General features: G+C 39.1%; 2 long non-coding RNA genes and 2 other non-coding genes across 4 annotated transcripts; 2 read left to right on the forward strand and 2 right to left on the reverse strand.

Moving 5' to 3' along the window:
• Positions 1-25,788: 25,788 nt before the first annotated feature.
• Positions 25,789-27,885, reverse strand: LOC141634002 (uncharacterized). The gene is made up of 3 exons (XR_012538747.1): positions 27,732-27,885; positions 27,566-27,638; positions 25,789-25,854 (listed from the first exon to the last, which is right to left on the reverse strand). It is a non-coding gene; the product is annotated as an uncharacterized LOC141634002 (long non-coding RNA).
• Positions 27,886-33,311: 5,426 nt separating this feature from the next.
• On the reverse strand, positions 33,312-35,409 carry LOC141633969 (uncharacterized). Its single transcript, XR_012538730.1, has 3 exons — positions 35,256-35,409; positions 35,090-35,162; positions 33,312-33,377 (listed from the first exon to the last, which is right to left on the reverse strand). It is a non-coding gene; the product is annotated as an uncharacterized LOC141633969 (long non-coding RNA).
• A 17,920-nt stretch (positions 35,410-53,329) lies between these two features.
• On the forward strand, positions 53,330-53,436 carry LOC141634918 (small nucleolar RNA R71). Its single transcript, XR_012539632.1, has one exon. It is a non-coding gene; the product is annotated as a small nucleolar RNA R71 (small nucleolar RNA).
• A 2,449-nt stretch (positions 53,437-55,885) lies between these two features.
• On the forward strand, positions 55,886-55,992 carry LOC141636328 (small nucleolar RNA R71). The gene has a single exon (XR_012540947.1). It is a non-coding gene; the product is annotated as a small nucleolar RNA R71 (small nucleolar RNA).
• The last annotated feature ends 16,097 nt before the right edge of the window (positions 55,993-72,089 follow it).

A 72,089-nucleotide genomic window follows, 5' to 3' on the forward strand; every position in this document is an offset into this window, starting at 1 on the left:
AACGACCGTATCGGCGTGCAGATGACGACTATGAGGTTGACTCGACTGTTTGAGCTATCGCGTGTCGACAAACATACGAAATGTCATAAATCGCTTCGCGTGATTAAACATGCGGCCCAATCATCACTTGGTTGTTGGCGGGAGGTGTAGAAACGAGGTGTCTAAAGAGCCTCCACTTTGATTAAGGCTTGGACAAGGCAAAACTTAAAGTATAGCCCTAAGGTCAATCGAAGATTACAACCTGAAGACTATGGCGACGCGAGGCGGCTCAAGGGGTCTTAGCCAAGGACCTATCGTCGGGAACATTTTAGAGTCTGTCGACTATCAGCGAGGGTCGTTTAAATTCCGTTACACTATGTAAGGAAGCTCGCCGGCCATAAGAAGAAACATACCTGCAACACCCCTGGGTGAAACGGGAATGAAGGCGCTTCGGCAAAAAAACTATTTGTCTGAAGATAACTTAGGGTCTGAAGGCCTTAGGGGTTACGGGGCTTCTGAAAAAACTTCTTAATACTTCTGAAGGCTAACTCTGAAGGCTACCTTTGAAGGGAAGGCTGAAGGATAACTCTCTGATGGACTGAACATTAGGACGTTTCTGAAAGCTAACTTTTGAAAATTACTGAAAGGATTTATCTGAAGGTTACTGAAAGGATTATAGAACTCTTCGGGAGTTATTTCTCTCGAACTGCATGGGGAACCATATGAGGGTCAGCAGAACGTTTGAAGAAACCGTTGAAAACCGTTGGGAAAAAGGCAAGACTTTCTGAGAATCGCCGAATAAATAATCAACTTGATAGAAGGCGGACTGTCTGAGAATCGTTTGAAGAAACTTGACATTGTAGAACGGCGAGACTTTCTGAGAACCATTGACGAAACTTGACTTTATAGAAAGCGAGACTGTCTGAAAACCGCTGATAGGAAGGCTAGACTTTTTGAGAACCGTCGAAAAATAATCTGCTTGCATTATCTCAAGCGTGTTTGTACTTTGATCAAGAAATATATGCGTTATGTAGCAGCAACAAACTATGGCTGGGGAATAAAATATTATAACCGCTGGGGAAAATGTAGACTGACTGGGTGAAAAAAATACACCCGTAGGAAATATACGGAGTAAAAATACCCCTACACTAGAGGAAATATCCAACAACGGGAAAATATAGAGCGTGGGCCCACCAATAACGAATTTGTAACGAATTGAAGGCGAGAACTGCTGCGAAATGGGGTAGAGAAGAGGCGCAGCAGGGATATGACATGGGGAAGAGCCGCAAAAAATGCCACGTTTTCTCCCGAGCTTATCCATACCCGAGTAAAAAAAAACTCAAGCGCAAGTTTTATACTCATTTAAACAAAACCTTTTCTTCTTCTTCTTCTTCCTTGACACAAACCCAAATACTCAACCAAATTTCATAAAAATTTGATCGGAACTCACCATAAATCCTAATAATTTAGGTATTCATCTCGTCTTTGATTTAAACTTCCATTTGTAGCTTGAATTAGCATAGAAAATTAGGGTTTTTCGCCCAAATTGTCGAAAAAATTAGGGGTTCCATCCCAAAAGAATGTGTCCCTTGAAATTGACATTAGAAATGCGTAATTAAACATGTTAGGAGCATAACCATATATTCATTTCAAATTTTTGTTGAGTATTGATGAAATGAGACCAAAATATGACGATCTCTCGCTATACTGCTTCAAATGGCTCAAAATGGCTTTAAACTAGTCGGTTTTTTTTATAAAACCTAATGTTTCGGAACCCTTGAATGATGGTTAAAGTTGCTATCATGTCAGAATTTTAGTTTGTGACGGGTCTTCCGGGACACTTTTGCATGGGTTTAACTTTATAGTAACGAAATGCTACCGAACTTTTGGCTCGGGACCATGACTAAGCTTGATTTAGACATGTAGGAACGTGATTTTACTACATTTGTTGACTTGCTCGATGATAGTGAAGGAAATGTCCAAAAAGACGGCCTAAAACGGCCTCTAAACGCCCGGGTTTGCTCTTTTTTACAGAGGACGTTCCTTCTACCTCTGGGAGAGACCCTATGGAGGTGGATATTGACCCCCTTTCAGCCATGGTGCTTCACACAGAGGTCGCGGAGGTGATGGAGGAAGAGGAAGAGGTGGCCAGAAGAGTGACCACGAGGAGGAGAGGGCGTCAGCTTGTGCCTGCGCCTCAGTGGGCCGATAAATGGGATGGCCGACATCTCATTTGGGCAGCAGAGAGTCACTTGTCATTCCATACAGCAAGAATCATGGTGAGCTTTCGATCTTGCATTGTATTGTATTGAGTCTTTTCTATATATTTCAACTGCTTTACTTAGATTAGAAACTAATAAATCCTTCAAAAAAATGCAGGAGGTCGGGAATATGAGGTCATTTTCTGGGTATACAACCATGATGGATGGTTTTCAGAAGTTGTCGGAGGACGAGAAGGCGATCATCGATCGTGGAGCCTTTGGAGCTTTGGTGAGGGGCTGGTGTGAGATCAAGGGGAAGAAGATTCGGACCAACATGTGCGTGATTCGAGCCTTCCTGGATCGCTTCTGGGAAACTACCTCGACTTTCCATATGCCCATTGGAGAGGTCAGGGTTACTTTAAAGGACTACGACATGATGTCCGTGTTGCCTTGCGGAGAGGAGCCGGTAGTGTGGCCTGCGACGGCCATGAGAATGGATTCAACCGAGGCTGGGGGTTTGATTGGCTGGAACCTGGCCAAGGCCGCGGCTAGGGTACCTGGCCTATTCCCGATTTCTTATGTCAGGGATTACTTTAACGGTAACTCGCCGGCGAGAGTGCAGATGACTGTAGGTGGCAGTACGGTGCCGCCTCCACCGTGTACAGCTGAGCAGCGAGCCCAACTGTGGCTCTGGTGGTTCTTGTCTTCGAATTACTTCAGAGATAAGGGCGAGAGGCTGTCCACAAGCTTCTTCCTCTTCTTGCTGACTTGAGTAGCCTAGGTCGTTTGGACTGGGTTACTCCTAGCTTTGCATTCCTCACACGGTACATGAGGGCCATGGTTCGTCCCGAGCTGATGGAGAAGGGGACTTCTCCTGCCACTGTCGGTCGAGGTCTCATTCTGGAGGTATGAACCTTCCTTTATTTTTCTTTTTTTTTTTTATGAATTTAGAAACGATAGATTGCAATAAAAATGAAAGATCATTTAGAAATGAAATGAATGATCACCCAAAAATGAAATATATTGAATAGGAAGTGAATAATAATGAAAGATCATTTTCAATATGAGATGTATGGTTGGAGTGTTGAAATATGAAGTGAATGAAAGATCATTTTAAAAATGAATTTTAGGAAAATGTTGAATCAAATAAAGGATTATTTTGAATTAATGATCATAAACGATTATTTTGACGAAACGAATGATCATTTCTTCTTTTCAGAAATGGGTGTACACATACTTCCATGGCTTTGCTCCTACGAGGGCCGCGGATGTGGCGAGAGAGTAGCCCCTAGTCTGAGACTGGATCATGTGCTAGCAGAAGAGCCAGTGGTCTTCTTTCGACACCTGTAGGAGGGGTGTCAACGCCATGTAGCTTGACGAAGTAAGAATTCTATCTTTGCTTTTTCAATTTTACTTTGCTTTTCTTGATTAGTAATGATCATAGGAATGACCCCGGTATCAATTTCAATGGGTGCCGAGACCCTGGGTGGACTACGTTGGCGCTCCAGCTTTCGTAGCCGACGTTCTCCGACCTAGGAGTTCGAGTACGCTGCTTCTTACGATGCACATGGGACCTCTGTGGTAACTGGGTGAACGATTGGCTCGGCAGTGCCTCCGTGACATCTTTGTGGTTCCCATTGATTCTCCACAAACAATGTTTAGGCAGCATTCTGAAGCTGAGAAGACAGCTGACCTGGCGGGAGCGAGTGGCGACGATATTTTCCTTCCCGAGCTTTAGTACTCATAGTTTGTGCGGAGGAGCCCGGTGTACTGGCCGATCGTGGTGAGTATACTTCTTTCTTGGCTGCTTGAAATGATGAAATATCTTTTGACCATAACTTAGAAATGAGAATATTTAGCTTGATAGGAGATCGAGATGGCAGGCGTCGAGCCCCTAGCTTTTCCTCAGACGCCGGAGTACCTGGGCCCAGCTGGTACGACGGTGTCCATGGAGATTTTGTCTTTACCGAGGCGGTGACTGAGGCTAGACTCGACGAGTCGTAGCACGTCGTGGGGAGGATAAGCACCCAGTTTAGATTGTCTTATCTTTTTTGAAATGATCGTATAAGAACACGATGATGAAACTTGTTTTTTGAAATAAAAATGCAGGTGGCGCCGTCGAGGCATGTAGAGCTGTGGACGGTGGCCAACCGGCTTTGAGCGATGGCTGTGGAGGCTCTTTCAGGTGACCCGAGTCGGCAGGTATAAACCACCCTTTCTTATTTTCTTGATATGCATGAACATTTCGAGGTACTTGCCTTTCTATGCTTCGTCATTTATCAACCTTCTTTGTTTAGAGGGAGCGTGAGCTAGAGCGTGAGTTGGAGAAGTCGCGAGAGACGACAGCCCACCTATCGAGGGAGCTGGAGGTTCGAGATACTGACATCGCCATTCTCGAAATGATGGTGGCAGAGTTGAGGGGTCGTCTGGCTGATCGTCGCAGCTAGACTTGTAGTTTTGTACATTTTTTTTGCTTTCGGGCATGAGCTCGAATTTTGCTGTATATATTTACATTTTGCCATGTATATATGATAGCCTGCGAGCCTTTTGCTGCTCCTGGGTGTAAAATCTATCGTACCTGCAGGTTAGCATGGAAACAAGTTTGGCATATTGACGATTTACGGCGTCATGCTACCGAAATTCACGCAGATAATTGCAAACATAAACGCATGTGGGAAACTTACCCAAACAGCACAACATTAACCAAGTCGAAAACAATGTAGAAGAAAAAAAAAGAAAAAAAAAGTGCCCCATAGTCAGCAAAAATGACCAAAAAGACTCGACGCGTGACAGACGACATGAGTGATTCCCCTAAAAAAAGAAAATAAATAAGAAAAAAAAAAGAAATGAAATGAGCAAGTGTGGTTGTGACAAAATGTGAAATGACGATATTGTCTCGAAAAGCGAACCCGTGTTGGAATTGGATTCCCTGGCGAAAAAGGAGTAGAACTTTTGGCAAGGAAAGAATAATTCCGAATTTACCAAATATGTTCCTATAGGAATAGGAAACAATAGATAAAATGAAATAGAAAAGATCCTTGCGGGTTTTAAGCAGAGAAAAGGGTTGGGGAAGAGCTGCCGCAAGATCTGCGGTGCTTCCAAAGGGCGCCGCTTTCGCAGCGTTACTTCCTGAGCTGGCCTCTTCCTCGGCAAAATTAGGAAAGGCCGAATAGTATAAATAGAGGCCTCGAGTTAGCTTCTATTATCACAATTCTCCCTTCTATTACTCGGTAGGTCATCAAATAGAATAATTTCTCTCAAAAAAAATCACTTCCAAAAAAATGGATACTTTTGAACCTCAACTCAAAGAATGGACCAATGAGTTTCTAACATGAAGATGCATGATATGGGCATTTTTTGATCAATCATTAGCTTTAAACAAGTTACAGAGGTCAGACCGTTTCTTTATGCGTGTCTTGAATATTGGAACCCGGATTATCATGTATTTGCCTTTCCCGGAGGCGAAATTTGTCCTTTTCCCGAAGAATTTGCAGTGATTGGAGGGTGGGATATAGAAAATCTTCTAACCTTACCATCTAGCTCCCAAGGATATAAATATAAATTTAGGGACCTTCTAGGATTGACCAAATCTGAGGTGCACCGTCCTGTAACCTCTAAGGGTGGCCAAATGTTTGACATCGTAGACCGTTTCATAGATAGGGAAGACCCTTCTATTTCTTATACTGTGAGGCGTAGAGCCTTTGGATTTTGCCTTCTTCAGTGCTTTGTCTTAAAGGGCCATGTTTATGCGGAAATGAGAGGTGACCCACGATTCTTGGGTATTATCGAGCAAATGGAACCGCATAAGAGCCCAGCTTGCTTGGACAAGTGAAAGGCTAACCGTGAGCTCCCGTATCTAGGAAATCCCATCATTTTACAAGTACGATGCTCTCATCTCTTTTTCTCATATCTTTTTTTTTTGGAGGTGAACACGTGAGACGGAGGGACATTAATACTTGTAGATTTGGCTGATGGAGAGGCCACGATTGATCCAGCCCCCAGTTGACGTTTCTGGATATCGATCACGATCTATCGTGATGAGGACAAGGCTATACGTGGTGGATTTTACTCGATTTTGAAACTACTGGGAGACCAAGCTAAAGAACATAGGAGGTCCCTTGGTTAGATTGATAGTCCCTTGGTAGCATCTCAGAGCATTGACAGGTGTATCATTCCTTGATCCTACTCAATCTGTTCGCATCCCGAGCTTCGAGTTCATGGTTAGCATTTCCCGGAGAGGTTGATGAGGCAAGTGGGCATGAAGCAGAAGATTCCGAAACTTGACACCGTTCCGCATACCGCACTGGCGCACACTTCTGAGTCCTGCCACAAATGGGCATTGCGCTGGGCCTAAAGGAACATGTAGTTTATACCCGTCCCGGTTGGCTTGTTGTGGGTGTCGGATTCTTACTTGAAGTGTGCCAAGGCTAGCACCTCGGAGTAGCTTGAAAAGCTAAGAAAGCATGAGCCGATTGACTACAAGATCCGTGAAGTGGCGAAAGTGAACCAGAAATACTTGACTGAAGAAGAGGAAGAAGCTGGATTCTGAGTCGTCCGCCCGAAGAAGAAGGCAGGGCATGATCCTGTTGAGAATATGGTTGTGGGTCGAAATGGAAAGACTAGGCCTCTAGATATACCATTGTTGATTAGGCCAGACATAACGCAAGAGCGTCCCCCTCGACGTCGAGACAAGAAGTTTGATAAAAATTACAAAGGTAAAGGGAAGATGGAATAATAGGAATAGCCTGTCTTTATTTGTATTTATTATTATTATTATTTTAATAAACGGCGGGATTTTTAAAATCCTAGCCTAGCATTTATTTCAGCATTTTTTATTGGATGTATTATTTGCTGTATTATTAATAGATGAATAAACTGGTCATTGTAGTTAGAAACATTTAGTCAATTCCTTTTATTTATTCTTTTGAATTCCAAATGCTGAAGCAAATGTCCTTCTAATTACATTTTCATTAGAAATTGATTGGGTTGTATCCTGTGAAGTATTTTCTACGTATTCATTGAAAATGAAATCAAACTCAGAACGTAGTTTGAAATAGAAAATGTAAAGGAATAAATGTTCGAAGCAAAAGCTTGTAATGCACATAGGGAATAAGCAAGGTGCTTTACTTACTCTTAAAAAATGCAATTAAGTTATTTCGATGATACTGAGGATGAAAACAAAAATGTCAAAATGCAGGAATGAGGCTACACGCATGTCGAGGCTGGTCGGGGCCGTGTATTACGTGTCGCAAGAGCGACATGTGGATCCCGCGTGGCGCATTTTCTGAGTTCTATTCTAAGGCAAATATCGCTTGAGTTGGTCAAGATCAGTCGGATTTGAAAACTCATTCCCGTCTAAGTCTGTAATTCCAACCGCACCCCCTAAGAGTATAGATTTGACTAGATAAGGCCCGGCCCAATTAGGTTTGAATTTTCCCCTCGGGTCGATTGGTAGATGAGCTCGGACAAATTTAAGCACTAGATCTCCTTCTTTAATGTTTCGGGGTTTGACTCTCTTGTTGAAGGCTATCCTGATCTGCGCTTGATATGTCTATACATTATGCAAGGCAGGTATTCTTCATTCGTCCAGGAGGACGAGTTCTTCATACCTATCTCTATTCCATTCTGCTTTCGGGATTTGGCTTTCGAGTAGAATGCACAGAGACGGGATCTCTAGCTCTACTGGTTGCACGGCTTCGATACCATATGTTAGGTAGAAAGGAGTAACCTCAGTGGGCGTCCTAACTTATGTTCGATATCCCTATAATTCAAAGGGTATCTTGTTAGGCCAGTCTCGATAGTTGTCGATCATTTTCTTTAGGATCGTGATGACATTTTTGTTTGCTGCCTCTACTGCACCATTAGTCTGAGGTCGATAAGCCGAAGAGTTATGAGACTTGATTTTATACTTTGCCAGCAACTGTTCAATTTCAGCTTGGAAATGAGACCCGTTATCGCTGATTATCTCATGCGGGCATCCATATTGACAGATGATATTGGTTTGTATGAGCTTAGCCACATGCTTTGATGTTAGAGCAGTATAGGATGTTGCTTCTACCCACTTCCTGAAGTAATCGATGGCTACCAAAATGAAACAATGACCACCCGTTCCAGCTGGAGTAATCTTCCCGGTGATGTTAATTCCCCAAGTACAAAACGGCCAAGGAGATGTCATCGTGTATAGTTGAGATGGAGGGACGTGCTATACATTCCCAAAGATCTGGAAATTGTGGCAATGCCTTACGTATTTGATGCAATCTGTTTCCATCATTGTACAATAATATCATAGACGCATGATTTTCTTTGCCATCATTGGTCCACTCATATGAGGACCATATTCTCCATCACGGGCTTCTTCCATAACCTTCTATGCTTTTGAATGATCAAGGAAAATAAAAATGACGCCTTGTGGCATTCTCTTGTATAACTCCCCTTGATTAAGGACATATTGAGATGGTAATAGAAGAATCGCTCTTTTTCCTCTCTTATCCATATCGGGTGGGTATGCATCGTTGAGCTTGTAATTCAAAATGGCTTGGTACCAAGGCTCCTCCTGAGTTTCTTTTTCATCGGTAAGAAAATGTACATAATCTGGTTCGGATCGTCGCTCAATGCATAGTGGCATTTCTATCATGATGTCGGGCATGTTGATTAGGGATGCAAGTTTCGCAAGAGCGTCTACAATCTTCTCGTGGTAGATGCAAGTTAACAACATGGTCGAAGAACTGAGCCACTTGATCTATCCTGGCTTGATATGGCGCAAGGCTTTCACTCCGGATTTTCCATGATCCAGTAATTTGATTGATGATTAAATATGAGTCACCATGGACACGGAGTCTCTAGATGCCTAAACTAACTGCTACTTGTAAATCGATGAGGCACACCTCATATCCTATCGCGTTATTAGTCACCTCGAAGTCGAGTTTGATATAAATTGGTTTATGCTCGCCTTCGGGAGAAATGAGCAACACTCTTATACCGTACAACTTAGATTGGAAGCCCCATTGAAGTAGATATCCCATGATTTTGTATTGTTTTGTAGAATATCTTCATCTGGAAATAACCATGTATCTATTACTTGGGTATCATGGATTGGGATTTCTGCGAAGAATTCGGCAATGCTCGTCTTTTAATTACCTTCAGAGGTACATAATTGAGATCGAACCCCGAGAGCATCAGGCTTCATCTCGCCAAACGTCCATTTAAAACAGGTTTTTGAAAATGTATTTGATAGGGTCCACCTTCGAGTACACCTTGATGGAGTAGCTAAGTATATAATGGCGTAGTTTCTTTGTTGCCCACTCAAGAGCGAGGCATGTCTTTTCAAGTGGTGTGTACGTGGTCTCATATTCCAATAACTTCTTGCTAAGGGCGTAGAGAGCTCTTTCTTCTTTCCCGATGGTCTATGCGAGCATACCCTCCTATGGCTGTTTCTGTGACTGTGAGGTACAGAGATAAAGGTTGATCTTTCTATGGTGGCATTAAGACATGTGTCTTGGCCAAGATTTCCTTAATTCTATCAAATGCATTTTGTCAATCGTCGTCCCACATGATGTGGTCCGCTTTATTGAGCTTTTTTATGGGTTCAGAAATCATAGTGAGCTTGGAGATGAAGCGACTGATGTACTGTACCTTGCTCAGGAAGCCTCAAACTTCCTTTTCTGTCTGCGGCTGTGGCATCTCGATTAGAGCTTTGATCTTGGATGGATCAATCTCTATCCCTCTCTGACTAACTAAATATCCCAATAGATTGCCGGATGTGCCTCCGAACGCGCACTTATGAGGATTAAGTCTCATCTTGTACTTGCGTAATCTGAGAAATAACTTGCGAAGGTTGGCGATGTGACCTTGCCTATCCTTGGATTTAACAATCATGTCATCTTCATATACCTCTACCTCTTGTGCATAATGTCATGCAACAAGGTAGTCGCGGTGCATTGATATGTTGCTACAGCATTAATTAGCCCGAATGGCATAGCGATATAGCAATAGGTACCCCACTGAGTGACGAATGCCATTTTGTGCATGTCCTCTTCAGCCATTTTGACCTGATTGTATCCTGCATACTCATCCATGAAAGAAAGCAATGCGTGATCTGCTGTATTATCTACTAGTATGTCGATGTGCGGGAGTGGAAAATCGTCTTTTGGGCTTGCCTTGTTCAGATCTTGGAAATTAAAACAGACCCGGATTCGCCCATCCTTTTTGGGTACGGGGACTATGTTAGCCACCCAGTCTAAGTACTCGGAAATTTTGATGAATCCGGCTTTGAATTGCTTGTCTACTTCCTCATTAATCTTGAGAGCCCATTCTGTTCTCATTCGGCAAAGCTTCTGCTTTACGGGTTCGAAACCAAGCTTGATTGGCATTCGATGTTCTGGAATATCCCTGTCTATCCCTAGCATATCTATTTGGTTCCAGGGTCGTCCCTATCCTAAGTTCTTGGGGTTCTAAATATGTCCCTACGTTGATAGGTTCAGTGTTCTCTATAACAGGTGGCCCTTTCCCTTCCTCTACTATTTCTTTAATTATGTAGGGAGGTAGTTCGATTGAGTCTGGGTCAGAATCATCTTCAGTATCACCATAATTAGAATTTCAATCAAGATAACAAGAGTAAGTAAAATCATATTTATTCATATTAACGTTGGAAAATAGATGAAACAAAGAAGCCTTCTGCTCGGTAGTTAGTGGCGGTAAAGGAACAGTTGCTGGGACATTTCCCAAACTACTATTACTAGATGACGCTAAGCTAGGAGAAATGATGGGGTGGGGAGTGACAACAGGAGGAAACTCTCTAACGACTTCTCTAGACTTAGACTCAGTTTCCGACTCCGACTGTGACTCAGACTCAAACTCGCCATCTTTAGGCTCTCCTTTGAGCATATCTTCTTCTCCAGTTGTGAGCTTGAAGATACTTCCCTGATTATTGGTCCATTCGATTGACTTTCTCCACCCTCTCTACTAATTGGTTGGATCTACATCCGTGATGAGCGCTGCAGGGTTGAAATGGTCATCTCGTACTATTATGGTAATAATCTCATCTTGGGCTGTCCTGACAAATCGATCTTTTCCGGACAAAAGGCTAACGGCTTATTCGTCGAGATAAGGTGTCAGACGAGCTTTGTCGGTAGGAACCATTTATTGAGGGATGAAATAGCAATCATGGAACACTTTGATCCCAGCTAGCTTGTTGCCATTGAACATCCAAGGTTCCGGAAACCCGTGAAAAGATTCATGGTCTCCTTCCGTGATGAAGTACTCATTTAATGTAGGGTGATATGGCAACATTTTGATCCCTTGATGCTTGCGATCGTGAACTTGAGCAAGCATTTCGAAAGCTTCTACCTTTGTCGGCTTGTATTCTAATCCAAATGGTACTTTCTGAGAGTGACCTTCTTTGAAACACGGGGAGGTGCTATTCCTGATAGGGTTTAGTGGCATTCATGTGAAGTATCTCTGGGATTTGAGTATATGGTTGACCACTAAGTTAGAATGTGTGTTGAAGTACAAAGGAGCTAATTCACTTTCTAAAGGATTGATGATCTGGAATCCACCTAACTCATGTACTGGATCTAACATGACTTGATTGATGGACATCTTCTCGATTACTGCCTTGATCGGTGATGAAGTGATCGTCACTACCCGACCATCTAAAGGGATCTTGATCTTTTGATGAAGTGTGGATGTCACAGCTTTGGAAGTGTGAATCCATGGCCTCCCTAGAAGTATGTTAAAGGATGCTTTGATGTCTTTCGACTAGCCCAGTGGCTATAGTAAGATAGATAAGGCCTATCACTTTGCGCCTCGTCCCATCTTATGCGCGAACATCTTGCTTAGTCGGGGTCCAATCCAACTCTTTCATGCCTAGCTTGTAAGCTCTTTTCAGCGGTATGACATTGACCGTGGAGCCATCCACTAGTGTCATGGGTACATTCTTTTTAAGATATGTGACAGTGATGTACAAAGGCTAGATTGTGAGTGACACTGAAAGATGGCAAATCTTCATCTGAGAATGTAACTGGTTTACTTAGCTGATTGAGTCCTGGAGGACTAGGTTGACCACGTCATCAGGAGTAGAGTCATGCGCTACGTTGAGTTTAGCCAATGCTTGCAGTAAAGCTTGGTGATGCGGAAATGAACTAGCCACTAGTTGGCATACTAAGACATCAGCCTTTGTCTTCTGTAGTTGTTTCATTAGGTGATCAGTGACAGAATCCTCATTGTTATCTGTTGGAGATGTGACATTCCCACTGGTAACTGAATTATTTGCTTGCAATGGAGTGACATTTTGATATGGGCGACCAGATCGAGTAAGATGATCTACGTCAAGATCTTCCAAGTTTTTGACTAACCGATGTTCTTTGTTGTAAACATCTTCGTCCTCATCTGTCCAAACGCCATTGATAGTGTTGACCTCTTTCAAACGCAGAATTTCGGCCTCTTGACTGATAATCTGCTGAACCAAATTATCAACTACCGTGATGACTTCTTGCATTGTAGATTCTTAGTATAGAGTAACGACCATTTGCGTGGCTTCTTGAGTTGAGATGTTGGGCTTCCGTAGGGAAGACACGACATCTTCCAATTCAGCGACTTTTCTACTCACACTCCTTGCCCATGCAAAAAAATCTGCAATAGTGGGTGTGATGGTAGAGTAGGTTTCTTCGTGATCAACCATATTGATCTCGCCTTCCACTGGAGAGATAAGGTGTGAACAATCCAAGATGGATTCTTCATCCGACATCATCAGAATTCGAAGAGGATTCTTTGTGTTGTTAGGCTTACTCGCGGGAGGGATAGGCAATTGTCCATCTTCGATCATGTCTTGGCGTGTTGTTTTTCTTAGATGACTCGACGAGGTTGACATCGTTGGTCTTTCTAGTAGAACCGTAGGCACGACTTCCAACTGACGTTGAACCTTGATATCCTCGTCCCACAATTTTGGACAAGAGTCCCTTGCGAATATCGTCTTTGATTCTTGTACCTGGCACCGTTAAATATTTGAAAGATTTTTGGTACCTCAAGTGGTTTGCATAAATAGACCTTAGATTGTCCACGAATTTCTCCACAAGAGTGTCCTTGTCTGGACGCTCAACAAGTTAGGTACTAGTCTTTCTCCACTTACTTAGGAAGTCGGTGAAACCTTCATTTTCATTTTGGGTAAGAACCTTTAGAGTGCGCATGTTGACTTGAATATCGGCATTATCTACGTACTGTTTGGTGAACTCGATGGCAACATCATCCCAAGTAGAGATTTTTCTATGTTCTAGAGGATAGAACCAATGTTTGGGAATGGTGTCGAGAGATGAAGGAAAGATCCTTATGAACATTTCTGGCTTGATGCCTTTTATAGACATGTAATATTTGAAAGCACAGATGTGGTTTAGAGGGTTTTCATGCCCCTTGAATTTTGGGATGTCAGTCATGTTGAAGTTAATTGCTAGTTAAGTATTTACTGCTTCATACTTTCGGCTGTTTTCCCTGTAGATGTCATCTCTCTTGAGGTACATTTGTTTCTCTCCCAGGTATTGAAGACGCTTTTCTGCTTCAGTAAGGATAGGTGGAGAATCATTTTCAGGCTTTCCGAAGGGTGGAGAATTGTCGTACAAAGGGATGTCAGGAATAGGACCCTCCGCAAAAGGAAGTCTGGCTTCTATGGCTACTATGCGGCCTTCAATTGTTTTGAGACGAGCGTAGGCGACATCTTGACTGGCTTGGAGTCAGAGTAGTGCAGCCAAAACTTGATTATTGCCATTACCATTGGGTGGACCCTGGACACTTTCTTGACTGTCGTTAGTTCCAACCATCTTGGACTGAAGATAAGAACCGACGACAAATCAAGACATGATCGACTACATCGCACACTTACTCGAACAAGAAAAGACTCGTGGAAGGACTCAAAAAGGGAAGGACACGTAAGGCCCTTGTGTTGTGTGAGTTTTGAAAATGTTGGTTTTGAAATGTTATCCTAGACAATTATTGTGTGTGATTGTAGGAGTGTTGACTTTGAAATGATTTTGAAAATGGTTGATTTTTGAAATAGATTTTCGACTTGACTTTATTGGCTTTGAGCTTTTTACGTTGTTTTAAAATATTTTACCTTTTACATTTTGAAGAAAGGACTTTGAAAATTTCGTCATGGTTTTGTTTACAAAGGTGATAATATACAATTTGCAAACATAGGCATAGGCATTATCACGGCATGCTGACTGCTCTTAAAAGGGTTTTAGTTTAAAGGGTGGGTTGTCATAACAAGCCATCGTACCCTAGACTGTGGAGAGGTTCGCGCCAAACATGAGTCGGGTCAGTTCCTACTCCATTCGCTCGAGTAGTGAAAGCTCTTGATACAAATATGAGTAAGCATCGTTGTATGATTAACGTTAATCGTTATCCATATGTGGGCATAAATATGAATTTGCACCATCCAGACGAGACGATTGGTCGAATTGGTTGGGTTAAGCCTGGGAAGGCTGGTTAAAACGACTTAAGAAGGTCGAGTAATGAAAACTGACAACTGTCTCATATAAACTATTCCCTCTTATTCAAGTTTCACCCTAGGTAACACTAGACTTAGTCAAAGTGTATCATCCCCAGCGGAGTCGCCAAACTGTGGACACAGCCACCCGTGTCGCGCGCACCCTCGTGTTGGTTTTTAGGCGGCGTCACTTCTCCCACGAAAATCCGGCGTGCGCCAAAGCACTCATAGGCCCTTACCGATTTGTAAGACATTGAAACCGATGAAAGGTTTGACACGCCTGCATTTGTTGAATCGTAACCAAATTTTATGGAAAATTGGAATCGTTCGAATACTTCGTGTCATGCCAAGACACAAAGTAGTGACATGAACACTAAGAAATTTGTTACCCTTAGCATTCTATGTCTAGAATGACTCTCGTGATGCCAATGAACACGGATGTTCACAGAGATCTTGAGTAAGGGGTGAGGCTACATATTAGGGAGTGCTTTTATTTGAACACCTAATCCCGCCCGCCTCGAAAGCGACCTCTACTAATGATTAGGGAAGCTATTTATACTTGATATGTAGTCAATTGTATGCATGCAATGCAACAAATATGGATTAATCCTAGCATGTGATATTAGATTATATCGGTAGATAAGCAATTTAGCACTCAATTGGGTCGAAGTTGGAATTAGATTCATTACATGTGAATATGCCAAATAAGTAAATCATACAAGACAAGTATTACAATAAATAAATTACAATCGATTACAACGAATTTAATTGAATTTACGTCATAAACATGCTCATAAACGGATTTGTAAAGAAAGGAAAATTAAAAAGAAATTAAAAATAATTAAAATATGAAAATATGTCGAACAATTGGTGATAATACGAATAATAGTCGATTAGGAGCTTAATTAGAAACCCTACATCAAAACGAAAACGAGTTCAGAGACAGAATCCCGCCCAGAACAGGCGCTGCAACTGGTGCGTCCTTTAGAAGAGGCGTATCACCTATTGCGGTTGTTCTAGAGCTAGGTTCTGACTGTGAAAGTCAAAATCGTGGTTAGTTAGTGTTCGTTGGTTTATTTATATTGATTATCGATATGAAACTCGAATAGAAGTGATTTAGCATGTTATATACACTAATATCGTCATAAAGTGAAAACGAGCGAATTTAAACATAATCTTATGGCGGTTTACAAATTATGATGTTGGGATTGATTTTATATACAAAAATTCGGATTGAAGATGGTTAAAACAGGAACCAAAATAGAACGAAACCTGAAAAATAAAGAGAAATATGTACAAAAGACGAATTCCAGAGACTTGACATGGCTAAATCGAATCTCTTAAATTCGGGTTTGAATTTATAACGAAAACCCGCAAATATTGATCATAAGAGATTTAAGTCTGAAAGTTATTCAAAAGGATTTATAAAAACTAATTTGAAAATTATTAGACGAAATTAGAAGAGAAAAATGAAGAAAGAAAGAGATGAAAGAACAGAAACCCGACGAAGAAGAAGAAGTGCAGCACCTGAAAGCAGCCTCTAGAAGAGGTGCAGCAGATGTTGCAGCCTTTCCAGAAGGCGCATCAGTTGATGCGATTCTTCCCCGCGTCGTTTCTCTGTTGTTTCCGTCAAAAGAGTTTTTAAATATGATTTTAATAGACGGTTTAAGCATACTAATGATATAAATTCTTACATATGTTATATACAGAAAAATAAAGTAAATAAAATTTGGATTCATAACCTCAGACTTACATATTTGACGAAACGAGATTGATTAAGTTGTCGTTTGGCGATTGCTTGACTCGATGTACGAATGAAAGTGCCCTTAAAAAGGATTTAAAATAGATTGATTAGATTGATTAGGTGGAGTTAGTCAAATTGGTTGGTCTATGCAACGTGACTGGTACTCAGAATGATCAGAGCTTACGTGGTCACGTAGAGCAAGCACGTAGGCGTCGAAAAGCAAGAGCGCGGTCATAGAATGCAATGGGAGAAGAGAATGGCGGACACTCACGTGAAAAATATGTGAGGCGAAGGCCTCTATTTATACTAATCACGTGAAGGAATTTATGTAAAAGTAGAATTAGGAAAGAAATCCGGAAAAAAATCTGGAAACTGGGAAAAAAACTAGCCCAAGAAGAGGCGCAGCAGGAACTGCGACCTTTACAAGAGGCGTAGCTCCTGCTGCGTTTTCTCTTGAGTGGTTTCCTCCTCAGCATGAAAAAGTTCCACGGTTTTAAATAGGAATTTGGGAAGATGTATGCTTCCTTATTCCGCAAGGAAGATATTTTCGTGATAAAAAAATATAAAAGAAGAATAAATAATCCATAAAATTCTAGAATATTCCGACTCAGTTTTAAGACGGTTTTAGAAATTGGAAACGATTTTTGACCCGGACTCCAAATGTACTCTAATTAGTGTCAAAACGACCGTATCGGCGCGTAGATGACGACCATGAGGTTGACTCGGCTGTTAGAGCTATCTTGTGTCGACGAACTTACGAATGGCCATAAATCGCTATGCGTGATTAAACTTGCGGTCCAATCATCACTGGGTGGTTCGCGTGAGGTGCAGAAATGAAGTGTCTACAGTATCCTTGACACCTGACCGAGTGAGAGTACTAGTGATTTATAGATGCTAATGGAATGTGACCACTCGACCGAGCAGAGCAAGCACTCGGCCGAGTGGGGCGTACTCAACCGAGTACGTTGTATGTCATTTGTTGGTCAGATATTGGATTCTGAGCACTCGGCCGAGTAGTTAGTATACTCGGCCGAGTGGCTTTTACTCGACCGAGTGGCTTTTACTCGACTGAGTACCTATGTGTACTCGACCGAGTACCTCTTTGGTGGATGTGATTTTATTTTGAGACGTAGGCTTTATGCTTACATTTGTTTTGGTTATTGAAGCTCAATATGCCGCTAAAGAGATTTGTTGTGTACATTAAATTCTCTGAGATGAGCTAAGATAAGATTGGCAGGATGATTGAGCAACAAGAAGCACTCACTGAGGCCCTAAAGAATGTAGGGAAGGGAATATAAATAGTTGTTGATGCATCCAGGATAAACACCACTATTTCCCACTACAACCCTACCACTTATGAGGGCACAGGCGAGCCCAAATGGCTCGACAACCGGCATCGAGAGATGGAAACTATTTTGGAGGTTGTTAATTGTCCGGTTGAAATAAAAGTGGAGCAGGCCGCGTTTTATCTGAGGGACGAAGCTGGGGTATGGTGGCAGTATGAGGTTATGCATCGACTACATAGAGCTAAATCATGTTACCGTGAAGAATAGGTATCATTTGCCGAGGATTGATGATCTGTTTGACCAGTTGAGTGATGCCCGGGTGTTTTCAAAGATTGATCAAATATCGGGTTACCACCAGTTGAGGATTGCAGATGAAGTTATTCCTAAAGCAGCTTTTTGGTCGCGGTATGGTCATTATGAGTATGTGGTGATGCCTTTTGGGTTGACAAATGCGCCATCAATGTTTATGGATCTTATGAACCAGGTCTTCATGTTAGTATTTTAGACCAATTAAGACTTTCTTAAAGATAATAAAATTACATGTTAATTTTATTTAGTGATCTAAAATCTACATGCATGCAAAAATTAATGAGTAGAAATTTCCTTACATTGAGAAAATGGCAAATTTGGGAGCTACAAAGGTCTCCTACCTTTGTAGTTCTTGAGCTATGAAAATGGATGAATGATCCTCCAAAATCCAATCACCAAAGTAGGTAATCTCCTAAGGTGAGCACCCAAGACTCATCCCAAAATACTACTAATGTTACTAACTAGATAATATTAGTAGTAAACCATATATTAATTATATATTATTACTATTAATAATACTTGATGTGTAATATATATATATTTGAATTTCTTTGATTGATTTTTGATCAATTTTTGAAGAAGAAAAATGGACAAAATAAGATTATGTGAATAATTGGGTATAAATAGGCAAATTTAAGAGACAGTCCATACTGAAGAATGACAACAACATGGACACTTGTTGTGCCCACAAAAAACCGCCCCACTAGGGCCTTATAAGGTCCACTTCAATTTTCGACATTTGCCCCATAAATGCTTATAAGTCTTATACTTAATTATCTTATATAATTAAATATTAATTTGATTATTTAACACTTAAATAATACAAATTAACTATTAATGACCACTTAACTATTAAGTAATCATTAGACCGTTTTATCTATATAAAATGTGTCTTTAGAACCCTTATTAGCTAATTTACAAGCCCTTGTAAATTTAAATAGCTAATTACCTCCGCCTCAAAACATATACACATGCCGTAGAAATTTTATCTAATAAACTATTAATTATTATATTTCAATTAATATTTATTAATCAATTATCGAATAATTAAATAATAAATCCCCTTTGCCCGAGTTGTAACTCGTCATCAAATAATATATACACATGACTTAATTAAAAGTCAACTAATACAAGGATTAATTAATTTATATCTCATACAAATAATAGTTTTTCCATTTGGGCATCATCTTATAGGTGTGACCTAAAGGGATCAGCCTAACACCGCCGTCATACGACAGTAATGTCAAACTCTAGTCAGCCAACCATTACTGATTAACGATGACCAGCTGACAAATAAATAAAATAAATCTCTGATATTCCTTTTAGGAGATTTAATATGTAAACACACTTATTGTGGAGGACACTACTCCATCAATCTCCCACTTGTCCGACAAAAGTATGCGTTACCAATTCTCTTGTACAATAATATCTCTCACTCAATGCAAGATGTCTTTCAGATCGTTCTTGCAAGTGATCATACCATGAAGTGGTTTCCTCGATCAGGAGAATGACTGTCTGACCGGATAATCTACTATAGATCTCTTCTGAGTGTGGCCACGCATTTCAAGTCACCTCTCCTCGAGTGGCCTTGAGATAAAAATGTCATGGGTGGACAATCCCGTTGACCTATTTTCTTTGTTCGATGCAGATCACAATGACCCAGTAAATGCTCATTGGCCTCCTTTTACGGCGCGACCTAGAGCAAAAACCTAAGCCACCGAAAAATCGTACCAAACACATATAAATAGGGTCCAGTATAAAAAACCAACTCGAAGGAATAAATAGAAATCCTCGCTACGACCCAGCAACAAAAGGACTCTGTAAACGGTCACTGTCCGACAAATAGTCTCACAATCTGCCTATGTAATCGACCAGCCATCACAATGGCCAAATGACAGTCGCACTTGTCATCAATCGCCTTACAATATAGTCACTCCGAGAGGTCACCTCATTAAGTAACTAGGGACAAAATATAATGTTAATCTAGTTCACTTTTAAAGGGTTCGACATTGTAAATACAACCTATTTAGATAAAACAAAGTATTTAAATTCAGGTATAAAAACTGAACACAACAATCAATGTAATTATCATATATGAAATAATAAATACAATATCTGACTTATTACATATAGCATAATTTACAACAGTTCTGGCATTCGTCTCAATCCCATAGAAACTACATGACTATCATGTTCAGCTTGAGACAATGACTTGGTTAAAGGACTAGCGATGTTGGCAGCTGTCCCAACCTTACAGACTGTGATTTCCTTCCTTTCAATTAATCTCTAATTACATGAAGTTTTCTAAGTATGTGTCTAGACTTATTACTAGACTCTAGCTCTTTTCCTTGAAAAATTGCCCCACTGTTATCACATTATAAAGTGATAGGATCCTCGGCTATTGGAACTACTTTTAGTCCCTATAAGAATTGCCTAATCCAAACAGCTTCCTTCGCAGCTTCAGAGGCTGCTATTTACTCAGCTTTCGTTGTAGAATCAGCAGTCACAGACTCCTTAAAACTTCTCCAGCAAACTTCTCCAGCAAACCGCTCCTCCGTTCATCAAAAATACAAAACCAGCCTAGGATTTCAAATCATCCCTATCGGTTTGGAAACTGGCATCCGTATAACCTTTTATAGATAATTCAGATTCTCCTCCAAACACCAAGAATGAATCCTTAGTCCTTCTCAAGTACTTAAGAATATTCTTGATGGCTATCCAGTGACTCTCACTTAGATTTTTCTGAAAATGACTCGTCATACTCAATGCATACGAGACGTCAAGACGAGAGCACATCATAGAATACATGATCGATCCAACAGCGGAAGCATAGGGAATCGATTTCATGCGTTCAATATCCTCGGGCTCAGTAGGACACTGCGACTTACTCAAAGTAATCCCACTACCTATAGGTAGAAAACCTCTCTTGGAGTTTTTCATATTGAATCGGTCAAGAATCTTGTCGATATAAGCTTCTTGACTCAAAGCTAATATCCGGATACCCAACCACTCCTTGACAGAAGTAAGCATATCAATATCATTCCCAATGAGTAATATGGCGTCCACATATAAAAGTAAGAAAACACTACTACAAATCCAGGCAACTACAACGCCCCTTTAACAACGATTATTCACGAAAATCACAATAGACGTTATAGAATGTATGGCCCGAATTTTACTAAAATTAATTACAACGGGTATGGTTATAAAAACCGTTGTTATTAGTTTTTACAACGGGTAACACATGCGGAACCGTTGCTAATAATTTGGCGCAAAATTGGCGCAAAGTTAGTGAAAAGTAATCACAACGGTTACTTTTGTAACCCGTTGTTAAAACATATTTGACAACGGGTGTTTTTTACAACCGTTGTTAAAACATATTTGACAACGGTTGTTGATTTACAACCGTTGTTAAAACATATTTGACAATGGTTGTTGTTTAATAACCATTGTCAATACCTTCCATACTATAAACCACACAAACACAAGTCTGCTGCAGCCACAAAACACAAACCTTAATACACAAACACAGCAGACAAACACAAACACAAAACACACACTTTCTCATCGTCTCTTTCTCTCTTTCTCATGGTCGCTTTATCTTCTCGCCGTCACTGTTGATTTCATCATCTCTTACGTTCTGTAAGTATCAGGTAAATCTCACCGTCACTGTTAGTTTCATCGTCATTATTTTCTTTTTCTAATTATTTTTTTTGCATGTATGTGTTTTTATCGACCATTATGTTATTTGTTTAAGTATTGTTCGCATAATTAGTTAGTAAAACAAAGAAGACGCAAGAAGAAGAAGCAAGATAAACATAATTAATATATATATATATATATATATATTAATATATATATATATATATATATATATATATAAATATAAATACATAAATTAAAAAAAAATTACATTAATAAAAATGCAATTCTTATATTTTCATAGAGGATCTTATTCTCCTCTATCATATACGTCCTCTCCTCCTTGGCTATTTGGAGGTTATGTTCAGCAGTTGCTATATCGTCATATAGCTGCAACTGCTGCTGCTCCGTCAAGCCATCTTCTTTGGCGTCCTTCAGTACGGGTCGAGCATCCGCAAGGTAGCTCCTGAAACTTTCCTCAATATGGAGCAACCGGCGGATGAAACCGTTGTTGTTCTCGATCATAGTAAGAGTTTTAAGGATGATATCATTCACTTTGTTGGAGTTTGGAGTTTGTTTTGAAAGATTAAGTAGGGTTAATTTATTTGGAGTTTGTTTTAGCAGTTAGGGTTTGGAGATGTATATATTGAGATAATGGAAATGTTAGTTGAGATAATGCAATGTATTTATACTAAGCAATGTGTGGGTTGAGTTTTTTTTTAATTAATATATATGTTAGGAAGTTGTGCCATAATCATCATCATTTCTCTCAATGCTGCTTCAAATCTTATTACTAACCCTTCTCATTCCATATTGTCCGTTCATATGCACATTGATGGCAGTAATAATGGATGCATCGGAATTATAACGGGCCGTAATTATGCATGCATCTAGTAATATTTAATTTAATTTTATTTTATTTTTTAAGAACAAACAACAACGGTTATTTACAAATAACCTGTTGTCTTTAGTTATAACAACGATTTTGTATATTACAACCCGTTGTTATAACTTTCCCCCCAAAAGTGAGTCACACTTTCCACAACGGGTTTTTATACTTAAAACCGTTGTTAATATTTTTAACAACGGTTTCCTTAAGAAAACCAACCGTTGTTAAAACCTTTTACAACGGACGCTTTAACAACGTCCGCTTTTTTATATAACAACGGTTTTTGACCGTTGTTATAGCCTGTATTTGTAGTAGTGAAACAACTTTACTCCCACTAAACTTCATGTATAAACATGGTTCTTCAACACTTCGAGAAAAACCATTCTGTTTAATAACATGATCAAAACGATGATTCCAACTCATTGACTCTTGCTTAAGACCATAAATGGATCTCTTAAGTTTGCATACTTTGTTAGGATTTTTAGGATCCACAAAACCTTCAGGTTGTGTCATATACACTTCCTCTTCCAGAAACTCGTTCAGTAATGCGGTCTTAACATCTATTTGCCATGTCTCATAATCATGAAATGCAGCAGTCGCTAACATTATCCAAACAGATCTAAGCATAGCTACTGGTGAAAAAGTTTCGTCATAGTGTAAACCATGAACTTGTGTGAAACCTTTTGCCACCAATCTAGCTTTGTAGACATATTTATGTCCATCCATGCCGATTTTAATCTTAAAGATCCACTTACACTGAAGAGGTCAAACATCTTTAGGTAAGTCAATCAGGTCCCATACCTGATTATCGTACATGGAATCCATTTCGAATTTCATGGCCTCGAGCCATAACTTAGAGTTAGAACTAGTAATATACGCTTTGTAGGTTTTAGGTTCATCGGTTTCTAAAAGTAATACCTCATAGTCACCATCTTCCTCGATGATACCAAGGTATCTACCAGGCTGGCGAGTAACCCTACCTGACCTCCTAGGTTCGGAATGAATAATAACCAAGTCAGACGTAGATGGAACATCTTCCTGTATTTTCACATCAGTTTGTGGCTTTTGAACTTCATCAGTTCAAATTTTCTCCCACTCTGTCTTCTAGAAATAAACTCTTTTTCTAGAAAGACAGCCTCACGAGCCACAAACACTTTGTTCTCGTTACTATTATAGAAGTAATATCCACAAGTTTCCTTATGTTAACCTATAAATATACATTTGTCAGAACGAGGTGCAAACTTATCGTCAGATTTGTTCTTGACATAAGCATCACAACCCCATACTTTCATGTATCGCAAATTCGGGACCTTCCCTTTCCATATCTCATATGGAGTTTTCTCGGTTGCTTTAGTGGGACTTTGATTAAGTGAGCATATAGCAGATAAAATGGCAAATCCCCAAAATGACTTAGGTAACTTAGTTTGACTCATCATTGATCGGGGCATATCTAATAAAGTTCTATTCCTACTTTCAGCCACACCATTCAGTTATGATGTGCCAGGAGGAGTTAACTGAGATACAATACCACAGTCTTTAAGGTGATCTTTAGAGTCATTGCTTAAATATTCCTTACCACGATCTGGTCGTAATGTTTTAATCTTCTTATTTAATTGGTTTTCTACTTCATTCTAAAACTCTTTGAACTTGTCAAAAACTTCACTTTTATACCTCATTAAGTAGACAAACCCATATCTACTCATGTCATCGGTGAAAGTAATGAAATAGTCATAATTGCCTCTAGTAGTGATAGTTATTGGACAATATACATCGGTATGTTAAACCCAACAACTCACTAACTCGATATCTCTTTCCTAGAAAAGGTGCATGAGTCATCTTGCCAAGAAGACAAGAATTGCATATGCCAAATGATTCTAAATCAAAAGGTTTAATTACACCAGTCGACACTAGTCTTTTAATGCGTTTATCGTTGATATGTCCTAATCGGCAATGTCATAAATAAGATAAATAGGGATCACCTGTTTTGAGTCTCTTATTGTCTAAATGATAAACATCGTTGCAAGTGTCTAGAATATAAATACCATTAATTGAAATAGCTTGGCTATATACAATCCCATTAAGGGATAAAGTACAACATTTATTTTTTATTACAAAATTAAAACCTTCTACGTCTAACATAGATACTGATATTTTATTTCTATACAACGTTGGTACAAAATAACAATTATTTAGAAACAACTGCAAACCCGAAGCTAAATTAAGTACATGGGTTCCTACTGAAACGGGGGCTACTTTAGTTTCGTTACCCATCTGAAGATCAACATCACCCTTGTTTAGCTTCTTTACGCTTTTTTGGCCCTGCAAGTGATTACATAAGTGAGAACCACAACCAGTATCTAATACCTAAGTTGTATTTGAAGCGTAATTTATGTCTATCATAAAAGATTCGGTTGAGAAATTACATGTTGGCTTCACAATGCCAACTTTGATGTCATCCAAGTATTTGGCGCAATTACGCCTCCAATGTCCCATGTTATTACAATAATTACAGTTATATTTAATAGGATTACCCTTCTTAGGTTTAGGCTTGGTAGAGCTACTCGCAATAGCCTTACCTTTGCCCTCAACCTGTATGGGCTTCTTCCCTGCATTCCTCTTCAACTTCTTCTTCCCCTTCACATTGATTTCAAGTACGTCCTTCCTCGTACTCCGACTCAATCCCATGTCCTTCTCTGCTTGAACAAGCAAAGAATGGAGCTCATGAAGACTTTTCTTCATGTTTGTCATATTATAATTTACCTAAAATTGGGTAAATCCTTTGACATGTGAAAGAGAGTGGAGTACTCGGTCCACCACAAGCTCATCAGGGATCTTGCATCCCAACCCATCTAGAGTTTCCACGTACTCAATCATTTTAAGTACGTGTGAACTCACAGGTTGCCCATCTTTGAGGTTAGCCTTAAAGAAATGGACAGCGGTGTCATATTGGATTATCCTCGGGGCTTGAGAAAACATAGTAGATAGCCTCGAGAACACCTCATGAGAATTGTGGAATTTGACGCATTGCCTTTGTGACACCCCGCGATAAAGCGGAAAGTAAACTACTAAATATATACGAAAAATGTGAAGTTTTTTAAAACTTTTATTTAGTAGATAGAGTTTAGCATGCGGGAGTCACTAACATTCAACAGAAGGAAAAACGAAAATAAAAACAAGGGTCCATACAAATAAAACGGTCAAAAGTGGGGAAAATATATCCCTCGAATGACATAAAGAAATAGGTGAGTCTAAGCGGTAAATAGGAAATCTATAAGTCCGGGGTACTCGCTAGCTCACACGTCAAACCCCATATAAGCATCTTCACCAACCTGTCATTCATGTAAACATGAAAGCCACAGTCAGTGGGGAGTAACTCAAGGTTCTCCCAGCCACAAAACATCAAGATGAACATGACAAAACACACAAACAAATGACCATATCAAGTAAGATGAGAATGAGCTGAATTGTAACTATGCATATGAGCATACATGATCAAGGATTCATAAATAAGGAAAAGGAATAAAATAGGCAAGTAAGCAAAGCATAAACAAAGTCAAATAATGGAGGAAAATGCTGGAAGGCAAGATAAAGACCACTTAACCACGAGCACGTAATTCAAGGAGACATGACCAATATACCCATCCAAAATGCAAATCCTTTACTACACTCATCAAATATAATTTCCCCTGGTAGGACGACAATGATAATCACAAAGACTCAGTCCTAGTCTAAATCTGGCCAGACTCTCGGGGCAGAACGGTCCCCGATTCGACATGCGGCAGAACAGTCCGCATCCAAGACTCGATCGACGAACGGAAGTCGAGAACCCACAATCGGCGAAACAGTCCGAAAGAGGCGGAATAAATGAGCTAAAACCATACTTGGCAGAACGGCACAAGCAGGCATAAAGGCATGTCAAGCATACATGATGGTACTATGGCATTTCTACAAGAATACGACTCACAATAAGTAATTATTTATAATCATCTTTTCATACTTGTGACATATAAAATAAATATCTCACTTTATAGTTATACGTGCCGATTAAATAAAATAAGTAAAATATAACAAGTGGTAATGGGTAATTTACGTCATGAGAAAATTTACGGGAAGCACACAAATCCAATGCAAGTGACAAGACGAGCCCAAAAACCCAATAATGATGAGCCCACAACATCCAGAAATTTGGGTCCAAATAAAATAAAAAGGGGAGTCCAAGATTTTCCATTGTTTGAGCCCAAGAAAAGCATGTTGGTGAGCCCAACATTATAAGTCACAAAATCCAGGAAAAAGAAAGAGCTGAACACGGCAATTGTTTATAAACATGGTAATCACAAAATAAAGAAAGAAGGGGCATGGTATCCATGTGCTCGGCAAACCCAGCAAACACCAAATGAAAGTGAAGTGAGCAAATGGAATCAAGATACTTTTATTCATTCCCCGACCCCCGTACACGCACACAAGCAGTCCCAAGCTAATTTGTTTAAAGAAATTGTACGGGAGGCGAGGAATGCACGATTCTGTACTCCGAACTCCATTTGACAAATCCAAAATTGAGTATACATGTGACGGCATTAGCATGAAGACACAAGCAAGAAAGCGCTTTCGAGGGGCCGTTTAGTCCAACCCAAAACAGGGCTCGGGAACAAAGCAGTCACGATTTTGGGCTGCATCAAGCAGCTCTACCATGGCACCGTTTTAAGACGGAAGAAGAATCTGAGTTGAGGACGGTATAATCATACAAAGGCGTAAACAAATCCATCATTTTTAGCATGAGTGAACTCGAAAAATCCAGCAGTACGCAAAACACGGTTCACACAAGAGAACCAAGTCACACCCTATTTTCGAACCTCTAAACTGGTACAGCAGAAAAAAGGGCACGCAACAACACAACCACCATGGAAGTTTACCACATGTACTTCAAAGAACATTTCTATACACGAAAATCATTCAAAGGTTCCAACTTTTACTATAACTACAGAAAAGTCGAGTAGAAAGGGCGTGTTTCCCGACGTTTGTCGAGTAACCTATCCCGGTTACCTTAACTTTCTTCAATCTTCAAGTGAATGGTCGATTATGAATGAGTTTCCTTCGGGGTCCTCAAAGTCTTCACCTAAAAACCGTAATAAGAGCCAAGTTAGTCTAAAAACGTCACATTTATGAGACGGGTCGAGACGGGAACTTCACAAGGCTATGCCTTTCTTACCTTAAAAGATGAAGGAAGAGATAAGGAGAAGAATGGTGCAAGAATTATTGAGTTTGGTCGAAAATTGAGCGAGAAATCTAAGCTTTTAGGACCGCCATTAATGGGTTTTATGTGTGCTCGTTGAGTTTTGTTGCCAAAGCTGTAGAATTGTTGTGTTGCAGGCCCTTTTTGCTTTTACACGGAGGATTTTCGAAAATGAATAAGGGGTTGTTGGTGGGATTTGGTTGGTCAGAGAGTGTGAGGGAGAGTGAAAATATTATTATTATATTAGTTGGGTGTCAAAATTGAGGGGCGTGTTGTCGACCCGGGATAGGTCGAGAGTAGATAAGTTTAGCCTCACATGTGAGCATGTGACGGTTCTTTGCTAGACGGAGGTTCGTCTTAAACCTACTATAATTTAAGACGGAAATTTTATTACCAATATAGTTATTATTATTATTATTATTATTATTATTATTATTATTATTATTATTATTATTATTATTATTATTATTATTATTTCTATCCGACGAAAACGTATATTTTATATATGTAGGCTTTAAAACTTATAGCTTTAATTAAATTATTTTTATTAATATAATGAAATTAACTAGTTAAAGTAATGTAAAAGTATTATTTTTCTTTATGAAAATTATACGAAAAGGGCGGGTGTTACAATCACCCCTCCTTTTAAAAAGTTTCGTCCTCGAAACTTGAAGTAAGAAAATTACCTTAAGAGAATAAATCCGGGTACTTGATACGCATAGAAGCTTCCGGTTCCCAAGTCACTTCTTCCACGTCACCGCACTTCCATAAAACTTTCAGTAAGGGGACAACCTTACTCCTCAACTTTTTGTCTTTCTTATCCAAAATGCGAATCGGTCTCTCTTCGAAAGAAAGACTAGGCTCAAGCTCGGGAATGTCATTTTGCAACACATGACTCGGGTCACTAATGTACTTCCTAAGTTGAGACACATGGAACACATCATGAACTTTACCCAAACTCGGGGGCAAATCCAATTTGTAAGCCACGGCACCAATCCTTTTCACCACATCATAGGGTCCAATGTACTTTGGACTCAACTTTCCTTTAACTCCAAATCTCTTTACTCCTTTCATAGGGGAAACCTTCAAGAACACTTTATCACCAATTTCAAACTCCAAGGGTCGACGGCGAACATCGGCATAAGACTTTTGGCGATCTTGGGCGGCTTTCATTCTTTCTCGGATGATCTTCACTTGGTCAATTGTTTCGGCTAACTTGTCGGGTCCTAGATCACGAACATCACTTGCTTGGTTCCAACAAATCGGGCTACGGCATTTCCTTCCATATAAAGCTTCATAAGGAGCCATCTTGATGGAGGCATGGTAACTATTATTGTAGGAAAATTCCACCAAAGGTAGGCTCTTCTCCCAACTAATATGGAAATCAAGGGCACAAGCACGCAACAAATCTTCAAGAGTTTGAATCGTTCTTTCGGTTTGTCCATCGGTAGCGGCATGGAAAGCGGTACTCATCAACAACCTACTACCCATAGCATCTTGTAAAGCCTTCCAAAATCTCGAACAAAATCTTGGGTCACGATCCGACACGATCTCCTTAGGGACACCATGGTAACGAACAATCTCCTCAACATAGGCACTAGCAAGCCTATCTAAACTCCAAGTCTCTTTTATGGGGATGAACCTAGCACACTTGGTCAATCTATCCACAATCACCCATACGGCATCCTTTCCACCAACGGTCTTAGGCAAGGCCATAACAAAATCCATAGAGATAGATTCCCATTTCCATAAAGGCACATCCAAGGGTTGTAGCAAACCTCCGGGTCTCTTATGTTCAATCTTCACTTGTTGACAAGTGAGACATTTCCCAACATAAGTCACAATGTCATTCTTCATGTTAGGCCACCAAAATTGAAGCTTCAAATCCTTATACATCTTGTCTCCTCCAGGGTGGATTGAATAAGGGGATAGATGGGCTTCATCAAGAACTCTCTTTCTCAAGTCACGGCATCGGGACATACATGCGGCTTTGGTAACGGAGATATCCACTAGCATCAATCTCACAATCTTTAGCTTTCCCTTCAAGAAGCTTGGCTTGGAATCTTTTGAAAGTAGCATCATCCACAAGGTTATCACGGATCTCACGAAGAATAACGGGTTCGGCAATCATAGCACCAAGGTAATCAAAGCCACTCTCCACTATTTGCAAACTTAACTTACGAAACTCGGCACAAAGGTCATCGGGAAGCACACGGATGGCACTCAAGGAGTGAATTGACTTTCTACTAAGAGCATCGGCAACCACATTTGCCTTTCCTTCGTGATATAACAACTCCAAATCATAGTCATTCACTAATTCCAACCAACGGCGTTGTCTCATATTCAACTCCTTTTGGGTGAAAATATACCTCAAACTCTTATGATCGGTGAAGATACGGCAATGAACTCCAATGAGGTAGTGTCTCCACATCTTTAAGGCATGAACAACGACGGCTAACTCAAGATCGTGAGTAGGGTAGTTCACTTCATGAACTCTCAATTGTCGCGAAGCATAAGCAACAACCTTCCTATTTTGCATGAGAACACAACCTAAACCCATCTTAGAAGCATCACAAAACACATCAAAGTCCACTCCATCCTCGGGTAAGGTCAACACGGGAGCGGTAGTCAATCTTCTCTTCAACTCTTGAAACGCTACTTCACAAGCTTCGGTCCACAAGAATTTGGTCTCTTTCTTCAAAAGTTGGGTCATCGGTCTAGCGAGCTTAGAAAAGTCCTTTACAAAGCGACGGTAATAACCCGCCAAACCCAAGAAACTACGGATCTCACCAACATTGGTCGGGCTCTTCCATTCCATCACGGCTTCAATCTTTGAAGGATCCACCATAACACCTTCCTTAGATATCACATGACCAAGAAATGACACCTTAGACAACCAAAATTCACACTTGGAAAACTTGGCAAACCACTTTTGACGACGAAGAATCTCTAAGATAGTACGAAGATGATCGGCATGCTCTTCCTCGGATTTAGAAAAGATGAGAATATCGTCGATGAAGACCACAACACACTTGTCCAAGAACTCACTAAAAGTTCGGTTCATTTGGTCCATGAAGATAGACGGGGCATTGGTTAAACCAAAGGGCATCACCTTAAACTCGAAATGTCCATATCTCGTGCTAAAGGCGGTTTTTGGAATATCGGAATCACGAACGGGAATTTGATGATAACCGGATCTTAGATCAATCTTGGAGAACGTAGAGGCACCTTTGAGTTGGTCGAACAAATCTTCAATCCTTGGTAGAGGGTACTTGTTCTTGATAGTGACACGGTTGAGCTCACGATAATCGATACAAAGTCTCATGGATCCATCTTTCTTCTTCACAAAGAGAACGGGAGCACCCCAAGGTGAGGCACTAGGTCGAATAAATCCTTTCTCAATCATCTCATCAAGTTGCTTCCTTAACTCTTTAAGTTCGGTTGGAGCCATACGGTAAGGAGCTTTAGCAATCGGTCCGGTTCCGGGCACAAGGTCGATAGAAAATTCAACATCACGCTCGGGAGGTATCCCGGGCAACTCCTCGGGAAAAACATCGGCGAACTCACACACCACGGGCACTTCTTCAAGCTTCGGCAAAGAAGGAGAAGTAGAAGTCACCACACATAAAAAGACTTGGTGACCTTTCCTCTCCAAACTCATCAACTTCAACGCGGAAATCAACTTCACACCTTCTTGAGAACGAATCCCTTTATAGGAAACACGGGTTCCTAGCGGACTTTTGAGGCGAATCTTTTGATCTCTACACTCGAATCTTGCATCATACTTGGACAACCAATTCATACCCAAAATCACATCGAATTCCTCAAGGGGAAAACGAAGTAGGTTAGCGGGGAAAAGATTTCCCGAAATTATGATAGGGACATCGGGAAAGAAGTAGGAGCATGAAATGATTTCTCCGGAAGGTAAGGATATAGGGGTATCCTCACTAGGTATGGGCTCAAGAGCTAACTTTTCCGAAAACTTGGAAGAAATAAAAGATAAAGATGCGCCGGTATCAAAAAGAATGAGGCATGGTTGATCGAGAATTGAGAACATACCCGTAATGATGTCGGGATGAGCGGCGGCTTCGGCACGACTCATGACAAAGATGGTTCCTCTTGGCTTGGCTTTAGGAGCTTGGGTGGAAGAAGAAGTAGTAGAATTCTTCCTATCGGGGCAATCATTGTAGCGGTGACCGGGCTTCTTACAATGATAGCAAGTCAAAGGTCGGTTGTAGCATCCAACTCCGGGGTGTAAGGCTTGCTTACAATTGAAGCACTTGCGAGCTTTCTCCAAGTTGAGGTTGTTGTTGCTTGATTGGGAAACTTGTCCACTAGGCTCTTGCCTCCTTGGTTCTTGCACTTTTGGTTCTTGTGTTCTTGGCACAAACCTCTTGTTAGCATAATTCGGTGAAGGAGAAGGCACAAAGGGTCTCTTGCCATGAAAGTTAGGACGGTAAGAAGTAGAGTGGGAACGAGTCTTGGCATCATCATCAATAGCCTTCAAGGAATTTTCGGCCCAAAGAGCATCATCATAGACCGCCACAAAGGTTGTGGAATCTCTTCTCACCATACTTTCCAACTTAGGATTCAACTTGCTTCGGTAGAAGTAGACACGCTCATCTTCATCTTTCACAAACTTAGGGGCATAGTGAGCAAGATCATTGAACTTGTTGGTGAAAGCTTGAACGGATAGGCCTCCTTGCTTGAAATCAATGAACTCCTTCAATTTTTGTTGCTTGAGTTCCTTAGGGTAGAAACGAGTTTCCACAAGAGTCTTGAAACGGTTCCAATCAAAGGTGGGGTCTTGAGTGACGGAAGGCCCGGTAATAGTCCACCACCTATCGGCCTCCTTCACAAGGAAATGAGAGGCAAGCTTCACTTTGTCTCGATCTTGGACATCATAAAGAGAGAAATTCTTTTCCATGTCACGAAACCACTCGGAAAGCTCAATAGGATCCACTTCACCACCATAGGTCTTAGCCTTGTTTCTTGCTAGTTGACTTGCAATCCAAGAAAAACTTCCTTGATGATCTACCACATGTGGAGCGGGATGGGCTTGAACATTGACATTTTGTTGATTTTGAAGAATTTGAGTAAGGGCTTGCAAGATAGTATTCTCCACATTGTTTGGTCGCACCATCTTCTTAAAACACCAAAGAGAGTCAAACGAGTTAGTACTTAACAAATAGCATACACAAGAAGACTACCAACTTAGGTCCTTAGTTCTACCCATCTCTCATTCATTATTTCAAGGTCAAGTTCAAGATTTAGGTTGGGGTACACGTGTGTGCGTCGGGAGCTACAAAGGCTCTGATACCAACTGTGACACCCCGCGATAAAGCGGAAAGTAAACTACTAAATATATACGAAAAATGTGAAGTTTTTTAAAACTTTTATTTAGTAGATAGAGTTTAGCATGCGGGAGTCACTAACATTCAACAGAAGGAAAAACGAAAATAAAAACAAGGGTCCATACAAATAAAACGGTCAAAAGTGGGGAAAATATATCCCTCGAATGACATAAAGAAATAGGTGAGTCTAAGCGGTAAATAGGAAATCTATAAGTCCGGGGTACTCGCTAGCTCACACGTCAAACCCCATATAAGCATCTTCACCAACCTGTCATTCATGTAAACATGAAAGCCACAGTCAGTGGGGAGTAACTCAAGGTTCTCCCAGCCACAAAACATCAAGATGAACATGACAAAACACACAAACAAATGACCATATCAAGTAAGATGAGAATGAGCTGAATTGTAACTATGCATATGAGCATACATGATCAAGGATTCATAAATAAGGAAAAGGAATAAAATAGGCAAGTAAGCAAAGCATAAACAAAGTCAAATAATGGAGGAAAATGCTGGAAGGCAAGATAAAGACCACTTAACCACGAGCACGTAATTCAAGGAGACATGACCAATATACCCATCCAAAATGCAAATCCTTTACTACACTCATCAAATATAATTTCCCCTGGTAGGACGACAATGATAATCACAAAGACTCAGTCCTAGTCTAAATCTGGCCAGACTCTCGGGGCAGAACGGTCCCCGATTCGACATGCGGCAGAACAGTCCGCATCCAAGACTCGATCGACAGAACGGAAGTCGAGAACCCACAATCGGCAGAACAGTCCGAAAGAGGCGGAATAAATGAGCTAAAACCATACTTGGCAGAACGGCACAAGCAGGCATAAAGGCATGTCAAGCATACATGATGGTACTATGGCATTTCTACAAGAATACGACTCACAATAAGTAATTATTTATAATCATCTTTTCATACTTGTGACATATAAAATAAATATCTCACTTTATAGTTATACGTGCCGATTAAATAAAATAAGTAAAATATAACAAGTGGTAATGGGTAATTTACGTCATGAGAAAATTTACGGGAAGCACACAAATCCAATGCAAGTGACAAGACGAGCCCAAAAACCCAATAATGATGAGCCCACAACATCCAGAAATTTGGGTCCAAATAAAATAAAAAGGGGAGTCCAAGATTTTCCATTGTTTGAGCCCAAGAAAAGCATGTTGGTGAGCCCAACATTATAAGTCACAAAATCCAGGAAAAAGAAAGAGCTGAACACGGCAATTGTTTATAAACATGGTAATCACAAAATAAAGAAAGAAGGGGCATGGTATCCATGTGCTCGGCAAACCCAGCAAACACCAAATGAAAGTGAAGTGAGCAAATGGAATCAGTACAGTTTATTCATTCCCCCGACCCCTGTACCTGCACAAGCAGTCCCAAGCTAATTTGTTTAAAGAAATTGTACAGGGAGGCGAGGAATGCACAGTTCCTGTACTCCGAACTCCATTTGACAGTCCAAAATTGAGTATACATGTGACGGCATTAGCATGAAGACACAAGCAAGAAAGCGCTTTCGAGGGGCCGTTTAGTCCAACCCAAAACAGGGCTCGGGAACAGCAGAGTCACAGTTTTGGGCTGCATCAAGCAGCTCTACCATGGCACCGTTTTAAGACGGAAGAAGAATCTGAGTTGAGGACGGTATAATCATACAAAGGCGTAAACAAATCCATCATTTTTAGCATGAGTGAACTCAGAAAATCCAGCAGGTACGCAAACACAGTTCACACAGTGAGAACCAAGTCACACCCTATTTTCGAACCTCTAAACTGGTACAGCAGAAAAAAGGGCACGCAACAACACAACCACCATGGAAGTTTACCACATGTACTTCAAAGAACATTTCTATACACGAAAATCATTCAAAGGTTCCAACTTTTACTATAACTACAGAAAAGTCGAGTAGAAAGGGCGTGTTTCCCGACGTTTGTCGAGTAACCTATCCCGGTTACCTTAACTTTCTTCAATCTTCAAGTGAATGGTCGATTATGAATGAGTTTCCTTCGGGGTCCTCAAAGTCTTCACCTAAAAACCGTAATAAGAGCCAAGTTAGTCTAAAAACGTCACATTTATGAGACGGGTCGAGACGGGAACTTCACAAGGCTATGCCTTTCTTACCTTAAAAGATGAAGGAAGAGATAAGGAGAAGAATGGTGCAAGAATTATTGAGTTTGGTCGAAAATTGAGCGAGAAATCTAAGCTTTTAGGACCGCCATTAATGGGTTTTATGTGTGCTCGTTGAGTTTTGTTGCCAAAGCTGTAGAATTGTTGTGTTGCAGGCCCTTTTTGCTTTTACACGGAGGATTTTCGAAAATGAATAAGGGGTTGTTGGTGGGATTTGGTTGGTCAGAGAGTGTGAGGGAGAGTGAAAATATTATTATTATATTAGTTGGGTGTCAAAATTGAGGGGCGTGTTGTCGACCCGGGATAGGTCGAGAGTAGATAAGTTTAGCCTCACATGTGAGCATGTGACGGTTCTTTGCTAGACGGAGGTTCGTCTTAAACCTACTATAATTTAAGACGGAAATTTTATTACCAATATAGTTATTATTATTATTATTATTATTATTATTATTATTATTATTTCTATCCGACGAAAACGTATATTTTATATATGTAGGCTTTAAAACTTATAGCTTTAATTAAATTATTTTTATTAATATAATGAAATTAACTAGTTAAAGTAATGTAAAAGTATTATTTTTCTTTATGAAAATTATACGAAAAGGGCGGGTGTTACAGCCTTTGTAAGGCAGGATCCATTGCAAAAATTAAAACGTTTTTAACCGCAGCAGATTCTCTTTGATATTCATTGTATGCCTCTCTTACATCAGCATAGGCCCTAAGACCAGGTGAAGGAGGAGAGGGATCGGCTAGGTAGCGTATTTTACCATCACCTGCGGCAGCTAATCGAAGTTGTTCTTCCCAATCTTTAAAATTACTACCGTCAAGTTTTAAAACATATTTGTCCATAAAAGAACGGAGCCATGTATCTTTAGATATTGTAGCGGTTTGACTAGATGTAGCCATCGTGATTACTACATAAATGGAAATGAAAGGAAAATTAACATTTATCGTAAAAATTTCACTCGTAAAACAATTTTAACAAGTTGGCATTTATATAACGATCTCCCACAGAATTATATAAATGATTTCACGACCCATCTTTATATAAATACGAGCACGATGGACTGATTCATCCCTTATTTATATAAATTTGGCAAGTCAACTATTTTGACTGATTCTTCTATTAGAATTCTTGGTCGACGGATTTTCATAAAATCTATCTTTTAGGCTCAGAATTAAATATGGGCACGGTAGACCGATTCAACCCATATTAATCCCGTTGGGTCCAACCAAATTTCACGCGTAATAAGTTTTTATTAACCTACTTACCCAACATAAAAAGAGTGTACCTCGGTGATCCGAACCTACCTCTAATGAAGAAGGGATTTATAGGTGCTAATACTTGGTAAGGCTTAATCTCAATTTTTAAAGGTGAGAGATGTTATCAATTTGATTGTCTATCACTTTTAAGTGAACTAAATTGGAGAATGGTAGACAATTATATCGATAACAACGAAAATAAAAAACATGTAGTGACGTTTTGGCATGAAAACAAGCAAAGTAAAAAATTAAATCCTAATACGGCCATCTAGTTAATCCTATTAACTTAAATAAAAATACACTTCGGGAACCAACTCCTTGGTCCCTTGAGTCTTCATAAAAAAATGGCCTCCGTCTTTAGGATTTCGAAACGCCTTTCCGAAATTCACTGTCGTTATGAAACTCCGTCTTTAGATGCTTCATTTAAATACTAATAATTAAATTACATAGCAATATCCTATTATACAATTTGTAATAAAAATAAAAACTATTAATTAATTACAAATTGGGCGATGCGAAATCGCAATTAATTACAAAACAAGTCGATATTCCCTTACATTACGAGAAATACCAACTTCTACCTATGACCATATTAGGTAAAATTACATAATTGAAATACTTAAAAACCATTCATCCATATGAATAATAAAATGCATTATGTAAAATGTCATGCCAAATCGTCTAACTTACCAACAACGATCAATTGAGCTTGCTTTGACGAAATTTTTAATATTAAAAATCCATAATCAATTCTTAAAATAATTTTATGATTTACTTATCATACTAACCTGGTCTAAAATTAAAATAATTATTCCCACTAATTATCTTGAAATCATATGGGTTTAAAACATATATAATAGCAAAATGACATAATAATTCATAATTATTATGGAAAAAATCCATTTAATTAAAATATTTATGAAAATTAAATTTTAAATTTTTGTACATTCTGGTCTTATACCAAAATGGCATGCATGTGAAAATTTTTTGATTTTAAAATTTATTTAAAACAGTTTTACAATTTTCTCGATAAATGGCAATTTTTACGATTTAATTCCAGATTATATCATAAAAGTCGAAACAACTTCAAAATAAAATTTTGTATATTTTGAAAAAATTTCCAAGAGCTAAAAATCAAAAAATTTGAAGCTTAAAAATTAAATAAATATTTATTTGTAAAATAACCATTATTTACCAACTTTTATCAAATAAAAATCAATAAACTACCTAAATTAATCGCATTAATTTAAAATTTCTATTTCTCATAAATAAAATATTCATGTTTTTATTTCTAAATAAATATGCATAAACTTAACATGCAACATAATTTAATTAACTATTAATTAATTTTAGTGCATATTTACTTAATTTTATGCCATTTTATGTAGTAAAATGTTATAATATGTAACAAAAAATTTATATAAACCAAATTTTTGACCCATCTCATCATATGACCAGATTATATACATGAAAGTTCATATTTTATGATAAAACTAATTTTAACATCAAAATATCAAATTTTATTAACTTATCTTATAAATTCATAAAATCGTCTTATGACAACATGCATGTATGTAACAATAGCTCTGATGGCACTTGTTAGTATTTTAGACTAACTAAGACTTTCTTAAAGATAATAAAATTATATGTTTATTTTATTTAATGATCTAAAATCTACATGCATACAAAAATTAATAGGTAGAAATTTCCTTACATTGAGAAAATGGCAAATTTGGGCACTACAAAGTTCTTCTACATTTGTAGTTCTTGAGTTATAAAAATGGATGAATGATCCTCCAAAACCCAATCACCAAAGTAGGTGATCTCCTAAGGTGAGCACCCAAGACTTAGCCCAAAATACTACTAATGTTACTAACTAGATAATATTAGTAGTAAACCTTATATGATGTATTATTACTATTAATAATACTTGATGTGTAATATATATATTTGAATTTATTTGATTGATTTTTTGATCAATTTTTGATGAAGAAAAATGGACAAAATAGGCTCCTATTTTCTTCACCAAAAACCGGCCAAGTGAAGAGTATAAGGAGTATTTTTTTTTCCTTAAAATTTCATCAAATGAATCGTGTGAATAGTTGGATATATATAGGCAAATTTAAGAGACAATCGATAGTGGAGAATGACAACAACATGGACACTTATTGTGCCCACGAAAAACAGGTCAACTAGGGCCTTATAAGGTCCATTTCGATTTTCGACATTTGCCCCACAAATGCTTATAAGTCTTATATTTAATTATCATATATAATTAAATATTAATTTGATTATTTAACACTTAAATAATACAAGTTAACTATTAATAACCACTTAACTATTAAGTAATAATTAGATCGTTTTATCAATATAAAATGTGTCATTGGAACCCTTATTAGCTAATTTATAACCCCTATAAATTTAAATAGCTAATTACCTCCGCCTCAAAACATATACACATGCCGTAGAAATTTAATTAATAAACTATTAATTATTAAATTTTAATTAATATTTATTTATCAATTATTGAATAATTAAATAATAAATCCCCTTGTCCCGAATTCGTAACTCGTCATTAAATAATATATACACATAACTTAATTAAAAATCAATTAATACAAGGATTAATTAATTTATATCTCATACAAAAAATTAGTTTTTCCATTTGGGCATCATCCTATAGGTGTGACCTAAAGGGATCAGCTGATCACCGTCGTCATACGACAGTAATGTCTAACTCTAGTCAGTCAATCATTACCGATTAACGATGACCAGGTGAAAAATAAATAAAATAAATCCCTGATATTCCTTTTACGAGATTTAATATGTAAACACACTTATTATGGAGGACACTACTCCAACACTTCAATCCATTTTTGGATAGATTCGTGGTGGTTTTCATTGATGATATTCTAGTCTATTTCCAAGACTAAGGAATAGCATGAGGAGCATTAGAGGTTGTTATAGCAAACTTTGTGCTATAACTAATTATATGCTAAGTTGTCCAAATGTGAGTTATGGCCAGAGAAGGTGGCCTTTCTAAGCCATGTAATTTCAAAAGATGGTGTAGCTGTGGATCCTAGTAAGATCGAGGTGGGGTCAAACTGGGAAGCACCGAAGAATGTTGCCAAAACTCGGAGTTTTTTGGGTTTGGCTGGATATTATAGGAGGTTCGTAAAAGATTTTTCCAAGATTACTAGGCCGATGACAACTTTGATGAGGAAAGAGACCAGATTTCGATGAATGAGAGTTGTGAGACGGCGTTCCAAACCTTAAAGGAACGTTTGACTACAGCTCCTGTCCTACCTTTACCAGAGGGGAGTGAGAACTTCGAAGTTTATACCAATACTTCGAAGAATGGAATGATGGGAAAGTTATGGCCTATGGTTCAAGACAATCGAAGTCGTATCAAAAGAACTATTCTACTCATGATTTAGAGTTGTGTGCAGTTGTATTTGCTCTGAATATATGGAGACATTACTTACATGGGGCGACCTTTAAGGTGTTTTCAGATCGTAAGAGTTTGAAATACATCTATACACAAAAGGAGCTGAATATGCGTCAGAGAAGATGGATGGAGCTGACTGGTGACTACGATATTATTATCTACCATGAGAGGAACCCTAATGTAGTTGCATATGCATTGAGTAGGAAGAGTGTGCATTCATTATGCACTGCCATGTCATTGATGAAATTGAAAGATGAATTGACTAAGATGGGGATCCACATGATTCGCAATGGAGTACCATTGGTGATTTGATTATAGTGCCCGAACTTTATGATGACATCAAGGGGAAACAGGTGCTTGATTCCAAGATTCAGGAGTGGAAGACAGGGGTAGAAAATGGTACTGTTTCGAGATTTTTGATCCATTCAGATGGGGGTGTCCGATTTAATGGGAGGTGGTGTGTGCCAAGTGATGCCGAGTTGAAGAAAGTGATTATGAAGGAGGCTCATTTCACTCCTTATTAAGTGCATCCGGGAGGTGACAAGCTCTATAAGAACTTAAAGAAGACGTTTTGGTGGTCCAAAATGAAGCAATAGGTAGCGAAGTTCGTGGCTAGATATTTGACTTGCCAGAGAGTCAAAGGGGAGCAGCGGAGACCACAAGTTAAGATTAAGTCACTTGAGGTACCTGAGTGGAAACGGGAATCAATATCCATGGACATTATTGTGGGATTAAATACGAGCACGACATTTCATCCTGTGACTGATGGTCAAAATGAGAGGACCATCAAGAACTTACAAGATATGTTGCGAGCTTAAGAGATGGAGTTTGGTGGAATTTGGGAAGATTAACTTTATTTGATTGAATTTTCATATAACAACAACTATCACACGAGTATTGGGATGGCACAATTTGAGGTGTTGTATGGGAGGAAGTATAGGAGTCCAGTGTGTGTTGGGATGATAGCGCTGAAGTTGTGGTTTTGGTATCACAGATGGTACAAGATATGATTGAGCAAGTACATTTGATTCGACAAAATATAAAGGCGGCCCAGGATCGACAAAATAGTTATACGGACCTGCATCTTAGGGATATAGAGTTCCAGGTGGGTGACAAAGTTCTTTTGAAAGTGTCAACTATGCGTGGCGTTATGAGGTTTGGAAAAAGGGGGAACTTAAGCTAGAAATTCATAGGGCCTTATGAGATTTTGGATCAGATAGATGAAGTGGCTTATCGGCTAGCTTTGCCATCAACTCTTGATCGAGTGCATAATGTGTTCCATGTGTCATAACTTTTGAAGTATGTCGGTGATCCCTCTCATGTGCTCGAGGTTGAGAATATTGAGCTAGATGAAGCGCTTACTTATGTGGAAGTGCCAAAGAAAATATTGGATCTCGTAGGTTGCGCAAGACAAGGATCGATGAAACCATTTTGCTTAAGGTGTTATGGTCTAACCATAATGTTAAAGAAGCTACATGAGAGCCAGTGGAGGCAATGAGTGAGCGTTAACCACATCTTTTTGATCAGGTATATTTGGTTACGGGGTCATATCTTTTTTCTTTTAAGGGGGGTAGGAGATGATCGCATGTGTTTTCTGGTAGATTTGAGGCCAGTTTTGGTTATTGTCCGGGTTGTGTGGTCATAGTTTGGTTATGTTTTGGGGTATGGTTGGTGTTGTTTTCGAGTTGTGTGGGTATTAGTCTGTTTATGCATGGTTGTACCGGTATGGGTGTGAACTTCGGGGACGAAGTTCGTTCTTAAGGAGGGGAGATTATAATACCACATATTTCTGAGTATAGTGAACTCGGTCGAGTAGGCTGTACTCGACCGAGTGGGTCATCAGGTGTTTTGAGGCAGGCAACTACCTTAGGTGTACTCTGCCGAGTATGTTAGACACTCGGTTGAGTAGGACGTACTATTTTGAGTATGTTTAGTACTCGATCAAGTGCCCGGTCTGACGAGTCGTTTTTCCGCGGTTTGATTAGAGTGATAAGGGAATTATATATATATTTCGATAATCATATCGTTAATCAATTTATTAAAACTAAAAGATTTCTCTAAACTCTCCCTAATCACTCTAATCATCAAGCAAGCAAGATCTTGCTTTCGGTTGCCGGATTCCGTGTTCTTGTGTCAATCAATTTGTAAGTATTGATTTCATTTATTTTGCAATTTGTTTACATTTGTTGAACCCCTAATTTGGATTAAGATCGGGGATAATTAGTTGATTAGTGATGTGGTATTACTTGATTATCTTTTTTAGGTGACAGTTTCGTAGAGGAGCAGTTCTATCTTTGTTGTTGTGTTGATTTGGGGAATTTGTGAATAAGGTAGGGTTTCCTACTCAGTTTTCTGTATGATTGATTATAAGTTGATTGGAAATGTGTGATTATTTTTGATGTGGATTACTGTGGTATTTTGATATTGTTGACATTGTTGGTATTGATTGTGGAGCCATTGTCGGGAGATGGTCTTCACCCCATTGTTCCACCCTTGTGGCTCCTGTCACAAGGGGGATGTGCACATTAATGATCTGGGTTCGCTTGTTACGATGAGCGGGGCTTAGGTGGCAAGGCTGCGGTCTACCACTGGCGGAATGGGTACCTGTTGCAATGGGTAACCTGGCAGGTCTGGGCCGCGATTTGGACATTTGTATTTGGAGGTTGGAGAATTTTTATTGCAGGATTGTTTTGTATTGGTTTTTGTACTGTAGTTCATGATTGATTATGCAGTTGACTGACCCTTTGATGTTTTCAAAACCTGCGGTGATCCATTGGGAGATGGTGAGCAGAAGTGTAGCAGGTTTTGTTGTTGAGCTTGCATGAATGTTTTGATGAGACGCTCGCGAGACGATAATTTTTAGCTTCCGTCGAGTCTTTTAGCTTCCGCTGAGTTAGAATATTTGGTCGCATAGAATACAGTTGTATCTTTTCTTTTTGATTTAGCATTTACATTTATATAATTTGTTTAAACTACTTTACTTTCAATATACGTTCTTTTTATGGTCAATTTAATATACCTTTTCTCGGGTAACCAAGATGGTAGCACTTCCGTTTACTAAGGCAGACTTTGGTAAGGCACTTTGGTAAATGAGGGTGTTACATGGCTATCTTCCGAAATATCTAGGACAACAAAGTCGGAAGGGACATACCAACATTAACGGGTACATCTTCAAGCACCCTCATGGGGCATTTGATAGATCTATCCGCTAATTGAAGAGTCATGTTAATAGGTAACAATTCGTTCATTCTAATTTTCTAATCAATATTTAGTGGCAACACACTAACACTAACATTAACCCCTAGATCACATAAGGGCCGAGATATAGGAACACCACCAACTATACATGGGATAGAGAAACTTCTCGGGTCACCAAGCTTTGTAGGCATTTTGTTCATCAAGATCGCACTACGATCCTCGGTCAATGCCACCATCTCTTGGTCACCCAAGGTTCTCTTCTTTGACAAGATATCTTAACTTTGCATAAATTGGCATGTTTAAAATCACGTTGGTAAAAGGGAGAGTAACTTCAAGTTTGTCTAACATTTCACAAAATTTGGTGTGCTTAAAGTTCTCCCTAAATTTATGGCTCTAGAAGGATAGGATATTAGTGACAAGTTAAAAGTTGGAAGATACCTTTAGGGATGATGGATTGTTTGTTACCTTTGAGGGAGGTTGCAAAAGTATTTCCTCACCATCTTCCTTACCTATTTTCTCCTCATAAGGAAGGTCTTGTACAAGCCCATCATTATCTTTACCCTTAGGAGCTTCCTTGCTTGTTGCTGCTTAATTTTTACCCTTCCCTTCTTGGATTCCCTCATTCTTGCCGAAGGAGTCATTGGTGGAGTCTCTCTTCCATCATTCATTACTATTCTCTTTCTCTTTGGATCAACTTCAACATTTAGATCCTTGTAGGGGTCTTCAAGTCTCAACCTACTTCTCAAAAGCACCGCATGTGCTTGATGATTTGATGAGGCATCTCTAGAATTTTGTCCTTGAGCTAACAAGCCACCTTGTGGTCTTTGTGGGTTTGCTAGAACTTGTGACGCAACTTGAGATTATAGGTTCTTTGTAACACCTCACGGTAATTGAAGAGGTCCATTGATAGGCTTAAATGACTAGTGCTTAAAGGGATTGGAAGTACTACTCATATCAACAAAGTGCACTTTCTTTTATGGTCATCCATGCGAAAGAACTCCAAAGTTAAGCGTGCTTGGCTGGGAGTAGTCTTAGGATGGGTGACCTCCTGGGAAGGTTTCCGGGATGCGCATGAGTGAGGACAAAATGCGCTATAAAGGACCCGTGTTGATCTGTGGGCCATGTACACAGCCTGGTGAGCTATCATAAGTAACCGCTCCCGACCCGGTTTGGGCCGGGGTGTTACAAGTGGTATCAGAGCAACCCTGCGACCGTGTGGTGATGGGAGGCAGTTGTTATAGGCTCCTGGAGGCGGTGGTTATACGTTCCATTGTGATCACACACCTAGCGGGGGAGGATTCTGGGTTAGCGGTTATGCTCCCAGGTGCAACGAGGACGTTGCGTTCTTCTAGTGGGGGTGACTGTAACACCCCACGGTAATTGAAGAGGTCCATTGATAGGCTTAAATGACTAGTGCTTAAAGGGATTGGAAGTACTACTCATATCAACAAAGTGCACTTTCTTTTATGTTCATCCATGCGAAAGAACTCCAAAGTTAAGCGTGCTTGGCTGGGAGTAGTCTTAGGATGGGTGACCTCCTGGGAAGGTTTCCGGGATGCGCATGAGTGAGGAAAAAATGCGCTATAAAGGACCCGCGTTGATCTGTGGGCCATGTACACAGCCTGGTGAGCTATCATAAGTAACCGCTCCCGACCCGGTTTGGGCCGGGGTGTTACATTCTTTATCTCACGTTGGGTAGCACTCATCAAATTCTTCATGTCTCGGGTATGTGTTGTTTGCATGTTGCCCAACACATTCATAATGTCACTAAGTCGAGCATCTAATGTTGAGCTTCCTTGTTGGGGTGGTTCTTGGAAAGGTTGATTCGCCAACGGGAGAGGGAATTCGTAGTCATTTCGATTGTTGTTTGAACCTTAGTTGTTGTTATACTCTTGGTTCCCTTGACTATTCCCTCTAGGCCCTTGATTGTTGAACTTTGAACCTTGGCCTTGGTTAAACCCTTAGTTGTTATGATTGAACCCTTGGTTGTAGTTCCCTTATTGAAATTTGATTCCATTGTAGATTCCCTTGGTTATACGCAAAACCTTGATCCCATTGTTATTCCCATAATTGTTTCTTTGGTTAAATCCACCACCCCTGGGTTCACCGAATCCCGGGGGATTCATGTTTTGTGCTTGGGGTTGTGGTAGTGGATTTGGGACATTTGTGCTCCTATAGCTATATTTGGGGTGATTCCTCAAACCGGGATGATATTAATTAGAATTCAGGTTGTAGGTGTTTTGATTGTTGTTGAAAGGTGCCTTTGGAGGTCTAGTGGGATTGTTGTAGGCCTGGAAGGCATTAACATTTTGTACATCATCTTCACCTCCCATGTTGTTGTAAAGATTATTGGCACAAACATCATATGTATACCCCATTCCTCCACAAGATTCACAAGTGGGAGCTTTCACATTTGTCTACCATGGGTGGTCCACGTGAAAAAGTTGCTTGATGCACTTGCTTCCTAGACATCTCCTCAAACTTCTTGGTAAGAAGATCATTTTTTGAATTTATCTCCGCATTAGATGGATAAATGGTTTCAGAAGGATACCGACTATTCCTTCTCAACATATTCCCTCTATATCCATAGTTTGACTTGGAGTCCACCATCTTCTTTATAAGAGCCAAACCATCGGCATCACTAAGGTGGTGAAATCCTCCTCCCGCCGATGCATTGACCATTTCCGTGGTCCATGGCAATAATGTTTGAAAGAGTGCTTATGTCACATACCACGCCGGGATACCATGGTGGCCGGACTCACTTGGAGCTTATATTTCGGTTACTTGTCTTTAGGAGCACCTACACCAAAACAATATTTATAACTTTACGAACAACTCTACTATTAGTAAAGAGGCAAGTAAAGGTCGGATCCCAAGGGACGGGTATTGATGTAGGATTTTCGATTGCAAGTAGCGGTGTCTAGAGGTGTCACAATTTGGGTTGAGATAAGAAGATGACTAAACTAAATAACAATTAAAGTAAACAAGCAAGATGACTAAAATGAGATGTCAACAATTGATTAAAAACACTAGGGTGTCATGGGGTCATAGGGGATTCATGGGAATTGATCATACAAACATATTCTCAAATTATAAGCAAGCAATTATTGTTGTGATAGGATCGAGTTGGTTTATATCTTACAATCCTAGGAAGGTTTGGGTCCCGGAGCCGAATCGATTAGATTGTACAACACCTACAAGTCGACTTAATCCTCCTTACTCAACTATATGCATGGTCTAATGATACTCGAGTTGGTTTATGTTTTACAAGTCTCATTGAAAAGGTAAGTGATGGGTAAAAAATGCAAGGATTCATAAAGTTGCATTTCATCAAACATAACATGTGCATACGTTGAGATCACAACAAGCAAGCAAAAAAAATATGAAAACATATTAAATTAAGCATGAATCATCCCCCATGTTGGTTTCCCCTAATTACCCATTAACCCTAGTCAAGGAAACTACTCACTCATTATCAAGTTTAACATGTTAACAAGGTTGTCAATCATATTAACAAAGCAAAATATGATGAATAAATAAAGATGATTAACAATAATTAAAAAGGGATTAAGAGAGTTATACCTAATGATGATTCCAAAATAATAATGAAAAGAATAAAAGAAGTACTTGATGATTTATGGAAGGTTGTTAATATCCCAATAAACCCAAATAATCTTCAATTACCCAAAATAAAAGATGAACAAAAGATAAATTAAGGAAATGAGATTTGTATTAATATTTGATTAGAAGTTGATTACAAGATTAAGAAGATATTAGAATGATATAAACTACACTAAAGATTGATAAGAAGAACATGATCATCTAATTAGACTAACGGGGTATTTATAGTGGGGATTAGGTGCACAAATTTGGGTTTACTAAGGGCTTAAATGACGATTAAGTCCTTGAGGAATCGCTCCTCTCAAGAAAATATGTGGGTCTCCTTTTTGCTAGTCTTCCAAAACTATGCGCATCTTCAATGGAGGGAAGAAGAGGACGTGTTGTCCTGTAACACAATCCGAGCGTCTAAGGATCGGGACGGGCGTATTCTCAGGTGGCTGGATGAGCGTCTGGGAAGCTTGGACGAGCGTCCTGGGAAGCTTCTGGACGGGCGTCCCGAGTGGTTGGACGAGCGGATTCTTTGTCAGCTTTCATTTCTTCTTTTCTTCTTCTCTTCTCCCAACAATCCTCCGGGATTTTGTCGGGGATGCAAGGATCTTCTTCATCATTGCCCATCTACTACAATATGTACAGAGGCCTTCTAGTCTTGTCTTCTCTTTGATGCTTGGTCATTAGATTCGTTCAATTTAGCTATTTTTTGCCTTGAAAATGCAAGGTTTGCACTCCTCTCCTACCAAGGAAACAAAACCTCAAAGAATATGCAAAACAAAGGACTAAAGATAGTAAATGACCCAAACATGCACTAAAAAGCATGGGAACGAGGCTAATTCGGGGACTAAATATGCTCAAATATTGGTCACATCAAATATCCCCAAACCGAACCTTTGCTCGTCCCGAGTAAAGACGTGACAAAAACTAAGACCCTTATTTAAACTAACCTACTAGCATAGCCGATATGAGACAATTAGCGGGTCTCACTCCGCCCCTTCAACTCACAACAAGACAACCATGAGGTAGGATACCTTCTTGCAAGGCAAGGTGGGTCTGTCCAAAATGGCGACACATGCAAGCATTAAAGCACACAAAACAAGTAATGGATGCATCTACAAAAAGAATAGCCACTTTCCTCATCTAAGTGGCAAAAATTACCTAAAGGGGAAGCAATTCAAGGGTACACACTCCTTCATAAATATGGTTTCTTCAAACTACTAAGCCTAGAAGGATACCAATAAATCACCTCCAAGTTGTGTCATGCTAGGGTACCTTTGTCCTCAATCGTTAAATGCTTTTGTCAAGAGTAGACTCCCTATGGTGTTAGAAACACTGGAGGATCGCGGAATTCCCTTTCTTGCCTAGACAAGAAGAAAGGTCGTCTCCTCTCTACCTTGCACAAAAGTGGATACGATGGATAAAGGGATCGATAGTATTTGAGTTTCATGTGGGAGTTTGCTTTTTTTTGTTGTTTTTCCCCCCAATTTCTTGTGGCATTTGACATTTGAGAACACTTTCTTTTTGCCATTTATTTTGATTTTTGGCATTTCAATACTTGACAACTTTCAACTTTTGCATTTTCTTTTGAACATTTTCAAAGTCACCCCATTTGTAGTGAGGGTGCTTTATATTTTAAACATTAGGAGTCTATTTTTGCTCCTCTTTTCTTTTGATGCAATTGCAAACTTTTTCAACTTTAATTTCATTTTTTGAACTCAAATTTTTGAACAACTTTTGTGCCCATTACCTTTTGATGACAAAATGTATGGTAGAACATGGATAAATGATGGTTGCATGGTTTCAAGGGTCACCTTGGAATAAACGGTAGCCACGGAGTTATCACACCACAAGGTACTCTTGACTAGGCCTTAATCCATTGGTCAAAGGATACTAGCATGACACATCCTAGGATGTTTTCCAAGTATTCTAACAAGCAAAGTCTTAAGAAGAAAAAGCATCTACTAGGGCCTATATACACTTGTCAAGCTTCCCAAGTAGACAGTTTCACAAATTTTTTCCTAAATGCACCTATATGCCATGATGCAACTAACATTTATACATCCTAATGCATATGCTTCTACCAAATAATATGCCAAATAACCTAAATACAAGTCCTAAATTCACATTATTTCATACCGCATCAATCAAAATAAAGCCACATAGTCATTAACACAAAGAGGAAAAAAGAGATTGGAAAGATCATACCAGGCGGTCTTCAATATCCTCATGTCTCAGATGTGGCGTAGTCAATCAATGTGAACAAGGATGAACAAACACAATATATACAAAAAATATATACAAGACTACACTACAAAGGAATGAACATGTTTTTGATTTTTCAATTTTTCAATTTTTTTTTGTTTTTTCGAAATTTTTGGTTTTTTTTTTGGATTTTGATTAAAATTCAAGTTAGAATTTCCCATCCTCACACTAGTATGGGCATTGTCCTCAATGGCCAATATGATAGGAAAATTATGCAATGAATATGCATGATTTCTTAACTAAATGCAAATTATACTAAGCTACACTACATGATGCATGTGTTTTTGTTATGGCGGAGAGCAAAATTTAAATTATCTCCCAATGCATATGCTTGTACTTCCCCAAACCAAAATAGACATTATTTCTAATGTCTTGAATTTCGGGGTAGTTCATGCACATGGAATGCAATGCATGAAACTAAAGACTCTCATCTTGGATTTTACAAAATGGGAACAATAAAAATGAACACCTTAAAAAGTCCAAGGTGTTAATCCTCCATGTTGCTAGGACTCCTCAAAATAAATGATCAAGATAAAATAAAAACAAGGGAAGTAGACAAACCATAATGGAGGTGTAAGAATGTAGGAGCCTCCAAATTTGCTAATCTTCACCCATCATATCATCATCATCAACATCCTCCTCTCTTGAGGTATCATGAACTTCCATAGATGTGGAATCGTGTCCACTCTCACTTTCACTTTCTTGTTCTTCCTCACTTTCCTCTTCCTCTTCTTGAGCTTCTTCTTCTTGAACCTCTTCTTGAACCTCCTCTTCTTGAACACCTTCTTGAACACCACCCTCTTCAACAACCATCTCCTCTCCACCCGGTCTTTCACCACTAGAGGTGCTAGGAAAGAAAACTTCCCTATCCGCCCAACTAGGCAAAGGACATGATGGATCAAGAAGTCCTTGCCTAGCTAGATCTAGGAGGGGCGGATATTGGGCCTTGTAAGCATCCACTCTATCATTGTAAGCTTGCTTGTGCATTTCCCTCATGAGTAGTGTCAAGTAATCATTTCCCACTTCGACATCCTTGGGTTTGAACTCTTGGTATTCAAATGGGTAAGGTGGGGTGATAATGGAGGAGGAGGGCTCGGCAATTTCGCCTCTTTGTTGTTGAATGATATACTCGGTCTCTTCGAAGAGTGGGAGAAGGTAGATCGGTCGGTGAACATTCAATCGGCAAATTTTGGAAGGCAAGGTGAAAGATCTAGCTTCATTGGTTAACCACCCATATTTGTCGTCAAGAGTGTCGTGCTTGACCCACTTGAACTTGTGAATCAAGGTGTCCATAGGGATTTGATTTTGTTGAATTTGGTTGAGGAAATTTGATTATTGTTGATGGATAGGATGAGGGTTTTTGGGGTTTTTGGGTAGTGGGTAGTGTTTGAATGTAGAAGAAATGAGAATGAATGAGGGAAGAGGGTAAAAAAGACCCGTTATATTTGAAACTACAGGGGAAGACGAGCGGCTTTGTCATCGGGACGGGCGGATTCTTCAATGTCTATCCCAGGAAAAGACGCCACGGGACGAGCGTCTTGTTTCTAAGACGAGCGGATTCCTCCTTGAGGGACGAGCATCTTTTTGGAGGGACGCTCGAATTCCTTTACAGAGAAATTACCAGACTTTTGCTACTGAAAAAGACGAGCGTCTTTTTAGAAGGACGGCCGTCCAGAATGAGACGAGCAGATTCTCAGCTGAGACGCTCGGATTCTCTTACAGACTAGTTTTTTGTATTCTGCAGCTCTGCCAGACGAGCGTCTGGTGACATTGGACGCTCGGGTTCTTCAAGACGAGCGGATTGTCCGTTTGGACGCTCGGATTCCTCCATGACCACACAGATTCAGGTCCATCCGTGGGTACTTCGTAACCCATGTCATTTTCATCTTCAATTCTCGTGTTCTTCATTTTAGGGGCACTACAAAGGCATGAATAGCCTAGGCAATTGCTATCCCCACACTAAGGTAAATCACTACACATCAATAAAATCATAAGTCCCTCCCTCACTTCTCTCAAAATGATGAATATCTTGATTAAGGCAAACAAATAAATCCAAAAATGACAAAAATGCAATGAAAAAATTGAAATGCAAGTTAGGGAGTTAGAATATTTACAAATGGTGGTTTAGGGAGGACTCCACCAAACTCTCATCCAATGTGACATGTCAAGGGGGCATGTTCAAGGTGTTGTTGATGTTACTCAACACCTTGAAGAAGTAATCAAAAGCTTGTTCATTATCATGATAAATGTCCTCAATAGATTTTTGCACTTGTTCCTCTCCATGATGGTCTTGGTTCATAGCATTACCAATATAGGGATTGAATATCCCTTCAAACTCATCATTCCAAAGACCGAAAACTTCGTCTACTTGGTCATTAAAAATTTCTTGAGTTGATAGAGACAACTCTCATTCTTTCATGTCTTGGCCAATAAGGCCATCCTCTTCACTTGTCATGGGTAAGCTTTTCAAGCTCTCATTGTTGCTATTTCCTTGCTCTTTTGATGGAGCATCATCAACTTTCTTTTTCCATTGGAATTTTGACTTCTTCCTATCATCCTTCCGGCTATAGTGATCAACCATAAAGCATGGTTTATGCAATTGGGGAGCTCTCATGGTCTTGTCAAGATTCAAAGTGATGGTCTCATCTCCCACTTCTATAGTAAGCTCTCTGTGCTTCACATCTATCACCGCACCCGTGGTGTGCAAGAAAGGTCATCCTAGGATGATCGGAATATTGGAGTCTTCTTCCATGTCAACAATGACAAAGTCCACCGGGATGAAGAATTTGCCAATTCTCACGGGAACATCTTCCCATATCCCTAACGGTGTCTTCGTTGTTCTATCGGTCATTTAGAGTGTGATGTTGGTACATTTAAGCTCTCTCATCCCTAGCCTTTTACTAACCGAATACGGAATCACACTCACACTTGCTCCTAAATCACACAAAGCCTTGTTGATCGTGGTGTCGCCAATGGTACACGGTATTGAGAAGCTTCCCGGATCTTTAAGTTTCGGAGGTGAACTCCGTTGAAGGATGGCGCTACTCACCTTAGTGAAGGCGATAGTTTCAAGCTTCCGGATTGACTTCTTTTTCGTAAGGATGTCCTTCATGTACTTGGCATAGGCCGGCACGTGATTGATTAATTCCGTGAAAGGAATCGAGACTTCTAACTTCTTCACAATTTCCATGAATTTTCCAAGTTGGTCATCAAACTTAGGCTTAGCTTGACGACTCGGGAATGGAAGTCTAATCACAATGGGCTTCTTCTCCTTTGCCTTTTCTTCATTTTTCTTTAAAACTTCTTGATTTGTTGGTTCTCCTCCCTTGGAGTTTTGCACAACTTCTTCCTTGTCACTAGCTTCCACAACTTCATCCTCAACTTTCTTCTTTGGTCCTTCATACCTCGTACCAATCCTCAAGTGAATGGCACTAACCGTTTTATGTCTTGGGGGATTACATTGAGGTGGTAATTGCCCCTTTTGTCTTTGAGAGTTTGAAGATGCTAGTTGGGTTAATTGAGTTTCCAACATTTTTGTGTAGGCTAGGATGTTGTTGATGGTGATGTCTTTTGCTTGGCTATCTTTTTGCATTTGAGTGAAAAATTCTTGTTGATTCTTTTGCATTTGGAGGACCGCTTTTTGAACATCAAAACCTTGGTGATTTTGTTGATTGTATGGAGTTTGATTTTGATAACCTTGGTTTTGGTTGAAAAGGGGTCTTTGCTTTTGGTTTCTCATGGGAGGTAGGGTGTATGTTGGTGAGGGTTTTGAACATTTTGGCTTTTGTATGAGAGATTTGAGTGGAATTTGGTGCTTTCATTGTAATAGTTGGAATAAGGGGTACCACTTTTATATGCTTGAAAGGCATTCACTTGTTCATTTGTTTCCCTACATTCACTTTGGCCTTGTCCCAAAGTTCCACAATTCTCACATATCCCACTTGGGATTGATGAAGATGCTACCATGGCATTAACATGATGCTTTGGTGATTTTGAGGCTTCTTCAAGTTTAGCCATAACCTTCTCAAACTTCAAGTTGATGGTATCAATATGAGCACTAAGTTGAGCACCCAATTAAGTAATAGAGTCCACTTCATCTTTTCCTCCTCTAGTAGCCTTTCGAGGTCTACTATATTGTGAATTATGGACCGCCATTTCCTCAATATTATTCCAAGTTTGATTATCGTCAACTTCGGTGAACATACCATTTGATCCCATGTTGAGAATGTTTCTTGAGTCTTCATAAAGACCATTCCAAAATTGTTGTACCAAGAACCACTCGCTAAGTCCATGATGAGGACATGAGCGACAAATTCCTTTGAATTTCTCCAAAGCTTCATACAAAGATTCTCCATCCCTTTGCTTAAAACCCGTAATTTGAGCTCTTAGCATGTTAGTCTTTTCCGAAGGGTAGAATTTTTTGTAGAAAGCTAGAGCCAACTTCTTCCAAGAGTCTATTCCAAGAGTGGTCTTATCAAGGCTTTTCAACCATTGTTTTGCAGTACCAATTAGAGAAAAGGGAATAAGACCCATCGAATTTGGTCTTGAGTTACACCGGTTTGTGAAATCGCATCACAATAGTCACACAAAGTTTCCATATGGGAATGAGGGTCTTCACTAGGCATCCCCCCAAATTGGCTTCTTTCGACTAATTGGATAAATGCGGATTTTGCAATGAAATTTCCGGTTAAGTGTTGTGGTGTGGTAGTACCATTGGGTAGATTCACCTCGGTTGATACGGAATGTGATGAAAACTTAGGCATTGTGGGTTGATTTTGTGATTGATTTTGTGTTGGGTTCTCCTCACCTTCTCTTGCAAAAGGGTTGATGAACTCAATAGTATTTGGTTGAATATCTACAACCTCACCAATACCTCTCAAATTATTTCTAGAAAGTCTTCTATTGGTTGTCAAAGTCCTTTAAATTTCGTGATCAATGGGTAACAAGTTACCTTGTGATCTTCTAGACATGCAAAATATCAAACAACTCCAAAATTATTAGAACAAACCTTGAGGAGTTTTACTTCCCCAAGGCAAAGAAAGACACAACTAATAACAATAAAAGAAAATCAAATCAAGTTAACACCGTCCCCGGCAATGGCGCCATTTTTGGTCGGACTCACTTGGAGCTTAGATTTCGGTTACTTGTCGTTAGGAGCACCTAGACCGAAACAATATTTATAACTTCACGAACAACTCTACTATTAGTAAAGAGGCAAGTAAAGGTCGGATCCCAAAGGACGGGTATTGATGTAGGATTTTTGATTGCAAGTAGCGGTGTCTAGGGGTGTCACAATTTGGGTTGAGATAAGAAGATCACTAAACTAAATAACAATTAAAGTAAGAGAGCAAGATGACTAAAATGAGATGTAAACAATTGATTAAAAGCACTAGGGTGTCATGGGGTCATAGGGGATTCATGGGAATTGATCATACAAACATATTCTCAAATTATAAGCAAGCAATTATTGTTGTGATAGGATCGAGTTGGTTTATATCTTACAATCCTAGGAAGGTTTGGGTCCCGGAGCCGAATCGATTAGATTGTAAAGCACCTCCAAGTCGACTTAATCCTCCCTACTCAACTATATGCATGGTCTAATGAGACTCGAGTTGGTTTATGTCTTACAAGTCTCATTGAAAAGGTAAGTGATGGGTAAAAAATGCAAGGATTCATAGGCTCGCATTTCATCAAACATAACATGTGCATAAGTTGAGATCACAACAAGCAAGCAAATAAATTATGAAAACATATTAAATTAAGCATGAATCATACCCCATGTTGGTTTCCCATAATTATCCATTAACCCTAGTTAAGGAAACTACTCACTCATTATCATGTTTAACATGTTAACAAGGTTGTCAATCATATTAACAAAGAAAAACATGATGAATAAATGAAGATGATTAACAATAATTAAAAAGGGATTAAGAGAGTTTTACCTAATGATGATTCCAAAATAATAATGGAAAGAATAAAAGACGTACTTGATGATTGATGGAAGGTTGTCAATCTCCCAATAAACCTAAATAATCTTCAATTACCCAAAATAAAAGAGGAACAAAAGAGAAATTAAGGAAATGAGATTTGTATTAATATTTGATTAGAAGTTGATTACAACATTAAGAAGAGATTAGAATGATATAAACTACACTAAAGATTGATAAGAAGAACATGATCATCTAATTAGAGTAATGGGGTATTTATAGTGGGGATTAGGTGCACAAATTAGGGTTTACTAAGTGCTTAAATGACGATTAAGCCCTTGAGGAATCGCTCCTCTCAAGAAAAGATGCGGGTCTCCTTTTTGCTAGTCTTCCAAAAATATGCGCATCTTCAATGGAGGGAAGAAGAGGACGTGTTGTCCTGTAACACAATCCGAGCGTCTAAGGGTCGGGACGGGCGGATTCTAAGATGGCTGGACGAGCGTCTGGGAAGCTTGGACGAGCGTCCTGGGAAGCTTCTGGATGGGCGTCCCGAGTGGTTGGACGAGCGGATTCTTTGTCAGCTTCCATTTCTTCTTTTCTTCTTCTCTTCTCCCAACAATCCTCCGGGATTTTGTCGGGGATGCAAGGATCTTCTTCATCATTGCCCATCTACTACTATATGTACAAAGGCCTTCTAGTCTTGTCTTCTCTTTGATGCTTGGTCATTAGATTCGATCAATTTAGCTCTATTTTGCCATGAAAATGCAAGGTTTTCACTCCTCTCCTACCAAGGAAACAAAACCTCAAAGATTATGCAAAACAAAGGACTAAAGATAGTAAATGACCCAAATATGCATTAAAAAGCATGGGAACGAGGCTAATTCGGGGACTAAGTATGCTCAAATATTGGTCACATCACATGGTGGGTGCATCTAGCAATCAAGTCATGAAAACGGTTCCATGTCTCTCCAGGAGATTCCTCATCTTCTTGTTGGAAAGTTGTAATCTCATTTCGGAGAATGGCCGTTTTTGAACAAGGGTAATATTTGGCAAAATATGCCTTTGCAAAAGCATCCCAAGTTGTGAATGTTTTTGGTGCATGAACATTTAGCCATCTATTCGCCTTGTCTTTTAAAGTGAAAGAGGACAACATGAGCCTTAGAGTGTCTTTGGAGACTCCTTTCTTTTCATCATGGCAACCTTGCTCTTGAATTTGCGAAGATGTAAATGGGCATCCTCGTCCACGCTTCCATGAAAAATAACCCTCTCAATCAATCTGAATTGGGCGGGATGAATCTAGAAATTATTTGGAGCAAAGGTACCAAAATTGATTTGTGAGGAGGAGCCATCCGGGTTTGGCACATTGATCTCTTAATGCCTCCATTTGAGGGTTTGGAATTGGTGTATTTGTTAGTGTTTGTGGTATGGTATTTAAGGGAAGCTCAAAATTATGAGAGGGGTTTTCTATGAGAGGATCAACTATGTCGTTTGTTGGCCCATGAGTGGTGGTTTCAAGGTGCAATTAGATGGATGTGGTTGTTTGGTTCAAGCTTGCTTGAGCAGATTCTCGTACCCTTGCTATTGTTATATTTGTTAAAGCTCGGAAAAGCCTCTCGGGGTCGGAATTTTGAAACAAAGAGTGATTCTTTCTCCTAGGCATGCAACTCGATTAACCGTTAGACTACTAGTGTTTTTTAGGCACTAGGGATTAGCAATAACACAAACTCTCTACAAGAAAACAAGTCACTGCTCAAATGGATAAACAACTACACTAAGACTAAGCCTAAGACTCTATGTTGGACCATATAGTTATATGCCTTTGTGTTTTGATAATGACAAGTGTATTTTATTAAATATATACTTGGTGATCGTAATCATTTGTTTAGTTGTGTAAGATTAAACATGGTTACAATTTGTGAAGTAAAGTTATAGTTAGATGAGTTATAACTTCAAGATCAAATTGAGCTTATGACAAAGTACAAGAACAAACTTCAAGGCTTCAAGCTTCAAGTCATGAAAGAAGCTTAAGTCAAGCTCAAGATGAAGATATTGTAATCAGAATGAAGAGGTGAACCATATAGTAAAGATCTCCAGGAAGATTAGCTAGTATAGGTCATGATTCAATAACGGTGTTAATAGACGTTATTTTAGCAAAGTAAAGTTATAGCTGTTTCACCTATAACTTTACTTACCAAACTTAATGTTATAGTTGTTTGATCTATAACTTTGAACTGCAATATGGATAACACGATTTTGAGTTTCAAAATAAAATATTTTCGTGATTGAAGTTTTAAATCTTTCAAAATAAAAGTGTTTTTTAGTAGTATGAGGTTTATACTTAGTTGAATTAAATAAATCTATGATTATCTTATTGATTAATAAAAAAACTTGTGAGTTGTCATGCTATCTATGGTTTTCATAGTTATTCACCACTAAACCCTAATTATCAAATCTAATATGTTACCTAGGGTTTCGGGCTTTGGATGGCCGGCTTATGAGCCGCTTTGCCACCTTATTCGAATATCTCTTGTACAAATTAGGGTTTAGAATAAATCTTAGTAATAATATTTGATTGACATATTTTATCTTTATATATTATTTGACTTATTCTTTCCTATTCTTTAAAGATATTATTAGATAACTTGGAGAAGAATTAAGGAAGATTTGACCTAATTGTTCTTGCCTCACACGACAACACTCACGTCACACCTAGGGTTTTTCTTTAAACCTAGATCTCATTCTCTACTACAAATACACATGCATCTCATTCACTTTAGAATAACTTTTCATGCACACCTATGTAAGGTGATCTTAAACTGGTAGGGTTGTAATTGGTGCTTGCTTTCCCTTTTGGGGACGTTCTTAATATTACTTACATTTCCACCAAAAAAAAACTTTTCATGCTAAAAACATCCTTACAAACAAATCGAGTAAACACTTTTAATTCAATCGAGTAAACGTTTTTTTTTCATGCGAAAATCTGTTGAAAAGTCATGTTCCATATTGCAAGTTATTTTTAACAATTACGTTATTGGTTAATAGTATTTCATATTATTGTTTCTTACTCGTTCAATTGTGTGAACATTAGAAGAACAATCAAGTACTTTCTTATTAACATAAGATTAGTCAAATTGAGTATTTCACGATACACAAGTGAGTTACAACTAGAGTTAGTTGTACGAGTGGGTTAATAATTTTGTAATCCATAGAAAGGTACTAAAATTATTAACCGAGAATAATGGACGTAGGTTTCGACTTGTGAAATTGAACCACTTCAAAATTCTGTGTCTCCTTTACACCTCTTTCTTTCATTTGTTTTGTTCATTTCTATTTCACATAAAATTGAGTTAGTTGAATGTAATAAATAAATTCATACTAATTACTATATACACTCTTTATATGGACATAAGCGAAAAAGTGGGCATATTTATTTATACTCAATTCACCCCCCCCCCCTCCCTCTTGAGTATTTCGAATAGATAGACTCTTCACTCTAACTAGCTAAATATAACCTAATGCCATCTCCGGCAACGGCGCCATTTTGATGAAGAGATTTTTCGTCGATTCCCTTATCAAAAACAATTTATAAATAAGCTACATTAAGTAGTATAATCGAGTGTCGATCACAAGGATGGCGGGGATTAGTACTTCGCTTGCTCGAATCAAAGTTTAGCCTAACAATTGAAAGTGGTTGTTTACCTATTAAGTAAGGTGTAAACTAATTAAGATGAATAAAGCAAGACAATAAATAAGATGAGTTTATACAAATATAATAAAGGCTAATACTTTCGGGTTCACTCAAGTAGTGTGGAAATGATTATAAGTTTAACAAGTTGTGGAAAGTGGTGTGGCCTACATTTTAGAACTAATTTCTTAATAATCCTAAAGTCTTTCAAAAATTCTTTACCTTGCTTCCAATCCTTGATGCACACACTATCAAACATCACTTTTTATTCTCATCAAGAAGATGCTAAGCATAAATCAGCAAAAGGTTTTGAAATTTCATACAAACTTTTCATCAAACACTTTATATACATTGGTAGAAAGACCGAACATTTACCCACAAACCATATGTTAACAACCCATATTCTTCATTCTATCCTTACCCAAGATCCCCCTAAGACTTATAGGATACTACTCACACATGCTAACAATTGACATGTAAAAAAATAAAGAAAACAACATCAACATAGCAACAAACATGACACTACTTCGAACAAAAATTAATGTGAAATAGAAATGTAAAGAATTCAAAATAAAGTGAAATAAAGAAGATGATTATACCAAACAAGATGAAAGATTGAAACTTTAGATTGATTATGGAATAAATCCTTCAAGATCTTCAATTACAACCCAATACCAATATGTAAAGAACCCAACTAAAGTAGAACTAAACTAATTGTAGAGTAACTAACAATTAATTAAGGAAAGATTAGGAAATTTTTCAGATCTAGGGTATTGTGTTTAATACAAATTATGACGGTCTATATATAGTGTTCTCATAATTAGGTCAAATAAAGAAGGGAGGCCAAAAATGCGGAGAAGGGAGTCTGGGCCGGCGGACCGGGCGCCGGTGGCGGACCGGCTGAGATCCCCTTGAATTTCTTCTTCAAAATTTGTCTTGTCTTGCGTTAGCAGTGGTTCCGGGCCGGTTGACCAGGGCAGAACCCGCTGATTCTTCACTTCAAAAATCTTCCAAAACTCCTATGAGGGAATCTCAGCTAGTAGACCGGCTGTCGGCCGACTGGCCCGGAGTCCTTCTCTGCTTTCTTCCCTCCTTCCCCATGCTAGCTTCATGAGTCGCTTTGCTTGCTTCCTTAGTCCTTTTTGGCTCAAATCCTACAAGGCGTGACAAAAACTCTTAGAACGGGACTAAGGACATAAAATGCAAGCTAAGATGTCAAAGTCGTCTAAATTAGAGACAAAATGCATAGGGAAGAAGGGAAAAATTGATACAAAATAAGCACACATCACAACTCTTTTATCAAACCACCACCTAAATTATAGGTCATCACCATCTTGGCCAAATTAACACCAAAATTGCGTCATCTCACTACTAAAATTCGACCACCAACCCTTTGGTCACCACTAAATGTCGGTCAAAATCCCTTAGGGTAGATCTTATTTTGGGCGAAAGAAAAATCACCCACTCAAAATCCGGCATGGCTCTGCTTGAAATCCATAATGCATGTTCCGCTGCACTAAAGAACTGCATTAAACCTACTCCAAAATATGAACACTATTCTTTGGTCACTACCAAATTTGGCCACCATATAAAAAGTTGTTTTCCTTTTTCCATCACCTTCTTAGACATCACTACAAATCTACCATGTGTAAAAAATGTATTTTTAATAGAATTGTTATCATATGTTTTTCTTAAATATTATGCATTGTATTGTTTTTGAAGGGACTCCGCTTTACACCTTTGCCCAAGGACTCGGAAAACTCAGGACTGGACCTGCATATAAGATGGATAAGACAAAGGCATAATGCATAGGGAAAACAAAAGTATCTGTCTCATCCACACGAGTGATGTATTACTTGACCCGTCTTATTCTTAAGACGGATATAACTGTCTTAAGAGAGACTTAATAATTAATGTAACGGTATCAACAAGAGTTGGCCTAATGATAAGAGACTAATCAGGAGTTGGATTTCCATTGAGTTAAAATATAGCCTTGTTGGTAGGCAATTTGTAACATTTTAAGATCTCAAAGAGGCCGGTGGTTTACCCTAGCTTTGGACTGAGTAAGGCCAACCCTTGAACAAAGTATAACTACAAATTAAATAAATAATGACTAATTGCCTTTTGGAATTTTTTTTTTTTTTGCAAGAAAGATATTTCTCATATATAACAAAAAGTATACATGAGTGAGTTCTTAAAAATCATAGCCACTAAAGAAACTAGCTATTTAAAGCCTCTATAATTTCTTCTTATATGTCTATTTATTTATCTATGTATGAGTATCGTACTTACAATAACCTGAATTTCTCGAAAAAGTGAATCAGCTATCCTCTTCGTCCCTTAAAGAGTCTTCTATTACATTCTCTCCAATGGCATAGACTCTGGTAGCTATACAACAACCTAGCCATTTAGCTTTCCATTTTCTCCTCAGTTTCAGATTGTGAGTCCATACTAGTAAGTTGGTAAGTTGAGTGGTCGGCACCTTAGCACCAATCCAGTAGAGAATAGAATTAAGAATTGCAGCAGAATACTGACAAGTAAAAAACAGATGTCTTGAGGTCTCTGCACAACATTTACAGAACGGGCACCTGTTAACTAAGCATAATCAACGTTGAATGAATAGATCAGAGGTGGCTAGTTTTCTCTGAACAGCCAACATAAGGATGACTTTTTTCTTTGTTAAGAGCATACACCCATGTACTGCCTTGTAATAGGCTTTAATTGGAGCAGTAGCTCCCATCAAGTCGTAGGCTTTCCTCACTAAAATTTACCATGAATATAGCATTGGTTTAGAACAGACTTGGCAGCTTTCAGCCTTTCTAATTTACTTAGTAGGAAGTCCTTAACCTGGATCACACCTCTAAGACTGTTAAATTAATACTCCTGCACGAAAAAATCCCATATAGAGCAGTGGGAAAGGTAGTAATGAGAGACCGAGGTGGACCAAATGGAGCCAGTGCCTCTGTTAAGGTGTCATAACCATTTCAGCATACTAGCCTGATTCTAAGCAGTGACATCTTTCACCTTAACTCCCTCCCCCCCCCCCCCCCCCTGACCAGGAAGCACAGATGCTGTGCCAGCTTTTGAAGATCATTTTAGGAGCTCCATCATTATATCCCCAGAATAATTGCCTACAGTAGGTAGTGAGACCAGTGGTAATAATCTTAGGCAGTAGTAAACTACCACTCCAAAAGTTACAGAGGCCAAAAATAATAACATTAAGAACATGGAATTTGCCAGCATATGATAGAAACTTAGAAGCACAGCTCTGAGCTACACTTTGAGTCTTCAGAAGTAGCCCCCTCATACATAGAGCTAATGAGCCTAGATGGATGTATAGGCAGTACAAGACATCTGAATGGAAATGCATCTTCATCAAGTCCAATATCAGTGTGTTGAGTTTATGGATTCAAGTACCTAAGAGGGGGAGGGGGTGAATTAGGTACTATTTAAAAATTTATAACTTCAACTTTATTGAATTAAAGTGAGTTACGAGCACAAGAGAGATTAGAGGATACTTTGAATAATATTGAAAGACTAAACAAGTATCACGATGAATGTTTGCTGAAGTATGAAAGTAACAATCGTTCTGACTGTAGCTATTTGTCTCAGTTTGTGGAATACGACTGCAGACCAAATGTGACAGTATAATGAACTGTTGCTTCGAAGGTTTAAGCAAAGCACGACAAACAAACAAAGTAAATTGCAGCGAAAATAAAGTAAAACAATTGAACACGCGAGATTTTTGAATTGGTTCGGCAAGAAACTCAAGTGCCTACGTCCAATCTACCTTTTTATTGCTTTCTTTTAGTGATCTACTCCGACAACTAAAAGACCCTTACAATAAAAGACATCAACCTACTCCGGTTGTAAAGCTAGTACAAGAACTACTCCGTTCTTATGACAAGCTAACTCGCAACCTACTCCGGTTGCCAAGAGTTAAAGACTACTCCGTCCTAAACTCTACTAACACACTTAGAATGTTATAGGATCAAGTTTCCACTAACATATTCTTAGCAAAGAATAGAGATGGACAACTTTTACAAGATCAACAATTCATAAGCATGAGAGTTTAGTATTATAAAGTAACAGTAGCCACGACTGTAACAACTTGAAGACTCTTTAAAGGTTTTGCAAATGTGACACGGTTTAAAGCTTTGAAAAACAAATTTGCAAACTTGAAAATAAATTCAGAAAGAAATCTTTAGATTTTATGAAGGAGAGGCACGGTTTATATAGAGAAGGTGAGTGAAGGGGTTGCTAGGGTTTTGAAGGGTCAAAGACCACACATGTGAAGGGAATTTGCAACCACCCAAAACTTGCACCAAAGAGGGCTCTTTTGCAAAGGCAAGAATAGAGAAAGAGTGTTTGAAAGATAACCTTAAAAGCTCATGCAAATTCAGAAGACAAAGGATGTGAGACAAGTCACATGATGACAATTAACACAAATATGGCAAAAAGCATTTTTTGTTTTCTAAAAGACCAAAGGGTTGAATTTGCATAAAGAGGAAATATTTTGAAATTAATAATAATTCAAACCACTCTTTATTGAAGACCATCTCCTAATAAAATCTGAAGTTTTATCTTTGAAAAATAAGAGTCACGTGGAAGCTTTTTGAAAGATAAAAGGACTTCAAGTTTTACGAATTGTGGCAACAATCCAAGCAGCTGTTTACTAATGAAAGCAACAATCGACTTGACTGTTTCAATTACTCTAAGATACTCTACTTTCTTGCTTGTACATTAGATGACACTAAGACTCATTACAAAGGGATGATTAACAACTTCAACACTTCTTAATCCATGCTTGATTACATCAATAAACCTGAAAAGGTAAACTAAGATAGGACAAATCAAATGGGCATGTTATCATCAACCATAAGGAACCCAACAAATTCCCCCTTTGATGATGACAAGCCCCAAACGAATGTATAAGCAATGTAAACACCTTGATTCAAGATTTTATGCAAGCAAGATCAAATGAGAGAAGGGACAATATTACCTTACCTAAGGCAAAAGCTAGAATCAAACTACCATGACAATTTTACATTGCCCCAAAACAAGATTCAAAACTAAGAAGGTTAGACAAGGCATTAGTTAATCAATATGCAAAGAGATTAAGAGCATGAGTTTACCTTTTCCCCCTCTTGACATCATCAAACGGATAGGGATGTCAAAAGCATTAGAGTGCAGATAATTCATAAGAAAACACAAAAAGACACATGTAATCGTGACAAGGTAACAAAGTCAACATAAACAAGGATTAAACATAAGTTAATCAAAGTTCACCATGGCTAAATAGAGTTTAGAATACACCACCAAGCATTAACATAACAAGTGAAGAAATAATGTCTTAGAAGGGCACAAACAAGGTGGGGCAAAATGAAAAAGGCAGGGATAAAGGTTAAGGGGGCCGAGAGTAAAAGGGATAGGCTAAGGGGAGGAAGCTTGTTCACCATCCGAGCCACTACCCAAAGGATCATCATCCACATGAGCATCATCACCAATTTCCTTTGTTGACACGAGGGTGGAAATGATATCCACCTCACCACGGATGAGGTCCACTGTATAAGCAAGGGCCGAGATTGCCAATTCCTTTTGATGAGCATCTTCCTTAAGCCAAGCACTCAACTCAGCCACGGCATTAAGAACTTCCCGCATGCTACCCGTATTCACTTGACTAGACGACCCAACCTCCGGGTCCTTCTTAATTTTCACCGAGATTAATTCATCATTTTCAACTTTGATGAGCATTTTCCCCATTTGACCATCACTCATAACATCACACATATCCAATGACCCCAAGCTAGTACTCACTAAAACCCCATGTGCCTTGAGCACAACCGACAGCCATATTCCATAGGGTAAGTGTAGCACGCTAGAGGAGGGTCTACGAAGTTTGGTCGAAATAAGATGAAAACGTTTGAACATTAACCCAACTAGGTTCACCTTTTTGTGAGTTGCGATATGATAGATTAAATATTGTTGGGCTATGGTGAGTTTTCCCCGATCACCCGAGGGATAAATTGATCGACACAACATGTTAAAAATGATTCGAAGAGGAGGGGGTATTTGGGTGTTGCTCACTGGACCAGGAGAGACAGTTTTGGGACACACTACTTGGGCGACATTAAGGGGTGAGGCATAAGGTAAAGCGACCCATGTTTCGGAGGGGAGTTTGTCATAACCTCCGACGGGGATATCACGGGCGGTAGCAAAATCAGATTGAGTCAGTTTTAGAGGCTTACCGTTCACCTTAGCCGTAAGAAATTCACCCGACTTATCAATTCGGACAGTTGCAAAGAATTGAATCACTTCACTCACAAAGACCGGTTCACGCATTTCCAGTAATCTTTCCCAACCTTGAGCCAATATCATGTCACGGACAGAATAAAAAGCAGGAGGCTCAAACCAGGTTTGGTTGTAACACCCCCATACTCCAAGTGCCTTACCAGGACCACTCAGGTATAAGGATGCCACCATCTCGGTTACCCGAGGCATGATAATCATAAGACAATGAAGAAACATACTTTATTAAATAAGTTTAAGTGATTACATTACAAAACCAACTGTAAGCAAAATACAACTGTTCTCAAACTATAAACCAACCGAAAGGAACTGTCCTAACAAACACAATGAAGACTAAGACTCGATATGTGATGACTCCATCCCCACTAGATCCCACGCGTATCCAAGATATACCGCTTGCAACTGCTCACCACCCCCGAATGGATCACCACGATTTTTAAAACATTTAAACGGGGTCAATACTAATCACACAACTCAATATACATCAACAATAAGATAAACAGACAATGAACTCACACACACACACACACACACCACCAACCTATTCCCATCATCTCAATCTCGACCGTCCACTGGACCCGACCACGCCAGATGGGGGACCGCAGCCGTTCCCACCTAAGCCCCGCTCCTCATACGAGCGATAACCCCGTCCATTAATGTGCACATCCCCTTTCGTGGCGGGTTCCACGAAGGGCGAAACTAGGGCGTGAGATCACTCCCAAGTGACCCCACTCGGTAGAACGCATCTCGAGAACCATCAACAAACACAACCACAATCACAATCACAATCACAATCATCATATCAAACAACTAACTACAAAGACATCACCAATATCCCATTATGGGACTAATACTGAGTAGGAAATCCTACCCGGAAAGCACAACACGCAGACGGTATCTACAAAATTTGTATCAAAACGGCTCCTCTACGAATTCTCCTCCTATCATACAACACATAGATGCTACCATTCAAATACTACTCATAAAAACCCCCAATTCCTAAATTAGGGTTTCATCAATCTTAACAAAACATTATAGAAATTATATTAAAAGCTTACCCTCGACGCAAGGAATCCAACGACACGAACTACGATACGAACCGACCGTCTGAACTCCGGGAATTGTCAAGAACGCGATTAGGAAGAAGAACTAGTTGCTTTCTCTCTTAAACAGGTTTTAGGTTTTGTAAAAAGTGATTTAAAACAATGACGAATATGTTTAAATACCTTAATCGCGTAATTAACAAAACCCGAGAAAACTCCCCCGTAAAACCGGACACTCGATCGAGTACCCAAGGCACTCGATCGAGTACCCAAGGCACTCGATCGAGTACCCCCCTACTCGATCGAGTACCCCAGCTACTCGATCGAGTACCCAACAGGTCAGAAACTATTTTATTCCGCAACTTGCCCATACTCGACAGAGTAAGGGCTACTCGATAGAGTACCTAAAGACTTATAAATACGGAGTATTACAGTCTTCCCTCCTTAAAAAGAACTTCGTCCCCGAAGTTCAACCCATACATAAAAACAACCATACTAACTCGACCAAGACACAACAACATAACTAAGAACTCAAGAACTCGATCAAACAGAAAACATGAACTTTTAACACCCACTCCACCAACTATGTTTACTTCCCTAACATGACTCACGATATCGTATCCACCACATGTATATCTCTCACGACACTAACTCCATACATAACCAACTACCGTCCTCTAACGCTGCTAGCTCCATAATATCATCCACTATCAAATCCAAAATCAAGACACTCATAGACATCAAACGGAATGTTACATTCTACCACCCTTAAAAGGAACTTCGTCCTCGAAGTTTACTCACGCTCATAATCTCATCATCCAACTGTCAACACTACCGAGGTATTCTCGCATTCCTAACATCAAACTACTACAAGCACGTCCGTGACCTTTTAACACTATCAACCACAACATATACAAATCAATATCTTATGCTACACCAACATTCTACTTCCAAATATACTACCATATGAACAACCATCAAAATCTCTTTTATCGCATCCTACTCCTCTTAAGATAAATGTTACGTCCTCGTAACCTACTAATACTATATCCTTAGTTATATCTTCTCATTATTCTCATCATCATCACATGTCATATATAATCACCTATACTCTAAACACTCGCCATGCATGTATCCAAGGCTCTCTTACTTAAACAATTCTCATACTTCAATTCACTCGTCACACCACCTAACCTATACCTCAAAATCTTTATCTTAACCCAAAACTTCAACTTTTCCACATTACCGCAACATGACATACCTCTCTATATAAACTATATGAAACTCCCGTCATCAAAAGCATAACTCACGATCCACACTTGTTACGTGCACTCATTCCAGACCCTCAAGTTCTTTCCGTCATTACCGCAAAACTCATACATAACTTAATATGACACTAATTCCCCCAACACCCTACACTCACTTTGTCCCAACAAAAGATTATGAACTCCCCCGCCCTTCGGATCATTACAACACATGTTCCACGAATCATTTTCCATTACCATGTCTACTAAAGCCTTATCTAGAACAAGATCAAAATTACTGTAACAACCTCTCACAACCGTATCCCATCAATAGAACATCACTATACCATGACAACAACGAAAACATATTCAACTCTATTGCATATCATACTCTACCTCATTCTTAACTTAACCTGGTAAAGAAAACATCAATAAGCAAGACAACTGTCTATATGTTCAACCAAAACTCACAAAGAACAACAGCAAACAAAACAACAATCTATGTATAACTGGTATGCACTTTCGAAAACTCGTATCATAATCATCCCGCCGACTCCACCACAACCGGTGACGGCATCACAACACCGCCACCAACAGGCACACCGTAGTGCGAAAATACCCGCATCACAACACTAAATATCGTGCCCGGATCACCACCCGAGGCACCACAACCACATCGATAGACATCACAACACACACAATCCCATAAACACCGACTCAAAGATAACTTCTCAGACAAGAAAAACTTACTCAAATCTACTTTATTAAGTCACCACGCAACATATTATATGGATACACAGATAAGCATCTCATGAGCATCATCTCTACCATTTCACGGAATACACATGTGTTATTAATACACATAAAATTATAACTAGCCATGTCAATTAATCAAATTATTACCGTTTTGTATATCATTCAATTAAATTACCGTGTCCAACATATATATTATCGAACATTCATAAAACAACTTTATAATTATCACACCATACCACTTCTTGTGAGGTCGAACCTCACCCAAACATTTACACATATCATAGATCCGTAATCACAACCAACTAGTCAATCCCGATCACGTAAGTTACCACTCAACATAGGTTACCATCGCCTTGAGCTTAACTCGTATACACCTCATAACATATTCTCCCTTTCGCATATCCATCACCCTCTGCCAAATGTAGCCACACCATTAATACTCAACTACTAACAACCGCCTCATATAACCACATCTTATACTCTTTCATAACAAGATTTTATCAATCTGGTCTCTGCAAAATCAACCTCTTTAGAATTGTTACCTTTCTAATATACCATTACCCTTAACCACTAGTCACAAACCATAACACTACCGCTGTCCGGGCATCAAACCTCTTACACTCATCTCTAAACATCACGATTTGTTTCCTATCTTTGGTTGACATCCCAAATATCGAACATCCAATCCATTAACAAAATTACCTCAACATTCTTCCCAATACTATCCTTAATTGTATCATCATCTAATTCTCCACCAAAAATCTCGTATCGTGCAAATACTCCACCAACTTCGTACTCCCTTAATTCCTCGAAACTCATGATTAATCATGTTGTCCTGAAACTTCAGATATAACTACTAACTTACTTACCCTTGATAGTATCATACATCTCGACGATTCCTTACTTTATGTCACATAACTCCGGTGAACTTTTTCTCAACTTACTTTTATCCTTCTTTTCTCGTTATACTCAAAAATACCATTAATAGCTCAGCTCCTTATTACTTCTATCTAACTCTTTAGTGCTCCGATTACCTTTTCATTGCTCCAAAACTCAAACCCCATTATTTCATATCGATATCATCTCACTCTTTCTTACCATAAATATTATTTTATTATGCCATTAATCACCCTTGCCTCTAGTTTATCCATAAAATCAACGTTCACTGTTCTAACAATTGCATCTCCTTTGTACCTCTCTAGAAATCAGAATTCCTTTTGTACCATTAATTGCCCAAGGAAATCACACAGTAGTTTCCTCTCTTAAAAAGCCAAATCTCCACCCCGCGACATGACTCCACAAAGTTCACTATATACCACTCTTCTCAACCCCTTTAAAACGAACTTTCATTATGTATATTCTTAACCCACACGGCTCTTAACTACCTCCCTCCATAATTCTTTACACATCTCAAGTTGTCACTATCCATATCCTTACTCTCAATCCTTTTGTTCTCACGTTCCTTAGACTCACATCATCCATTGCCCACATTCACTTACTTTTACGTTACTCAACACACACTCATATCACTCATCTCATTTCATCTCAGAAAACATGCTCTATGTCTCAATTAAGCCATAACAATCTTCCTTTTCTTTTTCCACTATCTATTACAACCACGTATAACTCATGTCCTCCCACCGAACTCATACTCACCACAGGTGTCACTCACTACACCACAAGATTGGGTAACTTACGCGTCAAGACCAACATACATGTAAAACAATGCATAAAGAAGCAAAAAAATAACTTTGAATTAAACATAGTATGCAACGAAGTCAAAAGATAAGCATATGACCCAAAACAAGGGTCACTAGATCGAGTACAGGCCACTCGATCGAGTAAGGGACTTACTCGATCGAGTAGGTCAAGATCAGAAGCACGTAAAACAAATCACCAGGGCTACTCGATCGAGTAACTAACGTACTCGATCGAGTGCCCCCTTACTCGATCGAGTACCGAGGATACTCGATCGAGTACCCCAATTCTCAAAGACTTCCAATTTTCGTAAAACAGTCATAACTCACTCATTTCTTGGTCGTTTTGGGTGTGTGACCTATCGTTAGAATCGTAAAAGGACAAGCTATCACCTCCAATTGGAATCACATCAAAATCATTTATGAATCTCAAGTTATAACAGTTTAAAGACAACCTCTTTATAATCGAAAAACACAACTACTTGATTTTACTTCCAAACAACTTAAACAACAACCAAGCAAGCAAAACCAGTCCAAAACACATAAAACCAGTATTCATAATCATATGTTACTATTTTCAAAAGCCAAACAACAACATTCATCATGCACATAACTTATCTAACTTGCCAATTATGACTTACCCACATGTTTTTATTCTATCACTTTTCGTAAACAAAATCACAAATACATGACATCAAGTCCCCTATTCACATGTTACTACCACGATGATTCATCTTTTCCACTAATTCATCCATCATAGCACATATTTATCCACCATATTCGTTCAACATATTCACTCAGCACATGTTCAATTCACACTCCCAACCTTCTGTACTTTTACTCAAGACGACAACAACAACATGTAGACTTACACATCGCTTTATATATATATATATATATAGACAAAACACTTTTCCCTTACATAACTATAACATGCCAAATTACATGTATCAATCATTATACTTTCATGCTTTACAATCCACCAACATATAATTCACGTCATCATCATCAATTCATGCAACATACTACTACATAGATACACACAGCACACAATATGCACATAACGATCCCGACACTTATCCCATGGTGACCGGTTCAAAATTGTAGGGCGAGTTCGCGACTTTAGGACGTCTCCCAAGTCTTTGCATTAGCTCCTACAACCTTTACCCCGGGTTCATTTTAATTGACTCCCTATGTTCATTAAGTTCATTGGTTACAGGTTTCAGGATCGTCGCTCTGATACCATTTGTAACACCCCCATACTCCAAGTGCCTTACCAGGACCACTCAGGTATAAGGATGCCACCATCTCGGTTACCCGAGGCATGATAATCATAAGACAATGAAGAAACATACTTTATTAAATAAGTTTAAGTGATTACATTACAAAACCAACTGTAAGCAAAATACAACTGTTCTCAAACTATAAACCAACTGAAAGGAACTGTCCTAACAAACACAAATGAAGACTAAGACTCGATATGTGATGACTCCATCCCCAGCTAGATCCCACGCGTATCCAAGATATACCCGCTAAGCAAAATCGCTCACCACCCCCGAATGGATCACCACAGTTTTTAAAACATTTAAACGGGGTCAGTACTAATCACACAACTCAATATACATCAACAATAAGATAAACAGACAGCTGAACTGTCACACACACACACACACCACCAACCAATTCCCATCATCTCAATACTGACTGTCCACTGGACCAGCCCTGCCAGTGGGGGACCGCAGCCGTTCCCACCTAAGCCCCGCTCCTCATACGAGCGATAACCCTGTCCATTAATGTGCACATCCCCTTTCGTCGCGGGTTCCACGAAGGGCGAAACTAGGGCGTGAGATCACTCCCGCAAGTGACCCCACTCAGCCGAGAACGCATCTCGAGAACCATCAACAAACACAACCACAATCACAATCATAATCACAATCATCATATCAAACAACTAACTACAAAGACATCACCAATATCCCATTATGGGACTAATACGAGTAGAAATCCTACCCGGAAAGCACAACACGCAGACGGTATCTACAACATATCAAAACGGCTCCTCTACGAATTCTCCTCCTATCATACAACACATAGATGCTACCATTCAAATACTACTCATAAAAACCCCCAATTCCTAAATTAGGGTTTCATCAATCTTAACAAAACATTATAGAAATTATATTAAAAGCTTACCCTCGACGCAAGGAATCCAACGACACGAACTACGATACGAACCGACCGTCTGAACTCCGGGAATTGTCAAGAACGCGATTAGGAAGAAGAACTAGTTGCTTTCTCTCTTAAACAGGTTTTAGGTTTTGTAAAAAGTGATTTAAAACAATGACGAATATGTTTAAATACCTTAATCGCGTAATTAACAAAAC

This window comes from Silene latifolia, chromosome Y (assembly GCF_048544455.1).
Source record: "Silene latifolia isolate original U9 population chromosome Y, ASM4854445v1, whole genome shotgun sequence".
Taxonomy (NCBI): domain Eukaryota; kingdom Viridiplantae; phylum Streptophyta; class Magnoliopsida; order Caryophyllales; family Caryophyllaceae; genus Silene; species Silene latifolia.